General features: G+C 35.8%; 2 protein-coding genes and 1 long non-coding RNA gene across 6 annotated transcripts; 2 read left to right on the top strand and 1 right to left on the bottom strand.

Annotated features, from left to right (window-relative positions):
- Positions 1-12,231: 12,231 nt before the first annotated feature.
- LOC129904418 (uncharacterized) lies at positions 12,232-13,851 on the top strand. 2 transcript variants are annotated; one of them, XR_008770423.1, is made up of 4 exons: positions 12,253-12,307; positions 12,407-12,648; positions 12,849-12,926; positions 13,604-13,851. It is a non-coding gene; the product is annotated as an uncharacterized LOC129904418 (long non-coding RNA). The 2 variants fall into 2 exon arrangements; XR_008770424.1 differs by lacking the exon at positions 12,407-12,648 and having other exon boundaries at positions 12,232-12,307.
- A 7,272-nt stretch (positions 13,852-21,123) lies between these two features.
- Positions 21,124-41,243, top strand: LOC129902471 (GTPase-activating protein GYP1). Its single transcript, XM_055977715.1, has 10 exons — positions 21,124-21,421; positions 22,678-22,828; positions 22,924-23,107; positions 27,581-27,651; positions 31,461-31,598; positions 31,702-31,793; positions 38,641-38,912; positions 39,889-39,974; positions 40,126-40,227; positions 40,722-41,243. Exons 1-10 carry the CDS (start codon positions 21,330-21,332, stop codon positions 40,881-40,883), a joined length of 1,350 nt encoding a protein of 449 aa, XP_055833690.1. The 5' UTR covers positions 21,124-21,329; the 3' UTR covers positions 40,884-41,243.
- A 1,054-nt stretch (positions 41,244-42,297) lies between these two features.
- On the bottom strand, positions 42,298-51,152 carry LOC129902756 (protein THYLAKOID ASSEMBLY 8-like, chloroplastic). 3 transcript variants are annotated; one of them, XM_055978141.1, is made up of 2 exons: positions 50,341-51,152; positions 42,298-42,651 (listed from the first exon to the last, which is right to left on the bottom strand). In XM_055978141.1, exons 1-2 carry the CDS (start codon positions 51,043-51,045, stop codon positions 42,628-42,630), a joined length of 729 nt encoding a protein of 242 aa, XP_055834116.1. In that variant the 5' UTR covers positions 51,046-51,152; the 3' UTR covers positions 42,298-42,627. The 3 variants fall into 3 exon arrangements, with proteins under 3 accessions (XP_055834116.1, XP_055834114.1, XP_055834115.1); XM_055978139.1 differs by lacking the exon at positions 42,298-42,651 and adding an exon at positions 42,710-43,313; XM_055978140.1 differs by lacking the exon at positions 42,298-42,651 and adding an exon at positions 44,681-45,036.
- Between the last annotated feature and the right edge of the window lie 20,937 nt (positions 51,153-72,089).

The following is a 72,089-nucleotide window of genomic DNA, read 5'->3' as shown; positions in this document are numbered from 1 at the left end:
GCATCCCACCTCTATGGCGCCACTCTAGTGGGAAGGGTCCCGACAGAGCAGGATGGTGTGGACAGTGGTGTCAAAAAGTTGGGTCAATTTTCCATTATAATTCTGGTCAAGTATAAATTCAGGGTAATATCGGACCATAGTCCGGAGTACTCAGACTATTCCTAATGCCCTGGACAGTAGTGGTTATTTCAAATGTGCCTTGATAAGTTCGTGCCTTCTTTTTGTGTGTCATTCAGGGACAAATAAGAGGCAAATTAGTATCTATTTTAACAACCCAAATCATCATTAATTAAGATTAGAAGAAATCGCACGGAAAATATACTCAATTGGGTCCCACCATCCCACCAGAGCGAGATGGTCTCGCCTTAGTGGTGCTGCTAGAGCGGGGAATATAGCCTCCAGAGTAGGAGAACATGAGACTGAACTTAAATCGCGATTTTCTTATTTTTCCCACTTCTTCAAAGGGTGATTTAGAAATGAGGGTTATTGTAAAAACCCTCTAAACGCTGCTCTTGACTTGGGAAGAAGAGAGGAAGGGATCTCAGCACTGGAAGGGTTCAAACCGATGGTATTCAAGCCACTCTTGTTGTCAGATATCAAGAACCAAGGGTGGAAGTCATGTTATCTCACCACTGCAGGTTGGCACCCAGGTAGGCTAGGCTTCTCTTTTCTGAGTAGTAAATCTATACCCATTCTATAGTATAGAAGAAAATTTAATGAGAAATTATATAATAAAGTTGTGGGTCAAGGGTAACAGGCAGAAATTCGATTGCATTAGTGTGTAATTCGAAGTGACATGGGTAAGAGGGTGGCATAATGATATAAGAACTTATTGATTGTGATTTTATTGTATGCAAACATGTTAAGTTGTAATGGATATGGTATTATATAGAGAGATATAAAATGCGTAAATATTGGAGATAAACCTTAGGGTTTGGTAGTGCAGGTAATGGTTTATTTTCCGGGTGTGTTTCATGTACTCGCTGAATTACTTATGATATGCATAGATGTGTGTAAATAGGGGAACATGCTAGACCTTATGTGAAATAGTCACGTGTTGTCCTATTTGATGATGAACCATTCTTGTGATATAATGTGGTCTATTATTGATAATGGTGATTGATTTATATGATGGGATCAGGTGTCACGTTACGACACATAAATTGGATTGGGTGTTATGTTCCGACATATATTTGAATCGAGTATCATATTTTGATACGTTTTTGAATCGAGTGTCACGTTTCAACACATTTATGGTTGGATTAGGTCTCTTAAGAGGACCAAATATGTGTGTGTGGATGGTCCCATGATAGGACTAGATGATATTTGTATTTGTGTAATAGGGAGGTTAGTTTTACATAAGTCAGGGAAAAAGACTTATAAAGGAACTTTTGAGTTGCGGCATGTTAGTTATAAAGAATTGTGAGCTTGTATAGTCTTACTAAGGGATAAGATGGTGGACCGTGTCAGAACTCAATGTGACATATGTGATATATGATTTATCCTATATTTATAGGTTTAGAGGTGGAGGTTTTTAAGTTATAGATAATTGTTCTCATTGAAGTTTCCACCAGTAATTATAGTAGTAGTTGTTGTCACTAGAAATCGGGGTTAGTTATGAGGTGTGGTTATGGAATGGCTATGTTCCTATGTTGTGAGACAAATGGATCAAGACCCATGGTAGTGGAGTGGAACCATTGAGTGGCTAAGGCTGTTAGGTGGTAATTGATAGAGTAAAGTGAGCAGTAGAGTGGTGAAGTCTATAAGAGCGAGAGTAAGGAATTTACCTATTTGGATGGGTGGACAGGCTTATAAAATTTAATTATCATGATCTCTCTTATTTTCTGTTCATATAATATGCGGTCGGTATCAAATTGAACGATGATACCTACTAGTACATGTTGTTTGTACTTATACTACTCTTGTTATGTCACTTGGCATAACCTGGTTGACGGTCAGTTATGTTTCTTAGGTGAAGGCGAAGGCGACTCTCCAACAACTTCTATTTTCCTTCCTTAGGTGGGAATTGTGTCATTTTTGATTTATTATGGTATCACTCTTAGAAACTCGTATACCTGTTTTAGACTAGTATCCTTAGGGGGTTTTGTGTAAATTGTGTCAACTAGATTTAATATAGCTTTCTTTAAAACTTTGGCTTAAATACTCAAATTTTTTATTTAAATTCCGCTATGCTTTTCTTATAAGGGATTAAGGGTTCTCCTACTTAGGTCATAGAGTGGGCACCCGCATGGCTCGGTGGGTTAGGCCATGACATAATTGTGGACAAATATTATTGAACGGAGGGAGCATCTTTTTTTTTATGATTGCAGGTTCTGCAAATAGAGATTCATGATTGTGATTTTCACAGACAACATTGTCGTATCCAGATTTTAGACGTACAATTTTGGCAGTCGGATAGTCACATTAATCGTATAAATTTAATGTATCTAACATGTTGTTTAGATTCTCTAGAATTCAAAATGCATTCCTTTTAGGGGAAAGTGAATCATATTTATAAATTTATGTTTGCAACAAAAATTGTACAAAGAAAAAAATCCATAAAATTCTATTCATATATTTGAATTAATTTTAAAAAAAAATAACAACTATTCTTTATGGCTTTGAACTATGAAAGAATTTTAACTAACAAATAAAAATGTATTTCTGAATTAAGAAATATTGTAACAATTAATAAAGTCTAAGTGGGAGATTATATGACACGGATAAAATTGAGAAAGCCATTAAAATAGAAATGTTTTTCATTTTAAGTTGGTATTGTGATTTATAATAATTTTTACATAATTTGCACAATAGCATTTTTTAAAAATATTTTAAATAGTTAATTATAGTGATTTATAACCATTTTTATGTAATTTTCAAATATATAACAAACTAAAAATAAAGTAATAATACATTGAAAATGTCTTTACGACAATATAATACGTATCATAGCTTTTCTAATATTAAAAATTATAATAAATATCAGTGTAATTTATTTCTTTGGCCGTTAATATTTAAGTAATTTGATCACAAAATTATAACGTGTGATGTTATAAAATGAAGTTTTGAAACAGGAAAAAGTAATTTTGAAAATAGTGGATCCTTATCAATGCTTTTCTATTTATTTATTAATCAATATTTTAAGTATAAAACCACTTACTCCTAATAAAGATAGCTATGTTAGAAAAAATGCCTAGGAGAGAGACCAAAATAAAAGGAAGTAAGAGTTGTCAAATACATAGAGTTGTCAAATACAATTTTAATGGGCCCTGCTCTATTGAAAAAATTGCATAAACAGCGCGAGTAAAAAAGCAAATGGCGCGTAGAAGGTACCAGGTGAGGTCCATAAAGAAGAGTAGTAGTACTTTTTCTTAGAGGATAGATGAATAAATACATAAATATGATTTGGCTTTTGTGTCATACAGAGCAATAATATAATCATAACAGTAGCCAGTACAAAGCAGTTACAGCGACCATTTTTTATAATACCAAAATTGCCCCTTGGTCGGCAAGCAGCTATGTTGACGAAGAGATGCTTGATGTAGACTCTTATATACAGCAAGTAGTAGTAGTACTTTTTCTTAGAAGATAGATGAATAAATACATAAATATGCTTTCGCTTTTGTGTCATACAGAGCAATAATATAATCCAAACAGCAGTCGGTACAAAGTAGTTACAACGACCATTTTTGATAATACCGAAATTGCCCCTTGATTGGCAAGCAGCCATGTTGACGAAGAGTTGTATAGTATATATGTATATATTATTATAAAATAAGGATAATATCATCTTATAATAATATCTTTGAATTGTTTCTCATAAAAAAATCATATTTCTATACACTTATTATCTGGTATGACTTTTGAAGAGAAGAAACTTTAATGTAACAACCCAAATCGTCGTTAATTTAGAGTGGAAGAAATCGCAAGAAAATTTACTCAGCTGGGTCCCACCATCTTTCCAGAGCGGGATGGTCCCGCCTTAGCGGCACCACCAGAGCGGGAGAACGTGGGACAGAACTTAAGTCGCGATTTTTTTATTTCCCCCACTTCTTCCAAGGATAGGTTAGAGGCAAGAGTTACTGCAAAAATCCTCCAAAGGTTGCTCCTGACTTGGGAAGAAGAGGGGAAGGAATCTCAACGCTGGAAGGGTTCAAACCAATGAAATTCAGGCCACTCTTGCCCGTAGGAAATCTGGAACTAAGGATTTCAGAAGAATTATCTCTCCACAGTTGCTTGGCGCCCAAATAGGCTAGGCTTCTCTTATCTGAGTAGTTAAATCTATACCCATCGTGTAGTATAGAAGGAATTTGATGAGAAATCGTATAACTAAGCTATGGGTCACGGGTCACAGACAGAAATTTAGTTGTATTAGTTGTTTAATTATAAGTGACCTGGTAACAGGGTGGTGTAATGATTGGGGAAGTTATTGATTGTGATATTATTGCATACAGACAAGTTAAGTTGTAATAGACATAGTAGTGTGTACAGGGATATAAAATACTTAGATATTGGGGATAAACCTTAGGGTTTGGTAGTGTAGGTGATGGTTTTGTTTCCCGTATGTGTCTCATGTACTTGTTAAATTTCCCATGGTATACATATGTATATATGAGTAGAGAAACATGCTAGACTTTATGCGAAATGATCACTTGCTGGCTTGTTTTGTAATGAAATGAAACCATTCTTGTGATATAATATGGTCTATTGTTGATAGTTTGTGATTGGTTTACAAAATTGAATCAAGTGTCACATTCTGACATATAATTGTATTGGGTGTCACGTTCCGACACGTATTTGAATCTGGTGCCACATTTCGACATATTTTTGGATTGGGTGTCAGTTCCGACATATATATGATTGGATTGGATTGGATCTCTTGTGAGGGCCAAGTACGTATGTGTGTGGGTGGTCCCATGAGAGAACCCGATGATGTTTTGAAAATTTTGTGTAATAGAGAGGTTAGTTGTAAATGAGCCAGGGAAAATGACTTATAAAGGAATCCTTGAGTTGTGGCATGTTAGTTGTAAAGAGGTGTGAGCCTGTATATACTTATTCATGATAAGATGGCGGACCGTGTTAGACCTCGATGTGACATATGTGATATATGAATTATTTTATATTTATAGGTTTAGAGGTGGATTTCACGACCAAAAATCGAGGTCATGATGACACACATCTCAAACCCCATCCCGATGTGTAAGCCTAAAAATAAATCATACGAGACTTCCAAAGGGGAGTCAGCCCATAGAAAAATGCAATAAAAAGGGCAACAACGAAATTATCCCAAAACCTGGTATCATAAGTTTAAGAGCATGTAAATATAAAATCGAGTTTGAATACATAGTATAAGTCTCCAAATATAGAAAAGACTAAAAATAAAAGATGGACTAGCAGCGATCCGGATCCCAAGATCTCACCACTGATCCGATGATGATGTATCCACTAGAATCAACTATTGTGTTGGACACCCTGACTAGTATCTACATCAAAAGGAACACAGAAGTAGAGGTGAGTACAATTCACATATACTCAGTAGGTTTAACCGACTAAGTATAAGAAATTAATCAAAAACTATGAAATAAACTAAGAAACCCTTCCACCTGCACGCAGAAAAGTCCCACTTCGGCTACGCTGTCGCCAATTTATATAAAAAGATGTGATTAAAGTAAACACATAAATACAGTTTAATATCACAATTAAACAGGTAGATCAAGTATCACGGGTATCAATGCAATACAATGATATGATAGTACGGTGGGATCAAGATTGTCGCACAACTTGTCGCATACACCTGTCGAGCTGTGCTATCAAGTAGGACCCATGGGGATCTCTCAGACCATATACTTCATCAAAATCTCAATGTATCAACTACCTTGCCACCCAGCTCGTGGACAAGAACTCATGATACTAATATCTCATCTGCTTGCCACCTACTCGTGGTCAAGGATATATGAAAGGTGTCACATTTTCTTTCACAAAAAAAAATTCACAGTTCTCAACTTCCCAATGATCAGTGACAATATGAATGAGGATGAATGCAATCACAGGCTAACTCAGCTAAGTTATGGATTACACAGGCTCAACTCTAACTCAGCTAAGTTATGGATTACACAGGCTCAATCACCAATAAAGTATCACATAAGGCCCCCACACGGGCTACACAGCACATATAAGCCCCCACACATGCATCACAATATAAATTATCAATCTCAAACTATTCTACGACTCCATCCCAAAGTCTATAACATAGAATTTGACTAATCACCCTAACTCAGCCCCAAGAAGGATGTCAAACCTACCTCAATTATTGAAACCACACTCAAATGCTCTACCGGATGAACAACCTTCAAATTCAATGCCCGAAATGACAATCCACTATCAAGAATGAAACATACGTCATAAGGAGTCCAATGACACACATATTGATAGATTTTGGAACTGGATAAATACTCCAAAAATTGATCATTTTCGAAAAGGGTTGAATCTAAAATTCTATTGAAAAATCACGTTCTACTAGTAATAAGGAACTCATGTTGAAAAACCCATAAAAATAGAATTCAAAACTAGTTAGAAATCATTGAAACCGAATTGAAATTTAAAAACTAAAAAACCCAACTATTCTCACTTAAAACTAGACTTTTTCAAGGATTTAAGAGAATAAATTCATAGATAAATGATGGAGAAATGAAAGAGGAACCTACCCACATGAAAACCTGTAAGAACTTGACCCAAAATTACCTACTCAAAGCTCAAAATCAATAACAATGGCGATTTTTTGAAAATGTGACTGTTTTCACGACTTAACACTGTTCACGCACAAAATATCCATAATGAAAATGAAAGATAAAACATAAATCATGGATCAACTAATATTGTTGCTAGCAAATACCAATATTTTTGGTTTTGGATCTTCCAAATCATTTCCGTAGGAGATCCAGACCTATTTTTTTCTGATCCTTCGAGAAAAAGATTCATTCTCTTCATAAAAGATAGGAGGGAGAACCAATAAAGATTTCTTTTTCGATTCATCCTTGGCCTCATTCAAGAATTATTTTTGATCCAATCCGCAGGAATCAATAGAAAAGGTAAATCTGTTATGATATACCAGATCCGGCTCGATTATTGATAGAGTGAATAAATCTGCCATTTCTTGAAATCTCTCTTCTGATGCAAAATCATAGTGTAACGTGTATCCTCCCATGCTTCGGTCATGGAATAGATGAAATAAATCAAAAAATGAATTTTTGTTCAAGAATAAAATCTTATTGGAATTGTCCATATTTTATTTCGAGAAATCTATCGATCAATTCTGTGGGATTACATGTATTCTATATTTACTTACATTACCAATTGTCAATTTTTGTTCATTTTCATTGAGATTTATGTCAATTCGGATTAATATTTAGGTATCAATGCCATCGCCTACTTGAAGTACGGTACCGATATTTACAACCTTTACTTCTCTATTATATTGTTAAATACGTTCACGGATAATATTACTAATTTTGTCAGCTCGAATGGTTACCATGATTCTTTCTTTATTCTTTTTTAAAAGAAAAAAATAATACCTACAGTAGAAAGACTAATCAGTTATTTCTTTCATTGTTCCCAATATGCTGTTGTGAATCTAGGATATTTTGGTCTTTTACAGTGAAAGAAGTTGGGACGAGGTTGTCAATAATAGATTTAATAGTTGGTCCATTCTCAGCCTTAGTAATGTCCATCTTGTTGCAATATCTGTCATTTCAGTTATTTCTCAAGAAGAAAAGAAAGGATCTGTTGAATTTGAAGTACTCAATTTGCTCCAGCTCAGAATACGATTAATCTAGCATGGGCTACATAAGCCCCAAGTAGTTTACCGGATAGAATGAAAAGTCGGGCATTCCCGGCCCACCAAGCAAGGCCCAGCATTCAATGTGGGTCGAACCATCTGATTGTCGGGTTGGTTAAATGCTGTTAATAAAAATAGTAATTCATTATTCTTAACAATAGGTCCTGGAGACTTTTTGGTTCATCATGCTTGTTCAAAAGGATTCTCCGTCCTTCCATCAAATATTCTGCTTTTTTCTAGTTATTCGAGTTTAAATACCCATGGATCCGTTGTTTGCTTACTGGCTTCATATAATTCAGAAAACACTAATTTTCTCGAAGCTTCTTGTTCATATCTCTCATCAAAAGGTGTTATTCGATAATGTCTGTCTAGTAGACTCCCTGCTAACCCTAGTGAATATTCAAATATCTGTCTGACATTCATTCGTGAAGGTACTCTTAAGGGGTTAAAGACCATATCAACGGATCTTTCATCTTGTAAATAAGACATATCTTGTCTAAGCAAAATTTTGAAAATGATACCTTTATTTCCGTGTCTTCTAGCTACTTTATCGCCTACCTATTTTATCCACAAGATCTAGTTTCGTTCAAGTAACGGATTCTAACCAGCTAAAAGGATCTTTTGATTAATCCAGAGATCAATCAAGAAACTACTCAACCCCGTACATCTGTAACAGTGACAATGATATTATTGTAATTCAACAACTTTTTATTCAATTTCTCGTGGAGTCAAATTCTCATCAGTATGGGTCAAGGAAATGGACCCGTGGCCTCGGATGTCCATATAAAGAACACGACGAACAGAAAAATATTGCAGACAGTTTGATAATGATCGAGTGACATTGCTTCTTCGGCCCAAACCGAGGAATCCCTTAGATATGATGCAAAAGGGCTCTTGGTCTATCCTTGATCAGAGATTTCTCTATGAAAAATATGAATCGAAATTTGAAGAAGGGGAAGAAGAAAGAGCCCTTGAGCCATAGGAGGATTTATTCAATCACATAGTTTGGGCTCTTAGAATATAGCGCCTTGGGGCTTTCTATTTGATTGTATCGAAAGGTCCAATGAATTGGAATTTTCCTATTGGTCCAAGTCATTTCGGGGCAAGCGGACCATTTATGATGAAGAGGATGAGCTCGTTATTTAGTATGAATCAGTGAAATGATAGAATCCATAAAGATTATTCAACAGGCTCTAGAAGAAATTTCAGGAAGGTCTCTCATTATTTAATTAAGAAATCCAATTGTTGGTCATTAAAGAATACAAAAGAAAGAATTTTAAATTTACAAAATACGATCTATTTGGATCTAAAGTGTCAATTCCAACAAATATTGAACTAAAACAATTCTCCAATTTGTCCCATTCTATCAACGAATTCTCTATAATAATTCATAAATCTAGATCGGCTAATTGTTCTCGGATAGCACCTGCGCCAGTAGAGATTTCTCGATTGCCAAATGTATTGAAACCCTGGGTAGTAAAAAAATAATATTCCTAGAATTAATACACCTCTTTCTTGAATCAACAAACAAATTGATTGAGAAATACATTTCCAATAATGAAATAAATAGAGAAAAAATTAATAATAATAATAATAAAATTCATTTTATGTTTATTTCGACTAGAAAAAAAACACTTCAGAGGTTTTTCCTGACTTTTTTCTGTGTCAACAAACAATTCGAAATACCTCGACTCTTTTAGAATAGGTCCGAGTCAAATAGCAATGATTCGAAGCACTTCTTTTTACACTATTTCGGAAACCCTCTCTACGCATTTCACCGCTCCACTGAAAATTCCCTCTGCCCCTACCATAGTCCATCTTGATAGTTTTCACCGCCTAGGGGTGCTCACGGTTCGGTTTGGATCGATTTTTATTTAAAAAGTAACCAAACCAATTGAGCCGGTTATTCAAATTGTCAAACCAAACCAAATCAAACTATATCGGTTTTTACTATTCGGTTTTTGTCGGTTTTTATCAGTTTTTTTGATTTTTATCGGTTTTTAAAACACCTTGTTGTCACTATTTAAATTTAAACTTAGTTGAAATAGTATTGCCAAGAATAGTCCATCAAAATATTTTGACCCAATCTAGTATAATTCAAAAGCATGGCTCAAGATCAAGAGTATAAAAACCCAATATAAATTGTAATTTTTTCATAAAAAAATTAAAATACACACACATATATATACAAATTTAATTTTTAAAATATGTATATATAAAGTCGGTTTGGTTCGATTTTTTTCGGTTTTTTTAGACTTGAAACCAAAACCAAACCAAATATAGTCGGTTTTTAAATTTAAAAACCAAACCAAATCAAACTAAATAAATGTCGAATTTTTTTCCCGGTTTGATTTGGTTATCGGTTTGGTTCGATTTTTCGGTTTTTCGTGTTCAGCCCTACCACCGCTTGTCCAGGCATGACCACTTGATGAAATCTGGAGGGAAGTGGGATAAATGGCTGATACTACTGGAAGGATTCCTCTTTAAAAATAGGTACTGTAACTGAAAAATAAGTAGGCGATAAAATAGCTAATTTACGTTATTGAAGGTTAATTGTTGAGTAAATTATTTTCTGAATTTGTGTATAGGCTGAAAAATAAGTAGGCGATAAAATAGCTAATTTACGTTATTGAAGGTTAATTGTTGAGTAAATTATTTTCTGAATTTGTGTATAGGTTCTCCTATTATTGTATTTTTCAATTATTTTAGGGTGATGTTATATATGTTAATCTACTGAATAGTAATTTAGTTATTCTATAAATTTGAAGAAAAGTGATAATGTATCTCTTTTGTTTTATCGACTTGCTTTAGATCAATTTTCATGATATATATGGTTCATGTAGTTCATGGTCACGACAATTGTTTGATAGAAACAGAATGTCAGATGTATACTTTATATTTATTTAAATAAGAAGCAATTATTATATGTACATTGTGAAATCACAAAGCGTTTGGTTATTTTTTGATTGTAGGTAAATGTTCAAGGGTCACATAGATAAGAGGTTTAAGGTGTGAGTCAACCAAGAAAGACTTTGACGTTATTATTGTGTAGATGCCTTTTGTATTTAAGTAGAGTTTTCCCTTACATTTTTTTGTATTTCTGAAGAAAAAATATATATACGAACACAAAAAATAATTAATATCTTTATGTTGTTTAGAGCTTCAAACATTATTTTTAGTTTCTTTTGCGTAAGGTAGTATTTATCTTGAAGTAATGGTCCTTAGCAATATAGTTACAATAACATAAATAATCTAATAGCGTCACAAAAAGCTTTATCTTCTTTAGAATTAAATAATTGTAAGAAAAATTTTTCTGTAATTTTTAACTGTGTGATAAAAATGCTATGCATATTTTTTTTGCATTTTTTGTTATCAAACTCAAATATATAGACTATCTAATAGGATACGCAAGATAGAAGCTTAAATTATTGTACCACATATAAATAAATATTTGAGTTGAATACTTTTGTTGAGCAATTTAGTACTCTACATTAAGTCAAAGAATAAGTGAATTTAGAGAAAAATTGACTTTAAAATTGATTATGCCCTCCTAATGATAACAATAATTATAAAAATATATTCCAAAAATTAGTCAAATGCATCTTTATTTGGATTTTAGCTTTATTCAAAATTATAATTATAATAAATTATTGTATTATTTATGTTATAAATATATTAAATATAAATAAATAACGTTAAGTACGATATCATTATAAGAATAATATATAAAACATTTGAGATAAAAATATGCAAAGATTTGACAAAATATTTTATAAGAGAGAAGAAATTCATAATGCACAAAATCAGGGACAAGTTGTTAAGATTTTTAAACTACTTAAATCTCATATATGTGCTAAGAGTATGTAAATATTATCATATTATTGTTTATTTATGTTTTTTCCGTATAAAATAATATGATAATTAAATATTCATTTACTCAATATGATCTAATATGTTTAACAAATAAAATCATAATCATAATTTGATAATTTTCGTGCATCGCACGAGTATTATACTAGTTACAATAAAAAAAAGGAGTAGAAAGCACAATAAATTATTAACACAACTGGTAAATTCATACGAAAGAAAAAAAATAGTCTAGATAAAAAAATCAACAACTTATAGGGGTTGTTACAAGAAGAGGGGCTACAAAAATCAATAACAAATGATGAAAGTATTCATATGTGTAACGATCCATTAGGTCGTTTTAAGAAATAGAGCTTTTTACTTTATAAAACACTCATTTCGTAAATTTTCAATGGGTATTTTGGACTATTCGATAACTATGGTTATTTAATTGAGAAGTGAATTTAGATAACTTATTTAATTAATGGGTTAAAGTGGTAATATATTTAATACCTTGTGCCACTTATTCCATATTTACTAAAATAGTTAGTAGGGCTATCACTTTTAGCACAAAAAAGAGGAGAAAGAAAGAAGCGGCGCCGACACTAAAAGGAAAAACAACTTCAGGTACCATTTGTATATTGATGTCTAGCTAGTGAAATTTTATCACTTTGAATAATAATTGAAAGGAACTGAACTATAGTGACCAGGTGGAAGGATTTGCAGGTTTCTTTTCCTTTGTTTATGTCTGAATAGTGGCTGGTTTGGGTCGACCATAAGGTCGTGATGACGGCTAATAATTAAAGCTAATGAGGTGCTAATGATTGCTAGAATGATTCAACTTCAAATAGGGCAAACTTTTAGCATATTGTCAACCTGTAAGTTGGCACCAGTGGCTTCCTAATGTGGCTTCGATGTTTGGAATTTTCTTCGATATCACATTATGATTCAAGTTTTGATATATTGGGGTAAGTAATTAAATATTAAGTGTATTATGTTATATGAGACCATTAAAATTATGTTATTTAGAGAAATTAAGACCTAACCCTAGGATTGAATTTTAGGAAATTGATTATAGAATTAGCTGAGTTCATGAGTCTAGGTTAAATATACATATAATATCGATGTCTACGGACTAGTTTACTTATAAATATTATATATTTGATAGATTGGAAACAGTGTGAGGCATTGAAGAAGGGAAGGACATTGGTGGATTAGCTTGCTTTACTTCGATTCGTCGATTGAGGTAGGTTATAGTTTATTCTATATCATAGATAGACTCTTAATAGTGATTGATAGTCATTGAGTAATGCGTGAAGTTTACTATGCATTTAATTGTTGTGGTTTGGATGCTTGATATGTTGTTGTGATTGGTCTGAAATTCCAAGATCGTGAAATCATAATCTTGAAATTGCCCTATCAAAAATGGTGCCTTGAATAAAAAAGGTTTGATAAAATATTGTTAATGAAGTGGAATGTAAGCATAAAGAATTATAAATTAATTATATTTGGATCGGGTGTCACATTCCGATATGATATATTTGGATCGGGTGTCACGTTCCGACACGGTATACTTGGATTGGGTGTCACATTCCGATACAGTATATTTGGATCGGGTGTCACATTCCGGCACGATAATATTAAAGGAAAATAAATTAAAATGACTTAATACTACCCAATCTTCAATAACTCATTTCCCAAAAGAGCATGATGTGGAGGCTTGAGTCCTCATGTGTGATCTTGATATTGTTGACTGGTTATGTAATTGTTCATTGGTTGCCACCTATTAAGTGTTGTTGTTGATTTGCCGCTATTACTTTATGCATATTGATTTCTATTTTGAGTCGGCTGATGATACTTACTCAGTACATGTTGTCCTATACTGACTCCTACTTGTATCTTTTCTTGTTTTATTTTTTGAAGTGCACCGAGTGTTTCACCGACTTCAACACGACCTCAGCTCTAGTCAGCCTCCAGTTCATACGATTTTAGGGTAAGCTATCCTTCTAGCTCGTGATGGATTCTCTCGGTTATGGCATGGTGTCCTTAGTTTTCAGACACATTTTGTTATTTATTTGTTCTGGTGTTTGACATTTCCAGACTTAGTTTTAGAATTTAGATATCCTTAATGTGATGAATTTCAGCTTTTGGTGAACGTTATGTAATAAATTTTAGTGGTTTTTGTTATTTCTTACTTTAACAAGGTTTGAGCTTCTGCATTATTATCATGTTTTATAAGTTGAATCGCTAATATAAGTTGGAGTTGTATCGTTGATTCTTCCACCTAGGAGATTAAGTGTGGGTGTCACTCATGGCCCATTTTGGGTCATGACAATATGGAATATCATATCTATAAAGACTCAGAAAGCCTTCCATAGGCTCCAAATAAACAACAGACAGGCTGAGAGCAGTGCCCGCTCCCTTGTATTTGGGGGAGTTGGACTGCCGTAATAATTTATTTCTCATAATTTTAAGAGAATCTTATACAAAAATACAGAAGAAGGTTGGCCATGACACAAGTAGGATCCAACTACAATGGTAAGATTTAATACTTTATGAAGGATAAGATAGACGTGGAACCTGTGTTGGATACAATTTTTTTTCCAGGATTAAAATAAATATTATTTTTCTACATTAATGTATGCTAAATGTCCTGAAAATGAAAGACTTATTAGGAAGGTGGATTGTCCACTAAACACTATTTTATACACGTGGGGCCCACTGAAAGTGGGCAACCCACTAATTTTCCTCTTTCTTTAGCCATTTATTTGTATATATATATATCCTTAGCATTGAAAGGAAAAATGCACGCACAAAAATACGAACATATACTTTCTCCTTTTATTTTCTCTTAATCTATCTCCTGCTTATCTTTCTCCTACTTTATTTTCTCCGTTTTATGTTACTGAATTAATTAATTTTACAACACATTATCAGCACGAAGCTCTGCTATTTATTCAAGGTAACAAAAGTGGTAAGAGTTTTATTTAATTTTATTTTTATTAAATGACAAATATTTCAAAACTTGAATTTACTACTCTTGATATCTCTGGAAAAGGCTACTCATCATGAGCACTTGATGCCGAAATTCATCTAGAATCGATGGGTCTGGCAAACACCATCAAAGATGATAATACGGCATCTAGTCAAGACCGTGCAAAAGCTATGATTTTTCTCCGCCACCATCTTGATGAGGGGCTAAAATTATAATATCTTACATTAAAGGATCCCCTGAAATTGTGAAAAAATTTAAAAGAAAGATATGACCACCTGAAGTTGGTCATGCTTCCACAAGCACATCATCACTGGTTAAATCTGAGACTAATGGACTTTAAAAATATAACTGAATATAATTTTGCCTTATTTAGAATTATAGCTCAGTTAAATTTATGCGGAGATGAAATTACTGAGCAAGATAAATTGAAAAAAACATACTCCATATTTTCACCCGCGAATATGCTCCTACAGCAGTAATGTCGCGAAAAAGGTTTTACAAAATATTCTAAATTACTATCTCATCTTCTAATTGCTGAAAGACATAATGAATTATTAATGAAAAATCATGATAGTCGGCCAGTTGGTTTTTTGCCATTCCCTAAAGTGAATCAGACAATTTATAACCAACAAAAAAGAAGCCATGGATCCAGTCGTGGTCGTGGTCAAAGAAGGAATTTTAATCATGATGCTCGGCTGACACCGAAAAATGACCAGCAATATAAAAGACATGATAAAAAGCCAGAAGCTTTACCGAAGAATAATTCAGAAAGTGTATGTCATAGATGTGGAGGTGTGGGGCATTGATCGCAGACTTGCTGGTCATCAAAACGTCTGGTTCAACTATATCAGACATTATTAAAGAGGACAGAAAATAATCTAGAGACAAATTTTATCTCTAAAAATAATATTGAGCCCATGCATTTGGATGTAGCTGATTTCTTTAATTTTCCAGACGACAATATGAATATTGATAGGACTAATAATATGTAAATATTTTTCTTTTTATCTGTATTAAATATGATGTTTGTATTTTTCTAGTCAATGTAAATAAATAAAATTTGTGTAATGTACCATGTGTTAATACTTATTTTATTTCTTATTGAAAAAAATATGAAAATGCCTCAAATTTTATTTGGATCAATGACCAATCACGAGGATATTTGTGTAATTGATAGTGGAACAACCCATGCTATATTAAAGACAAGAAATATTTTTCTAACTTTCTAAGAAGAAAAGCAAATGTTACTATAATTTCTGGTAATTCAAAAATGATAGAAGGCTCCGGAAGAGCTATTATAATTCTGCCTAAGGGGACAAAAATTACTATAGAAGATGCACTATTTTCTTCTAAATCTCCAAGAAACTTGTTAAGTTTTAAAGATATCCGCAGAAATGGAATCATGTTGAGACACTAAATGAAATGAATATTGAATATCTTGGTATAATCAAGAGTGTCTCGGGCCAGAAATATATTTTGGAAAAAATACCAACTTTGTATTTTGGCCTATATTATGCAAAAATTAGTGCAATTGAAGCATATATGATCGTAAACCAGAAGTTTACTGATCCAAATATATTTGTGATATGGCATGATCAAATAAGTCATCCTAGATCAATAATGATGAGACGAATACTTGAAAATTCAACTGGACATCCGTTAAAGAACCAGAAGATTCTTACAAATGATGAATTTTCATGTGCTGCTTATTATCAAGGCAAATTAATTGCCAGACCATCGACCTTGAAGGTTGGCATCGAATCTCCTGGCTTTTTAGAGCGTATACATGGAGATATATGTGGACCTATTCATCCACCTAGTGGATTGTTTAGATATTTTATGGTCTTAATATATGCATCATCTAGATGGTCTCATGTGTGCCGCTTATCATCCCGCAACCTGGCGTTTGCGAAATTGTTGGCATAAATAATAAGATTAAGGGCGCAATTCCCAAATTATCCAATTAAGGTCATTCGCCTTGATAATATTGGAGAATTTACATCCCAAGCTTTTAATGATTATTGCTTATCAATTGGGATAAAAATTAAACATCCTGTTGCTCATGTTCACACTTAAAATGGCTTTGCAGAGTCATTTATAAATCGTCTACAATTGATAGCAAGACCTCTACTAATGAAAACAAAATTGTCAATTACTGTTTGGGGTCATGCTATCTTACATACAGCAGCACTTGTATGTCTCAGACCAACACATTATAATAAATATTCTTCGTCACAATTAATATTTGGTCATGAGCCAAATATAGCCCATCTACGAATTTTTGGTTGTGTCGTATATGTGCCTGTAGCACCACCACAACGTACAAAGATGGGCCCTCAACGAAGGTTGGATATATATGTTGGGTTTGACTCACCCTCTATAATTCGATATCTTGAACCGTTGATTAAAAATTTATTCACTACTCGATTTGCAGATTGTCGATTTGATGAAACACTTTTCCCGCCATTAGGGGAGAGAAGAAGAAACCCGAAAAAGAAAAAGAAATTACATGGAAAGTTTCATCACTATCTCATTTTGATCCACGAACCCGCACATGTGAACAGGAGGTCCAGAAGATTATCCACTTACAGAAAATAGCAAACCAAATGCCAGATGTATTTACTGATTTAAAACGGATAACTAAGTCACATATCCCTGCAGTTAATGTGCCTATTCGGATTGATGTCACAAAAGGACCATCTACTAGTATCATAGCTTCTGAATTTCAAACACGCCTGAAGCGTGGTAGACCATTGGGATCAAAAGATAAAAATCCTAGAAAGAGAAGCGTGAGAAACCATAAAAATGATACTACATACGGTGGATGAAGAACTTTCAATAAGTTCTACCGGTGATGAGATAAATCTAGATCGATCAAAAATTATGGTGGATAATGTTTTTGCATATAATGTTGCAATTAACCTCATGCAAGATAGTGAAAGTCTTGAGCCTAAATCCATCGAAGAATGTCGACGTAGATGTGATTGGCCAGAATGGCAAAAGGCAATTCAATCAGAATTAGACTCGCTTGCTAAACGTGAGGTTTTTAGACCTGTATTCCAAACCCCAGAAGGTGTAAAACCAGTTGTCTATAAACGGGTTTTTGTACGAAAATGAAATGAAAAAAATAAAATTGTAAGATACAAGGGTCGCCTTATTGCACAAGAATTCTCTCAAAACCCCGGAGTCAACTATGAAGAAACATATTCGCCGGTTATGGATGAAATAACTTTTAGATATCTCATCAGTTTAGCTGTACATAAAAATCTTGAAATACATCTATGGATGTAGTTACAACTTACCTTTATAGTTCACTTGATAATGAAATTTACATGAAAATCCCAGAAGAATTAAAATTGACTGAAGCATGTAAAAAGTCTCAGGAAATGTACTCAATAAAACTGCAAAGATCATTATACGGTCTGAAACAATCAGGGCGTATGCGGTATAATCACCTTAGTGAGTACTTAATAAATTAAGGCTATATAAATGATGTTATTTATCAATGTGTTTTTATTAAGAAAACGGAATCAGAGTTTGTTATACTCGCCGTTTATGTTGACGACATAAATCTCATTGGAACCCCTGAAGAGGTCCAAAAGGCGATTGAGTATCTAAAGAAAAAATTTGAGATAAAAAATCTCAAAAAAACAAAATTTTGTCTAGGTCTGCAAATTAAATATTTAGCAGACGGATTTTTGTTCATCGATCTGCCTACACTGAGAAAATCTTAAAAAGATTTTACATGGACAAAGCACATCCATTAAGTACTCCAATGATTGTTCGATCACTTGAAGTAAAAAATGATCAATTTCGACCTCTAGAAGAGGGTGAAGAACTGCTTGGTCCTCAAGTACCATATCTTAGTGCTATTGGTGCACTTATGTACCTTGCTAACGCAACCTGGCCTGATATAACATTTTCTGTTAATTTGCTAGCAAGGTATAGTTCATCCCCAATGCGAAGACATTGGAACAGTATCAAACATATTTTGCAATACCTCAAGGGTACTATTGATATGAGTTTGTTTTATACTAATAAATGTTGTGCAGACCTTATTGGTTATGCAGATGCAATTTATTTATCAGACCCACATAAAGCTCAATCTCAGACAGGCTATCTATTTACACATGGAGGAACTGCTATATCATGGCGATCTACAAAACAGTCTATTGTTGCTACTTCTTCAAATCATGATGAAATAATAGCAATTCATGAATCAAGTAGAGAATGTGTGTGGTTGGGATCGATGATACAGTTCATCAAAGAAAGATGCGGTCTAGAAAAGGATGTTAAAGTACCCACAGTTATATTCGAAGACAATGCCGCGTGCATAGGCCAGTTGAAAGGTGGCTTCATAAAAGGAGACAGAACGAAACATATTTTACCAAAATTATTTTTTACACATGATCTACATAAAAATGGTGATATTGATGTACAACAAGTTCGTTCAAGTGATAATCTTGCAGGTTTATTCACAAAGGCATTACCAACATCAACTTTTGAGAAATTAAGATATAAGGTTGGAATGCGCCATCTCCAAAATATCAAATGAAGTTTTTATCAGGGGGAGAAAAATATGCGCTGCACTCTTTTTTCCTTAACCAAGGTTTTGTCCCACTGGGTTTTCCTGGTAAGGTTTTTAATGGGGCAGCAATTAAGACGTATTACCAGATATGTAGACACAAGCTTTATGGATATTCATGATAAATATGTATATTATGTTTTGTAATTTTTTTTTTACACGTGGACATCCAAGGGGGGTATTATGAAGGTGGATTGTCCACTAAACACTATTTTATACACGTGGGGCCCACTGAAAGTGGGCAACCCACTAATATTTCTCTTTCTTTAGCCATCTATTTGTGTGTATATATATATATATATATATATATATCCTTAGCATTGAAAGGAAAAATGCACGCACAGAAATACGAACATATACTTTCTCCTTTCATTTTCTCTTAATCTATCTCCTGCTTATCTTTCTCCTACTTTATTTTCTCCGCTTTATGTTACTGAATTAATTAATTTTACAACAAAACTAGCTTTTTGAGATAATATTTATTGATGAGCTATTAATATGGACAATACTTGAATAGTTGAAAGGGATTTTTAATGTTATCCTAAATGAAGAAGAATTAGGGAATTGCCAGTGCAATATTAAGAATGAGAAGCTTTTACCTTTTGCATTAATTTTAGTCATCTAGAAAAAGTCATATTCATGGATAGTTCATTTACATGGTGGAATGATAGAGCATGTTCTACATTTTAAAGAGATTTGACAAATAGTTATTAATCAAGATATGAAGTCTTAGTTCTCATTTATGGAGGTGGAACATTTATCCCGAATAGACTCTGATCATGCTCCAATGCTTATCCCAATGGGGAATTATACTCAAATCGTAAAGAAATCTTTCAAATTTCTGAAGTTTTGAATTGAGCATGAAGATTTCTTAAATATGGTAATGGAGAACTCGAAGAGTGCCAATTATAGCTAAATCATTAGTTACGAGAATAAACTTTCAAATAAAAATTTGTTATGAGATGTTATATTTAACATATATCAACATTTATACGCATCAAGCCAACAAAGTTTCGTATATGTCTGGTTCAAGGTCAAGAAACAAATAATGACTTTAGTAGGTGTTTAGACATGCGATTTTATTTCATGATTTCACCAAATAATTCTCCAAAAAACTTGATTTGGAAATTTCATATCATGATTTCATATTTTTTAAATACAAAAAATTGACCCATAAGTTTATATTTTGTAAAACAATCATCCTTTTATATTCCAATCATTTATTTCATATATAAACAAAATTTATAGTTGATATTATTATTCTTACCAATCTTTAAACCAACTATATCAGAGTGATGAAACATTCACGAAATATGAACATGATGATATAATTACCAATAATATTGACCAACAAACGACTCAAATAGCAATGTTGGTTTGTCTTCACAGTTATCTGATTGAGAAATGCATGTTTTACCTGAGGAGATTGTCTGTACTATGTTGAAGAATCATATTGAAGAGTGGTACACTATATGTCATATTCAATTTTACTTTTTTTATTGAACTAAAATTCTATTAATAAATGTTGTATTTTTTAGAATAGCTTTGTGATAATGTATTATACTTTGTTATGAACTTTTGCTTATTTGTTAAGATTTTATAAAAGTTGAAGTAATTTTAATAGTTTCTACAATTTTATGAATTTTTATATTTATGAATAAAAAATACAACTTAAAAATTTAAATTACATATCCAAACAAAATGCAATTTGATCTCGTGCGATTTCAAATCATTTTATAGGCCAAACAACCCTTAAAATGCAGTTTTGTGGTGAGGTTATTTTATAAAAACACTTGTAAATTACTCTACTATTATAAATAGTTGCCTTTTTTTTACCCAAAAATATATAAAAGCAAGCAACGTCCAATTTCCTGACTGAAGTGGAGACTGGAGAGAGCAAAAGACGCATCAAGAAGTTGTACCTTTGCTGAGTTGAAGGTGTACCATAGTAATATAGTAGGTTGTGGCATCATCAATTTCAATTGTACTCCTAAAACAAACTTCACTAACATTGAAAGCACAAAATAAAGAGTTTTGAGAGCAATGGTATGGTAACCAAGAGTTAAACCATGAGGAGCGACAGGGAGGAAGATCGAAAGAAGGAGACTTTTAATACTACTGTTGATTCAAGATTCAACCAAACTCTCAGAAATGTTCAAGGGTAATCATCATTGCTATTCAGATCTGTATAATTCTCAAAAACCCATCACTTAGATTTCTATTTTAGGCCCTTTTAAATGTTACCAATTTGAGGTAATTCAACTCAATTGCACTTGGGGAGTGTAAGATCAGCGACCCAGTATGTCAATTTTTTGTGATCTGAATGCTGGATTTGTGATTGGGAATGTGTTTAGTATTTGCCATTTTATCCCTCTTTTAATGATGTTTTGGTAGTTTATGGAGGTTAGAGTTGGGAAATTTTAGGTTGCAAAGCTTGTTATATTTCCTCTGTGAGTACTATGTTTGTTTTTGCTCAGTTTGATGAATTTTTGTGTTACTACTAGGACAAATATCAACAGGAAATGAAGAGCTCAATACATTTGTATGTAAGGTGATATGCCAAAACCATAAAACTTAGATTCCCAAGCCAATCCTATTTCGTCGTGTTTTGGAGTGGTTCAAATTTTTGACACTTTAAGCTTAGGTTTTATTTGATCAAAATGGAGTTGGGTGAGGAGACATAGCTGAGGCGTCCTTACATACTGGTACACTTGAACCTTTGATCAATGGTTGTCTGTGTTATTTTGTGATTTGCCTGTTGGTCTTTACATTGGGAAATGCATTTACTATTTTTTTTTTTCCAATTTTTGTGGATTGTAAAGGTTAAAGTTTGGATTTAGGTTATCAAATTTCCTCAATCCCCAGAAGCTCTAGTTACTTTTACTTATTTGTTGTCGCTGTGATGTGTGAAATAGGGACTTTGGGTTTCTTGAAGTTAATAGTCTCAATGTACGGTGATACATTTAACAGCAAGAGTCCAATCTCTTCATTTCTGGTTTCTCTTTAGTTTTTTAATAGTTTGCTTTAGACATTAGAAGTGTTGGGCTGTTTTATCCTTGAGCATAAAAGAAATGCTACTGACAAAAGCCAAACTTAGCCCCTGAATATGAACTATATTACTCATATTTGTTGATTGTTGTCCTTTTATTGGATATTGCCATTATAGTGACTTCTTTGGTTAACACGTGCCGACTTTGTCTCATAACTGGAGGCACCTTCAGAAATAATAACCTTATTGATTAAAGGAAAACCCATCTGAAATAACAATGTTTTGTATTTAACAGTCAGGGATGTTGATTATCAAAAACATTTAACTGTCAGGGATATTGATTACTTGGCCTTATTCTTTTCCATTCAGAACACCTTTTTTGCTATAATTTTTGATAAGCAATTCACAAAAACTATGATGTGGCGCAGGTTGCTAAAGGGGCGCAGTTTCCCTGGCAAAGTACTGATTACACGAAGGTCAGACCCACTGGATAACTCAACTATGAGATCTCCAGATAATCATGGAAGTCTAAGAGATAGTGAGATGGGACCAAGCCAACAGGAAGATGGATCTTTTGAGGTACGAGCAGCACTGATATCCAGTGTATGCGGAATGTGATATATTTATTGCTTAAATTCATCAGTATAAGTTAAGCTCCTTTCCTTGACTATCAGGATGAACTGCAAAGTAGAAGCAATCTGAATGCTAGCTCATCTGCTAGCCAGACAAAATCATCAACGTCAAATTCAGAACACACATCCAATGAAGTACAGAAGCCATCAATTGGCTCAAGAGCTACTGATTCGGCTAGGCTAATGAAGTTCACAAAAGAATTATCTGCGACAACTGTTATTCTAGGTACCAAGATATATATATATATATTTTTTTTTTGGATAAGTAAGGATGAGGTGATATTTACGTGGTTATATAAACATATATGATTCTTTTCTTTGCATAATATAACACTACTGCTTTGAGCTTATTATTTGGGATCCTATGGGTGCCATGATCCTAGAAGGATGACTTAATGAGTATCCTTTACATGCATTTACTCCTGAACTTTTTACTATTTAAATTTTGTGAGAAATCGGGAGTAGAGTTTCCTTTCTCACCAAGAAAGGCAGTCCGTTCAAGGTGATAAACCGTCCTGATCCCCCCCTTCTTCTTCTTTTTATTTGTTTTCAAGTATGCTCTGAGTCTGACAGGCCTTGACATAGGTTTCACAATTCATAAATATGGTTGCAAATGCATTGAAGGGACTAAGATCGAAAAACTCAAAGCAAGTGATATAGACTCTCCGGCAACAGATAAGCTTATGGCTTAACACAAATGTGATAACTAATTCGAAGGAACATTTATGCAGTGTATATGCATGGAACTCTAATAATGCCACTCATACTGTTTCTAGACCTAAATGACAAATCAGAACATGAGAAAGCTAAAAATGCGCTTGGAGGATTTGTGGAGAAGCATCTTGATGATGCTGTGTGAGAGTTGCAATTCTAGTTGGTCCTACAATAGTTTTTGAGAGGATTATTTCCATAAATCCCCATAATCTTTCTGCAATTGGGTCTAAAGTTCAAGGTAGGGGATGTACTTCTTAAATCAGTATGCTTCCTTTGCACCTGAAAATGAATAGATGCAGGAAAATGTTCCTGTTCACCCCACCTTGTTGGAATGGGGGAATGGAATTTGGGTGATGCAATTTAAATATGAAGAAGATTGAGAGCTTGAGCCACTCAGATCTTCATTATCAGTTCAATCATAGCATTAAGTCAAAGTCCAGGAGAAAATCCATCATGCAATGCTCAACAACAATAACTAGCCGTCAAAAGTTTATGACTTCAAGAACTACATTTTGATGGGGCACTTTCTAAAAGACTTACCCACTAGGAAAGGTAAGAACTCAAGGAAACTAGTATGAAACTTACTAAAAGTAATTTATGGTCCATCACAAATTACAATGACTTATGAGCATAAAGTACCTATTACCCATTCCATGAAAAAGCAATGTTTTGATGAAGTGCTGACTAATGTTGATATCCTTGAAATTAATCTTTTTTTTTTTTGAGAAAGTAATATTTGTGTATATTTAATCAAACAACATCAAGGTTGTGCTGAGACCATATTTACAAGGGCAAAAATTTAAGAATCTGCTCCAGAAACCTAACAAAAATCTAGGATATCTATGATTGAAGCAATGTTTTCTATGTAGTTCTGTTTACACCAAAAGCAAAAAAGTCTATTGCAATTCAACTTGATCTTCTGTACTGTATTGCATTTTTCTTCATAACATCTGGGGACTGGGATCCCTTTCTTTCCAAGTTGTCCACCATATTCAAGCTGGACAATCCTCCATATATCTCTGTTTTAAGTTCCAACTCCTGTGATACAACTAGGGAGAATCACACCCCAAAAGCTAGCTATTGAGATGGAAGAGCCCAAGACTATATAAACCTCACATCAGTACGTTGTTGTAATGATATGGGACTCAAGTCCATATCTTGCAATTGACCATAACAGAACACTACACTCCACATCCATCGTCCTCGACAGCTCCACACGGGGTAGCTTTCACTCTACCACAAGTAGGTAGCTCTTGCGCTAGGCATTTGTAGCCCCGAGTGAACACTGCAATAGCACCATCATCATCCATGGTACGGTGGGCACAAAGGGTGGTGGGTGACTCTAATACGATTGATACAACCCAGGGAAAATCACACCCCAAAAGTTAGTTATTGAGGTAGAAGAGCCCAGGCTATATAAACCCCACATTAGTACATTGTTGTATCAATGTGGGACTCAAGTCCCATACCTTGCAATGGAGCATAACAAACAATCACACTCCGCATCCGTTGTACTCGATGGCTTCACATTGGATAGCTTTCACTCTAGCACAAGTAGGTAGCTCTTTTCCATGTAGCCATTTTTGAGTCCATTGCAAGGTATGTGACTTGAGTCCCACATCAGTATAGCAATGTACTAACGTTGGGCTTATACAACCTTGGGTTCTTCCACCTGACGACGGATGCAGAGTGTGGTGGTTTGTTATGGTCCATTGCAAAGTATGAGACTTGAGTTCCACATCGGTATACCAATGTATTGATGTGGGTTTTATATAGCCTTGGGGTTCTTCCACCTCAATATCTAACTTTTGGGGTGTGATTTTCCCAGGGTTGTATCATCGTGCCTCTTCCAAGCTAAACAAGACTTCAATAATCTTCCTTTGCATTATCCAAGCAATGCCTCTGAGACTAATGAAAATCTTCCATAGCATGTCTGTTATCCTACAATTTAGGAATAGATGACGAACTGGCTTAGCTTCTTCACCACACAATTAGCACCAGAAAATAGATAAACCGCTCTCTTACTAAGGTCGTCATGAGTTGGTGGTGAAGAAAACATGTCTCACTCATGAACCATTGCAGAGGAGCAGAGTCCAGATAACATCTACACCTGCTCTTTTTCAGGAGGCAGCAGAAATTAACAACCATTTGTTCCTATAGTGTAAGGTAACATCACAAATTTGGGCAATTTTTTTCTATTTGGCTAGGGAGGAATAGACAATACCAGAGCATACTGCAAACTTATTGATCCGTTGAATCAGAAGGGGTTGAAGCAAGAGTCAAGAGAAGTGGAAAATAGTACCAGCCAGCATCTGGTGGAGCATCTGGAAGGAGAGAAATGAAAGGACTTTGAAGACAAATCTATGGAATTGTATTACTTCTTTTGTTTTTGGTTTAAAAAGCAGTGTATAAAAGAGGAAGAACGGATAGTGGACTTCTTAGGAGTTTTGGAATTAATTTCTCCTTGTAGCTCGTTTCTTGGATATGGTCAGCACATCCTTAATGCTGTGAAATGCAAGTTACCAGTTTCAGAAAAAGAAACTAAGGTTGTCATGAGTCAAAACCACTTCTTTGGTTAACAACCAGGGGAAACATGCAACCTTAATATGTATCTTCACTTTCCAAATGTGCTTCCATGACCAATTGATCATCTGTTGGTTGTCATGGTTCAACAACTTGTATGTTGAGCTAACCCAGAATGTCCTTTACTATCTTCTTGCCACCATAGTCTGTCAGCTCCCTTCTTTGTTCCTTTGAACTCTTTAAATTATTTTTGTAAAATCTACTATGTATTTCCCAATCATTTAGATTCTTTAAAGGGAAGCCCGGTGCACTAAAGCTCCCGTTATGCGCAGGGTTCGGGGCAGGGCCGACCACAAGGGTCTATTGTACGCAACCATACCTTGCATTTCTGCCAGAGACTGTTTCCAAGGCTTGAACCCGTGACCTCCTGGTCACATGCAGCAACTTTCAGTAGTTGGCAGGAGAAGTTGGTAGATGAAGCATGGTCTCCTCAGGGTTGGAATTTTCAGTTAAGAAAGAATTCCAGATCTTCTTGGGTTGTTATTTGGCTCCTCAGGGCATTCCTGGCAACGTAGTTGGCAGGAGACCTACTTCTCCTCCCAATACCCAAGTCAGCAATTCCATATTAGGCACTACATTAATAGGATACAAATGGCTCGTCTTCCGTTTATGTGCAGCCCTGAAATACCCTCAAACAGAACCAAAATGGTTTGGTTCTTAGCACTGGGAAAGTTGAAAAGAAGACAATTTCGAATCCGCTTTGTCTACGAACAAGGAAGCTATAAGTAATACAACTATGAATCTCATGGAGAGTTCGATCCTGGCTCAGGATGAATGCTGGCGGTATGCTTAACACATGCAAGTCGGACGAGAAACACGGAAAACGATGTATAACTTAAGGAAAGGTAATGAATTAGTTGTACAACAAGATTTAGCGACCACAATTAAATGGATGTATATATATACCTCTAAGACCTAAAACAAAAACTTCATTATTTTTCATCAAGATTTCGAGCGGGTCACCGTACACTTACTTGACATTCCTACTGTACCTAAAGAACAACTATGATCTTCAGCTAAGGACAAACCTTTGCAGGATTGGATTTGTCGTAGTGGCTTATTCCTACACCCCTCCTGCCACTTTAAACTATCATTGGCTTATTCTTTGGCACGTTGATCACAAAGGTGATGCTTTCCTTGGCTTTCTTTCCCTAGTCTCAAGGCTTTGTGAATTTTTACTAGCTAAGCCCTTTAATGTAAAAACTAAAAAGACAGTTATGCATATATCACAACCAGAACGCCTGTTTCTGGTTCGCTCTTCCACGGGGTTTGTTAATTTTTCCTTCTTGATGACTTGTACTGATTGACTGATTTAGTAGCTATTGTTTGTTAGATCTCAATGCTATCTATTGGTCTGATTGTTGCACTTTCTTCTTGATGTGGTTCCCAACTTCTCTTGCAGAAAAATTGCGTGAATTATCTTGGAATGGTATCCCATCATATCTGCGTCCCAACATATGGAGGCTTCTTTTGGTATGGCTCTAATTAACTTTATTTATGTGGAAATATTTTTAGGTCAGTAAAGAAGAGAGATTATATATTAACTCGGGATCAAGGAGATGCAGAAGTACAATAATCAAAGAAAGAAAAAAAGGAAAAAAATAGAGTGAAGATAAAAAGAGGGGTGATATCTTGAGGAACTCACAACTAGAAAATGTAATATAGGAACTAGCAAAAATCTTCAACTCCTTTCATTAACTCTTTTATATCACGAAAGGGAACTCTTAAAGCAATTCATTTTCACTATATGAACAGGTTCATAGAGATCCTCAAAACATCTATTACTCCTCTCCGAGCAAATCGACCACAAAGCCCAGTGTTATATAGTTCTCCAAGGTTCCAAAGTCAGACTGCCATATGCTCAACCGTAATTTATTTACTCTCTCAATGAGGGCTGGATTATTTTGTTGTAGGGTCTCCTGTCATTCCTTTTCTATGGTTCTGTTAAAAAGCCGGGTTGCACTGGGGGTAATAGGTAAGCATTGTTAGCGGAACTTCATTTGGAATGGATTCAATTAACAGATTCCTTCAGCTTAATACTTTTTATCCTCATGCCTCAAATGAGATAAGAATGGACTTGGTTGATCTAGGATAACCCATTGCACTCCGCAAACATGAGAAACATCACAATATATCTTGAGCCACTATAAAATTTACAAAAGATGATTCATTGATCTATCTCTTCTTGACACGTGAAAGAACAGCTAGCCATTCTCCATTATTTTGATGGAATCATATGATCACTGCTTTATATTAGTTTGTTAAACCATCTCGGATTTATCTATTATTGTTTCGGCGTCTCTTTTCGGCATTTAACTTTGTTTTGTGAAATTACTCATCTCTAGGAGACTATTGTTTTCACTTTTCGGCATTGGCCTTTGTTCTATGAAATTACACGGAGGGAAGATTTTCTAACTCTCTCTTAATCAGAAAAGTTCATTTCTAAGCCACCAGGGTTCATTTAAACAATCTTTTGAGCCTTAGATCAATTGACACATAAAGTCAAATTTGATCAATGGTCATTGACTGAACAGGATGATGAATTCAAGTCCGTAAAACAGTCCATGCTTCCAAGAGTATCATCAGACCATGCACTTTTGATGCTTCAATGTGCTGAATCAAGTTTGATAAGTTGTGGTGGTTAGAGGTTGATGGCTTCACTTATATGAGGAAAAATTGGTGGAATTTCTTTGACATTTCTGGAACACTTGATTTCATATTGGCAAAGAAATTGAAAGCCGTTAAGAGTTAATAAATACTTCCAGAAAAGCTGGTCAGCTTGGAAAGTTTATTGCAGACTAGAATTCTAGATGAGAGGAGCTCTTATCCGAAGCAGATATCCACAAGGACAGAACAAATAAAATACCTAGTGTAGTTCCATAAAGTGGGGTCTGGGAAGGATAGAGTGTACGCAGACCTTACGCCTACCTCGGAGGTAGAGAGGTTGTTTCCGATGGACCCTTGGCTCAAGGAACAGATATCCACAAGGGCGTACACTTACCCCTACTTCGGAGATAGAGAGGTTGTTTCCGCTGGACCTTTGGCTCAAGGAACAGATATCCACAAGGAATTGGAGGATGTTGCCAAATTTGAATATACTAAATGAAGTCAAAGATCTAGGATATTATGACTTAAGCAGGGAGACAAAATATCAAGTTTTTTCTAAAGATGGTCAACTAACATTGGAGATACAACACCATTGATAAACTTGGATGTCAATGGGACTTTTATTGAAGATCTGGATGCCATCAACAGAGAAATCTTGGCCTTCTCTCAGATCCTATACTCTGAAACTGAAGAGTGGATGCTTATTTCTCATTGGCTGATTGTTGTAAGGTTGATGGGAAGAGAAAAACTGGATACAAAGGCCTTTTGAAGAGTCGGAAGTCCTAGATATAATCAAACAATGTGCAGAGAATAAAATACCAGGTCCAGATGGACACACAGTGCTCTTTATCAGAGATGGTGCTCTTTTCTCAAAGAAGACATTATGAAGCATCAGAGGTTTTTATAACCAGCATACATTTGAATAAAGCTTCAACGCAACATAACCAGTATACATTCGAATAATTCTTCAATGCAACATGCATGCTTTGATTCCAAAAAAGAATGAGGCTCTTGAATTGAGGTTTTAAGGCCCATTAGCTTGACAGGAAGTTTCTGTAAAATCATCTCTAAATTGTTGACCGGAAGATTGAAGATCGTCATGGACCAGCTGGCTGTTAAATCTCTGATGGCCTTCATTAGAAGGAGTTATATTATGGATATTGTTCTCATTGCCAATGAATGGCTGAATTCAAGAAAAAAAGTTCAGAAAAATGGGGTTCTTTGTAAACTTGACATTGAAAAAGCTTTTGATCATGTGAATTGAGGTTCCTTATTAACACTTGTAGCAAAATGGGATTTGGAAGGAAATGGATCTGCTGGAATCATTTTTGCATTAGTACTGTCAGATATTCAGTAATCATCAACGAGTCCCTAGAGGGTTGCTTTTCAGCTCCCAGAGGTCTTCAATAGGGTGATCCCTTTTATCCATTCCACTTTATCTTAGTAATGGAAGTGTTTAGCAGAATGCTTGGATCAAAGTTTTCAAGGTGGGAGATGAAACAGAAGTCTCACATTTACTCTATGCAGATGATACCCTCATTCTATGTTGATGCAGATATCCATTAGATCAGATTCCGGAGATCGGTATTGATTTTTTAAATGGTTTATGGTCTTCATGTGAACTGGATAAATAGCTTGCTCTTTCCATTAAATGTAACTTCAAATATTAGAGATCTGGAAAATGATTGGGGATGTGACTTTGGAAGACATGTTTAATGACATAAAGACTCAAGACTCTAATTCCTGAAGCCACAGTGGAAGATACCTGGGAATAGCACTGGTGGAGATGGATTTTTAGAATTCAACTCAATAACAGGGAACTTCCCAGATTTATTGTACTAAAAGTTCTGGATCAGTTCAAGGAAATCACAATAGAGGATAGATTAAATTGTAAATGGCGTAGTAAGGGTCTGTTTATAGTAACATTAGCATACTCACATCTGAATTAGGCTGGTCAGCAGTCCATGTATGGAGCTGGAAAGCATTTTGGCAAGTGAAAACACCTCCCAATGTATCCTGTTTTGTGTAGCTAGTTGTTAAAGATGATTGCCGTACACAAGAAACTTAAAGAGAAGGGAACTAGCAACTGTGTTCAAGGTGTCATCTATGTGGGCTGGAGTCTGAAAGTAGAAACCATCTTTTTAACATTGTGAAGGAACTGGAGTGCTCTAGCAACTATTCCTTAGTATGAAAGAGCTACTTGTTTGTTGAAACTTACCAGGCTGCATATGATGGATTATATGGAAGGAGAGAAACTATAAGATGCTTTGAAGGAACCCATAACTGCATATGGAAAATCAAGATGAACGCATGTTTTTATTTCATTTTTGGTGTAAGGAAGATTTAGTACAGGTTGTTGATTCAATGTTAGAGATTATAGAATTCCTGTAGTAGTAGGATGGATTCAACAGAAAGCTATGCCTTTTGGATTCCTTTTTGCAATCTATAAATATGACTTAGCACAGTCGTTGTGCTTGACATTTACCATATTATTACCATTCTCAAAAGTAAAAAAAGGTATTCCTGTAGACAAGTTTGCTTTCTTCCATTTTATGAAATCTGTTTTTGCATGACTGACTTACATAGTTAACAAAACATGTTAAACTGGATTGTACATTTTCTTATTAGACATAATTTGTTACTTTTATGAAATTTAAATAATGAGCTGACAACAGGGATATGCACCCCCTAATTCAGATAGAAGGGAGGGAGTTCTGAGAAGAAAGCGTCAAGATTATCTTGATTGTGTTGCTCAGTACTATGACATTCCAGATATTGAGCGAACAGATGAAGAGATCAACATGCTGCGACAGGTATTCTCGATGCAGTTGGATTATCTCTTTGATCTTTTTAATGCCTTATGCTCATTTCCCAGTGTCGTCAGTCATATAACTACTGCTTGGCTTGTGCTGTTAGATTGCTGTTGATTGCCCTAGAACAGTGCCTGATGTTTCTTTTTTCCAACAAGCACAAGTTCAGAAATCCCTGGAGCGCATACTTTACATATGGTAAACTATCTCTATTTCTCTATATTCATCAGCTGTAACATTCATTTTGAATTGTAGAATTTCTCTACAAAGGGAAGAGGAAAGGAAATAGCATTAAATTTATTTCTTTAGTTAAGATGTGGAACTAGACATATGCCAGGATAATAAGTTTCTGTAACTAAAAAAATGCTCTTAGGCACTACTCCCAAGACAATCTCCTAAAGGCCCTTACGGCCTGAGGAATCCTTCCCTCCAGTAGCTTCAGACACCAGAAACTTCTTTCATTATGGGGGAAAAGCTCTTTTTCATTAGTCGAACTCAAGAATACAGGGGATACACATTTCAGCTGGTTTTCATTAATAGAAAGAGGCAGGAGATTTACAAGTAAGATAAGCTTAGATTACAGAAGGTGGGGTAGAAAAGAACAGCACAACTATACAGAGTCTATCAGAACTTTAACGTATATGGCAGATTTGTTTGCGTTGAAGTATGGCATGGCTTCTCTAAAGCTGCGTAATCATTCCGGAGATAAGCTATAACAGTGGGTGGACAGATTTTGCGACTAAAATCATTCGATTTCTGGGGAAAATCAGCAAGACAGGCCACCACCAATACAGTCTCCATTGACAAAATCCTATAAGCTGGCCAGAAATCAGCCAACCAGCAAGCATAGGTGGAGTCAATGAAAACCATCCTCTTCACAGAAGCTTAGTCGGCACTTTCAACAACCCTTTCCATCACAGCCCCAACTCTGAGTTAATTCAAAAATGGTTTATCTCTAGATGGAAAGTCACTGCTGGCTTTAAAGCCACCCCGCTTGGCCACAATCAATTCCTCTTCGAGTTCCCTTCCAGACAAGAAGCAATAAGAGTTAAAGCAGGGGAATGGTTCTGGAATGGAAGACACCTCACCTTGTCGTGATGGTCAAAAGACATCAACTCTCAGACAGGCAAGCCACCAGAAAACATCTGGCTGAAAGTATTTAGGATTCCCTTAAATGCTTGGACCATGGACACATTCGAGCATATAGGGGATAGCTGTGGAGGCTTCATTGGAGTTGACGGAGATACAAAGAACAGATCCCACTTTCTCTGGGCTCGTATTTGCTTCAAAATTCAGTCATGAAGTTTCTGGCGAGTTTGAATTTCAATTTGCTGGCTGGTTGTTTGATTTGGCAATAATTACGGAGATCCGGTCCTCTCCTTTACCCACTAGACAAAACCCTGAGTCGGCTAGGGTTGAAAAGCTGTTGGGAACACAGTCCCATACAGTTCCACGTGACATCAGATTTAAAACTCCATGTGAGGAATCTGTGGACAAAATAAAGGATAAGTCTCATTTAAGTTTAAATGGACTAACCCAACACTAATATGGGAAAATACACGCATAATTCAATTCCCACCTTAGGGTACGATTCCGATTCCAGTCTCTCTTCAGTCTTTCAACAGTTTTCTCCCTCTACCGTGTCATAATGATCCTTCACCACAAACTATTGATTCCCCTACTGTGGTGGAAACATCAAAATGGACCAAATTTACTATGATGAAGGCTTGCAAAGTTCTAGGGGTGAATGTTTCAGGTTTCGAGCATGAAATCCTGGATATTATACTAAGAATGGAGGAAAAAAGGAAAGCTCAGATTCTTGAACAAGGGAAGAAGTCTGGGGACGCGAAAAAGGGAAAAGCAAAGCAACAAATGAACCTAAAAAGGCTGGATTGGGGTATCCAAGATGGAAGTGGAAAGAAAGATAGGGGTAGGTACCACAAGGCTCATTCTAGATGAGAGTTAAAATACTTAATTGGAATGTACAGGGTCTCAATAATAAAGGTAAGAGAAGTACTTTGAAATCTCTTATCCAAAAAGTGGGTAGCAGACATTGTTTGTTTACAGGAAACCAAAATAGAGTCTTGGAATCCATCTCTAATAAGACAAATATGGGGGAATAAATGGCTTTCTGGGCAGAAGTCAAAGCAATTGGTACCAATGGTGGGTTATTAATTTTATGGGACAAAAGAGCTTTGAATCGTGTTGAATCAGAGGCAAGGGATTCTCCCTATCATGTAGATTTGAGAGCACCTCTGATGACTTCAAATGGGTATACTGACCTCATACCAATCCAGAAAGGGAGGACCTTTGGTTGGCGTTAGCATCAGTTAGGGGGCTATGGTCTGATCTGTGGGTCATAGGAGGAGACTTAAATGTGTGTAGATTCGAGGGTGAAAGGCTAAACTGTACTAGAAGATCCAGAGCTATGCGGGGTTTCTCCAATACCATTTTGGATCTTTAACTAATTGATTCTCCTCTCCAAGGAGCACAATTCACCTGGTCAAGAGGGGAGGATACACTCCAAGCCTCAAGAATTGATAGGTTTCTTTATTCATCAGAATGGAGAGATTTTCAGGGCTATCAGACTAATACACAATGCCAAGAGTAACTTCAGGCCATAGACCCATCATCCTGGAAAGTGGAGATTGGAAGGCATCACCATCCTACTTCAAATTTGAGAACATGTGACTTCAAGCAGAAGGCTTCATTGATATGATAAAAGAATGGTGGCAGTCCTACATTATTCAAGGTACCCCAGACTTTGTATTGTTGCAGAAACATAGAAACCTAAAGAAAGACATTTGTAAATGGAACAGGGAGGTGTATGGCAACATTGAAACCCAAAGAACTAAAGCTCTTTTGGAACTTGGGAAGTTGGATCAATTATCTGAACTCAGAAACCTTTCAACAGAAGAGAAAGCATAGTCCTTGAATCTAAAACTGCAGCTTCAACAAATTGCAACAACTGAAGAGATCTCATGGAGGCAAAAATCTAGATGCTTATGGCTTAAAGAGGGGGACAAGAACTCTCTTGGTAGTAGACAATGCCTTGGAGATCTGGGATGATATCCTGGAGAAGACAGAGAAGAGGTTAGCTCAGTGGAAGGTGCAATACTTACAAGGAGGGAGAGTCACTTTGATCTCTCTTTTGGATTCTCTCCCTACCTACGTGATGTCTCTTTTCCCTATTCCTTCCAGTATGGTGTGGTGAAGAAGCTGAGTAGATTGAGAAGAGACTTTTTGTGGAAAGGCAACAAGGAGGGAAGATGTTACAATTTAGTGAAGTGGGTAGTGGCACAGTTGTCTAAGAATCAGGGTGGTGGAATTGGCATAAGAAACCTAAAAATACAGAATAACTGTCTCCTGGTGAAATGGTTATGGAGGTTCAGTTCCGAGGAATCCAATTTGTGTAGAGAGGTTATACTGCATAAATATGGTCAAAACAGCCCTTGGAGCTCAAATGTGGTTGACACAGCTTATGGTGTGGGAGTTTGGAGAACAATTAGCGATCTCTGGACAAAATTGCATGGACATACTAGCATTAGGGTGGGAAAATGGCATCAGAACCCAGGTTCTGGAAGGATGTTTGGATTGGCCCAATCAACTTTACAAGATTCCTTCACTGACTTAGTGGTGTTGTGCAACAATCCTGAAGTTACTATCAGTGAATGTTGGTCTCCCCAAGAATGTAATTTTGTTTTCAGAAGACATCTGAACGACTGGGAAGTGGAGAGAGTGGCCCTCTTCTTAACTGAGATTGGGGCTTTCACTGGTACAACTAATGAAACAGACTCTTTAAGATGGAGGAATAACATGGATGGAAAACTTCCAGTCAGTAGATTATATAAAAAGGAGAACAGGGTAGAGCGGGGGGGGGGGGGGGGGGATAATTGGAGGAATATTTGGGGAAGTATGACACCTACAAAAGCAAAATGCTTCACTTGGTTGGTCGCAAAGAGGGCCTGTCTTACTCATGAAGTACTGCAAAAAAGGGGAGGCCAGTAGTAACCAGATGTTTTTTGTGTGAGGAGACCGGTGTCTCCAATCTCAACACCACCCTTATAGTGTTTGAAGCCATCTCTGGACTCCATATTAACATGCTCAAAAGTGTTATATATTGTGTAAATCAGGTGGCCAATCTAGAGGAACTTGCTGGCATACTTAGTTGCAAAACTGGATCCTTACCCACCACCTTATCTAGGTCTTCCTTTAGGGGCAAGTTTCAAATCTTCTGGAATCTAGAATGGAGTTATTGAAAAAATGGAAAAGAGACTGACTACATGGAAAATGCAATACCTCTCCATGGGAGGTAGGCTCACTCTCATCAACAGTGTCCTAGACAGTATTCCTACATATTACATGTCTCTATTTCCAATACCAGGTTCAATTCTAAAACAAATGGATAGGCTCAGAAGGAGATTTCAATGTGAAGGAAACAGTCTCACTCATAAGTACTCTCTAGTTAAATGGCAATAAGAAACTCTTTCAAAGAGGCTTGGGAATCAGAAATCTCAAACTTCACAACAATAGCTTACTCAAGAAGTAGCTCTGGAGGTATGGAAACTGAGGCTGGGTTTTGTAGAGACATCATCGAGGTTAAATATGGCATTCAAGATCACTGGTATCCATAGAAAAGCACTGAACCCCATGGTGTTGGGGTCTGGAAATACATAAGCAGTTTCCAAGATGATTTCTTCCAGGAAGTATCCTTCAAGGCTGGTAATGGGCTCAAGATCAGATTTTGGCAAGACAAATGGCTAGGAAACTCTAGGCTAAAAGACTATTTTCCCTCCTTGTTCCAGATAGCCTCCAACAAAGAAGCAACTATAGCCCAGTACAGAGACAACAACTTTTGGACTCCTATTTTCAGAAGGAACTTTCAGGATTGGGTGATTAATGACTTCCTTTCCCTCTTAGAAACTCTGCAAAACACTGCATTGGTGGCTGAAGATCAAGACAAGATTCTTTGGGGTAATTCTAAGGAGAAGACCTACACTGTGAAAGAATGCTACAAAAACATGAGCTCCCAGAATGGCATTCTACTTTGGCCTTGGAAACATGTCTGGAAAACTAAGCAACCTCTTAGAGTTTCTTGTTTCACCTGGACATCCCTGAAGGAAGCATGCCTAACACAAGACAATCTCAGGAAAAGAGGTGTAATCCTCATCAACAAATGTGTTATGTGCAAGTTGACCAGTGAGAGTGCTAATCACCTTTTTTGGCACTGTCCTGCAGCAGCTAGCCTATGGCATTTTTTCTACACCATTCTTGGCCTACAATGGGTAATTCCCTACAACATCAAGGATGCTTATGCCAGCTGTATATTGTGGAGAGTTGACAAATTCATCACGAAGATCTGGAGAATGATCCCAGCAGCCATTTTTTGGAGCCTATGGAAGGAGAGAAACAACAGATATTTTAATGGAATATCAACCTCTTTTTGCACTCTTAAAGCCAAATGTCTAGTTAGTTTATTTAGCTGGCACTTTTTTGCCAATGTAAGCAATGTGGATAACTTTTTGGATTTTGTTAGTTCCCTATCTCTAGTACATTAGAGTAGTAGGGTTCCCTTTTGATTGTTTCACAGGTTTTTGCCAAGCTAGCTCCATTTATTTCTGTTTGGAGCAGCTTTCTTGTACACTGTGCTTTTGTAACTTTGCATCTTCTTGATGCTTTCTAATATCATTTAATTACTTTACCCAAAAAAAGAAAGAAAGAAAAGATGTGGAACTAGATGAGAAAACAAATGGGTTATAATGGGGTGTTGGCATGGTCGAAATTGGTAGTAGTCATTAGGTGTGAGCATTTGTCGGATTAAACCGATAGATCAAACCATACTGAATATGTTAGTTTTCCTTGTTTTTATTTGTTTTAGATTTTTTCAGTTTGAATACCTTTTATTTGAAAATAAAAACCAAAAATTTGAACTACTAAATATATGTTTTTTTGGGTCCAACTAATTATATACTTTTTATTTTTATTTAGCATTTAAATATCTTATGTTTTTAAAAATTTAGAGATTTGTAGCTTTGCTTATTCTTGAACGCTGAGTTCCCGTCTTTCTATAGTTCAGTTTTCGTACTTTTCCAGTTAGGGTGTACTTTATTTGGTTCCACAGTATGTCACTTGGTAGAAGATAATGTAAATGTTTTTCAGATAAGATTTATTTAACTTATTTGTAAGTTCTTATTGAGTACCAAGATTATATCCTTATTTATATGTTTTCTATGTTTGTTAATGGAAGTGAGTTTAGCGATACTAAGGTTTTGTTTCACTGTATCATTTTAAGAGCACAAGTTTTTCAAACAACATTCATCTCATCAAGTTTTTCAAATGAACATTATTGTAAAGATTAGTTTTGATTATGAATTAGGTTGTTAATACCCTCGTCCATTAGAGAGTTCTTGTAAACTAACTCATTCTAAAAGATTGGTTTTATTTATGAATTAGGTTGATTAATACTAAGTATCCTCTTCCATCAGAAAGTTCTTGCAAACAAACTCACATTTTTTTGTTTCATCAACTTATCTCTTTTTTTCAGAAAGCACATAAATCTTGAAAGTTCATGTACTTTCCAAAAAAAATAATTAAAGTAATCCTGATTATTAGTTTATGATCTCATCTAATACATTGTAGTTACTGATGTAACACCAAGTAGCGCACTAAGATTTTGCTACATACACTACCTTGTTTATTCCAATTACCAAATAAACATTGATGATTTTAGCGATTAAGAGAAAAGTGACAAATCCAATAAACCAAAAACCAAATTGGAGAAAAACCAAATTAAAAGAGATACTGAACGAAACTGAACTTAGGTTTTGGTTAGATTGAATTTTTTCATAACTAAAAATCTGAATCCAAATAATACAAAACTAAATTAAAAAAGTAATGCAGACCCGAGTAGCCGTCACTGTAAAGGCAGCCCAGAAATAAAAATTAAAGAATTGAAGATGCATGGCATTCGTTAAGCTTTCTTTATTGCTCCTGTTGGTGTTCTGGATGTTCTCATATTCTGGTGATTTATCATTTTCCTTTCTAGGGCCATCCGGCACCCTGCAAGTGGATATGTGCAGGGAATAAATGATCTTGCAACACCGTTCATAGTTGTTTTCTTGTCAGAACACGTAGAAGGGAGCATTGACAATTGGATGATGTCTGATCTACCTTCTGAGAAAATATCTGGCATAGAAGCTGACTGTTATTGGTGTCTATCAAAATTGCTTGATGGGATGCAAGACCATTACACATTTGCTCAACCAGGAATCCAGAGGCTCGTGTTTAAGCTAAAGGAGTTGGTTAGACGGATAGATGGTAATGCTCTAGTGGTTTCTACTTTATTTGTTGTCTTTATCAACTGCCTAATGCTAGAGAATCTGGAATTATGGTGTCAAAAATTATTGATTTTCTTGACACGTGAAACAATGTACTCCCTCCTTTTCAATTTATTTGTTTTACTTTCCTTTTTTAAAAAAAGAGCGCCTCTTTCCTAATTTGGTAACTCTTTTAACTCCGCATCCCACATGGCATGTTTAAGACCACACAATTTAAGTGTATTTTGATACATCATACAAATCTTTAATTCAAGACCACAAGAATCAAAAGTCTTCTTTAATTTCTTTAAGTCTGTGTCCAGTCAAACTAAGACAAACAAATTGAAACAAAGGGGGTAATAATTTTACAGGGTAAGCAAATTTTAGTTTCATTATATGTCTTTTATTTTGTGAATAAGTTCTAATTTTCTATGAACTTATGAAAGGGTATGTATACCTCGATGATTTGACAGCATTATGAGGGTGTTTTACAGTTGTAACCAGTATTTATTTCATTTAGTTTTCTTGGCCTGCTAAAATTGCTCTGTATTTATTTGGTTGCAATGAGTTACACATGTATTTCTGTCTTTTATAATTTGTTGATTGAGGTGGCTGAAGGATTGTCTTCTGATTATTGGAACTTTATCACCATAAAAATTTGGACATGGTATAGAGACGCTGGAAGAAAGAAAAAAAGACCCTGGAAGACCAATTACCATAAAAGTTCAAAAGAAATTGATAAAATGGTGAACTTCATCAAGTATAGGAAAACACTAGTTTGCTTTTGAATTACTAGAGGTTAACCATGGTTAAACTGTGGTTTTAGAGCTAAGAAAGTACGAGAAATCGAAAGTAAGGAACTAAGAAATGACAGCACACAATTTATTGTTCTGCATTTCCTGTCTATGTATATATTCTTCCTGAAAAATTAGGTGGCATGTTATAATTTTGATATTTGGTTCCTCCCCATTTTCTAGAACCTGTGTCAACACACATGGAAGAGCAAGGACTTGAGTTTCTCCAGTTTGCTTTTCGCTGGTTTAATTGTCTCTTGATACGCGAGGTCTGTTTTTCTGCCTTTATCTTTATTAAGTGTCTTTCTGTGTTTATTTTTATTAAGTGTTTTTCGCCTTTTTGAAGTTCCACATTGTCGATAAATCCCTTCTTAGATGCCGTATTCCTAAAAACAAAGACCTAATCATCCGTTCTTGCAGATCCCTTTCCATCTTGTTACCCGATTGTGGGATACATATCTTGCAGAAGGTGATGCGCTGCCAGATTTTCTTGTGTATATAGCTGCAAGCTTTCTTCTCACAGTAAGATTTCTCTTAATATCTGTTTGAGATTATGTGATGACATTGAGTCTTACTGTCATTACATATATAGAAAACACAAGGGCACACAGACATAAACACACTCTTTAACCTAATGTAGAAAGAAAGGTTTGTTTGATGAGTACTAAATGGATTGGTGAATAAGTAATTGAATTGAAGGACACAGAGGTATTGTTATAATTTATAGAGATCCCTTGAAATATGACGTATGGTGTTCTGACCATGTAAAGGAAGGATCATGGTTATCATTACATAGCCTTTCAGTCACTGGCCCAAATGATCTGTTTCTTGTGACCCGAGTGTTATTTTCCTTCTCAGGCATTATAAATTTCCTGAAAGAAGCAGCAAGTCTCCATCCTCTTTCTAATACCAAATTTATTTCCCATACACAACTGAAGTCTGTTAGGGTGTTCTAATTACTAGACCAGATATACTTATGAAGAATTGCTGTTCTGGATGTTGTGTTAATTGTGCAGTGGTCAGATAAGCTGCTGAAGCTTGACTTCCAAGAGATGGTTATGTTCCTTCAGCACCTCCCAACTCATAGCTGGAGTCATTCAGAGCTTGAGATGGTGCTTTCTAGAGCATATATGTGGCATGCCATGTTCAACAGCTCGCCCAGCCACTTGGCTAGCTGAAGTTGAGAGCTCTTCGTTATTTTTTTTGAAGTCTTTTGTTTCTTTTAGTTCAAACTTCTTTTATTTATCTATCGGTGTTTGATTGTAAAATTCGTGTTCTATTTTCCATTTTGGTTTCCCTCTTCATGTAGAGCCTAAATTTGTTCCTGGATTCACTGCCTACCCTTTTATCCTTTTCTTCTGTTTTGTGATTCGTAAGATCCATGTGCCAAATCCTTCTTATATATGATGCGTTTCATTAGAGAGAATCAACTTGAAGGGAAAAAAAGGAGCAGATTATTCTATTCTATTTTCTCCTTTGGTAAAGATCGACTGTTTGTTCGTAAAATAAATGGAAAGCCTTCATATGTGATAGCTGTATACTTCATTCTGCTCTTCCTTGAGTTATTTAGTTTGCAAATGGCTCTGCTCCAGTAATTATCAATGGTTACTTGGAATGTTGGCACGTGTTGATATTAGTGTATCCAACAAAATTGAGAAAGTGTGTTTAATAAAATCAAGCGTTTTTTGTTGATTTCTCTAAATGAATGCGGTATCTGATACAAAATGATTTGCCCTAAAATCAGTGTATTCAACAAAATTGAGGTGGTGTTGACAGGTTGAGTGAATAGATATAATGTATCCAACAAAATCGATGTATGATTGATACAAAATGAATTGTTGTATCGATACATTACAAATTTCAGAAAGGTGTATTAGTGATATTGCATGAATTTTAGAAAATTGTACTAACGTGAATTTCAGAAAGTTGTATCAGTGATACAATGCGAATTTCAAAAAATTGTGTTGTTGAAACGACGAATTTTCGAACTGCTGCTACATTTGGAGATTTGATTAGACAAATTATCGATATGTTTGGTAATGAGGCACCAAAGTATCGCTCTCTTTTTAAGTTGTCTTCATTAATGATAACTGATAAGAAGTAATTCAAGTGAATCAGTTGCTGCTAAACTCTTTTTTGATAGCTAACTTTATATCAACCACCAAAGTAGAGAATTACATAACCATAATAAGCTTGAACACAACTTGTTATCTAAAAAGAAACTCAAAAACAACTATATGCATTACAAGAATGACTCTAAAACAGTAGTTGTTGAAGCTTAGTTCGAATACCCTCAAAGGTCCACACATTATATATAAAGTTATTTTTTTGGCTATGCGAAGAAAGTGTCTGTATTTGTCTTTAAAAAGTTGTCTAGTTTCTCTCCAACCATACAACATTAATGAATGAACTGTGCATTTTGTGAGCTGTCCAGAGTTGCTAAAGGGCCAAGATGAGTAATAGTTTCATGTAGTAGAAGTGTAGAAGTATGAAATGGTTTGTTGATTCAGATAAAGAGTCTCTTCCTTAAACCTCTGGTGAACTCACTGAAAACAAAGAGGTGATTTCTAGTTTCTAATTCTGTTTAATTCACGAGTCAATCTATTTGTAATAATTAAGGAGCTTGTTCTATAACCGCATCCACAGAGAGATATTTGCTTTTGTCCTAGCACTATTATTAAAACAAGCAATTTTTAAGTAGTAGTAGGCCTAATAGAGGTTGGACTATGAACATCAAACATTTGAATTTGTTCTAGAGTTTATAATCTTCTTGACCATCCATGAGGGAAGGGGCAATGTATACTTGATAAGTGTTCCAGTATCCACATCTTTTCCGTTTTGTGAGCAAGATCCTAAAATGTTTGGCAATAGCAGCTCTGTTCCAACTGACTTAGGCAAACTAAGGCTCTCCTAGAGATTGTATTAGTTCCACACCAAGTAAAACTTCTACAATAAGCATAAATAAATGTTAGAACCTTGGGATGAGAGATAATTAGGACCAATAGGCTTCAATCCCAAATAAATAAAACAAATTGTTGTACAGTACTGTTCTTATCATCAGTTGAGATCAGACTCCTCCAAAATATATAACATCTCTTCTCAATATTTGATTGTAGACTGAAGTCAAATCTCCTCTGACAAAAAGGAGCAAGTCATCTGGAAAGTCAAATTTCCTCAAAAAAGCATTTATTTTCCTTCTCGGACAAATTTCTCACTCTAAGACATATCCTGAAATTTCAACTTCTAGAGCTACAACTCTAAAACATCATATTAACTTCTAATATTTTGCAACTTAGAACTACATGATAGTTTCCAAAACTGTATCACATTGAGTTAGAGGCATATAAAAAATGACAAGGTTATGAAAAAAATTGCATCATGTTACCCCTTAGTTTCCTCGACTTAATTGTGTTTCCTGCAATTATAGCTTTCCTAGAATTCCACAAACCAAATCACCTCAGAAACTGCATCTTCCTTCATTCACATCAGACAACGATTAAAGTTGAACTAAAAGCTTGATAGCTGGGTAGGAAACCCTCCTTTTATACAAGGTTTTTGCACGTGCCGACGAGCTCCAGGATATTATCTTGGAGTTTAGATTTTGCATCCTAAAGTTCAAACTTATATAAGTAAAACTCCAGGACAGTATCCCTGATTTTCAAAATAGTGTTATCAAGTTCAAATTTCTTCTATACAAGTTCATGGTCTTTCCTGCACCAAAGATGAAAGCAAAGTGGACAACTTTGGCTTTTTCAGACCATCCATAGATATTTGAAGTCGACCAAGAAAAATAGAGAAATTAATTTGGAATCTTGAACTTGAAGGAATGTGGAAGACATCATTGGAGGGAGAAACTATGTGGAGAAAGCTTCAGGACAAGGAATAGTTTGAAACCAACCACTTTTTCACAAAGCTATTGTAGAAAAAGAAGCTAAGACAGTTGCAAACTGAAAGTAAATCACACTTCTAAAACTAATTGAAATTTAGCTACACTATCATGTGGAAATAAAATTTGAACAAGAAAATCCCCAACTTAAAAACAGGAGAACCACTTCTTCAGCCTTTCTGCATTTTTCAAGCTCCGTGAAAATTATCCCTTTTTGTAACAAAACTCAAGGGCAGTTCAAAGTTGAAGAAACAAGCTAAGAAGGGACACTGCACTGTCGTTCAAAACTCCAAGACATCTAGAGTTCAAAAAGTTCTTGAAATTTCAAATGTGCAACTTCAGGAAAAGTTCATGGCGTTTAAACTATCTCCTTCTCGAACTCCGGGACAGATACAATCCTGAAATTTCAGTCTCAGATACTCTATTCCCGATTTTGACTTGCAGAGCATGTTAGACAAAAGTCTCGCTTTGTGATAAAAGGGAGAGAAGCTAGCCCAGGAAACCTGAAATCTCGCTTTGCTATAGAAGGTGAGAGAAATCAGAAAAATTAAGATCATCCAACAATGCTTGTGTCAAAGAATTTTACGTAAATCTCCTTTTTCATCACTCCCTCACCTAAAGGCCACTCGACAAACAATGTTCTGATGACAGATTAGCTCAAAGTACTACCAACAATTTGAACCAAACGACTCACTTACTCATCTTGAATTGCCTTGTAACTTTGTAGTCTCTTTGTACTTAGCAACTCGAGGACTAGAACTATCCGCACCTCCAGTAATTACATGTCGCAATATAATTAACATATGATCACAATTCACAAGCCATAAGTTTAGGAACACACAACTGTTGCTTCAAAATTAAACTCTCGAATTCCAGGATAATATTCAAGAGTTTCACTTATCAACTTGAAACTCTAGAATAATATACTTCAAACTTATAAAAGTGAAACTCCAAGATAGTGGTTTGAAGTTTGGAAAAAGTAAAATAGATGAAGAAGCATGATGCTTTTCTAAGTTGAGGTATTTTCTCTTTAAAAAATGGCTTGTTTTCTACTTCACAAATACCTGGTATTTTTCAATCACACGCCTGAAAAGTGGCCAACCTGCACTTCTTTTATGAAATAACATTGTATATAACCCATGTACCAAGCAACTCCCCAAAAGGTACATTAGTTAGAACTTAAAACTAACAAATCCTTTCTATACATGAGTTGGAAATGCTATAATCACAAAACAGTACTACGCCTCCATGTACCTAGAAAACAAGTAACTGACAACCAACTGAATACATGCGGATGAACAACAATAGCCTACCGTGCTCTTGCTTTCCAATAGGTTTATACGTCTCCAAATGCCACAAAAAGGTCCACACGGGAAGGGTAGTACTTGTAAGCTGTTGTCTATAATTTCAAGAATTCAGACAAGGTCAATCAACCTGCGCTTGAACTAGGGACGGGAAAAAGAAAGTAAAGTCAGCTTCAATCAAATAAAGTACATCAAAGCAACAACTTTGAAGATGATGGATTCTATGACAAATCACTTTGAACAATAACATTTCAACCTTAAAGGACTTTCTTTCTCCTTATCTAAAAGAAGAAAAAAAAAAGAGGAATGCTCTTTCTAAGATCTGCCTAACAATCAGATGTTCAAATTCTTTGTGTTCTTAATGCCCTTGCAAAAGGTATAAATATTTTGCAAGACAATTTCAAGTTCTACTAGAGAAGCAGCGGTTTACCATTGTATCTTAGATTCTTTCAGATAAAATTAAGTTCGAAACCATGTAAAGCTAAATGAAACCAGTTTCTCGCATCTACTAGTGTCAACTGTGCCTCAATAAGTTGAGGTCAGTTATATGAATCATCTACATCTATTGTTCTCTATTCTAATATATAATATTCCAAGACTCAATAAATTAGAGGGTTTTTAAATCCTACACTTATTGCTATGCTAACATAAGAATCTCGAAATTAAACTAAAGACACTTCTGCCAAACATGAGGCTTAATGTAAGTGTTAACAACAACAACTAAGCACTATTCCCGACTTTGACATTGCCTATATATCCTTTCCTTTGTTACCAATTATATATTGTTCTCACCTAAGTTCGCATATTTGAAGAGATTATATAATCTCCTAAGACAAGCTTCCTTCATATAATTTGAAGTCTACTTCATCTCCTTTCTTAAACTTCTGTTATCATTATCACAATTACAAGCCTGTGCAAACAAAAGAGTATTTATGACATAACCAACATCTCCTATACTCCCTTGCAGTAACAACCCGACCCTTAATTTTGTTTAAATGTGAATGAACTTGTATTTTGAAGCTTTGAGTAAGTTTGTATACCTATTTGGGACTTATCAGGAATGTTGGGGTGGAAACCCGAGGGCTCGGGGTTGTTTTGGCACACCTGAAACCATGTTTAAAATTGAAGAGTTTATGTTGGTGTCTGGCACATAGTGGTCGCGACGGGATTTTTGAAGGGTTGACTGCTCAAGAGCATTTTGTGCTTCGCGACTCACTACTTGCGATAGCGAAGATGAAACATGTGGTTGACCAACTGATAAAATGTGCTTCGCGAACGCGATGGTTGAACAACAACCACAAAGGGTCTGATAGAGTTGCAGTTCTCAACAGTAAGAGACCCCTTGCGCGATCGCGATGAAGGGATGAATCTAGTAATGACGAATTTTAGACGATTTTTTTTTCTTTTTTTGAGAAGAGGGAGCTCATTGGGGGTGATCCAAGATGGGGGTATCATATTGAATCATTGAGGTATCGATTCTTTAACCCGTTATAGTGACTATACTCTATTTGGTGTAATCTCATCCTTTAAATCATGAGATTTGAATGTCTAAATTGGGAAGTTTTGACCTAATTTCTAAATTAGTCATTGGGGACTTGACTTAGCAATTGAACTCAAAATGGATACCTGATTATAGAATTGAATCCACAAGCTTATGGGTAACCCGTTTTGGAATTTGACTAGGTTGACCAACAGTTGACTTTAATTTTTCACTATATTATGGAAATGATCCTTTAGCCTAATCTAACTCGTTCTATATTAGCATATTTGAGATCCTTGGAAGCCATTTGGTTGGAGATTTGGACTGTATCAAGTTGGAGGATTTTTCTCTATGTATAAAGAAAGTAAGACTTTAACCTCCTGATTACTTGCTTTTTCGACATCATGTTTGGAACTTGCATTATTTGACTTTCAAATAACTAATGCATTGTGGGGAGAGCGCGTACTAGGGCATAAATACTATTTTTAGCGATTATGGTGAATTGTACAGTTTTATCACCGTGACATGATTTTATTAAGACTTAAGCATGATTAATACTTTTTTCCCATAAAGTGAGCATAGTATCCTAGAGATTTAACAATTGTTTAACTTAGGGGTATTTGGCATTATTATATGCATTTGATTAGTCTTACATGACAATATTTGATGACATGACTACCTGTATTGTGTGTTGGACAAGCCAATTAATTTAGTTGATATTGTTATAGTGTTCGTGAGGACCCATGTATATTGGTGTTGGTCTAACAAATCCCGAGTATCTGTAAGGGCCCATGTGGTTCGGTTTAGTAGATTATTTAGAATCCACACGGCCCATAGATTAAAATAATCGGTTTAAAGGGCTTGACCCCGAGGGCCTACGGTTGGATATATGGTGTGATTGACTTGTACCTACTTTCTACATATCCTACTTGATGTCTCATTACAGTACTGGAAAATATATGCTTTCCTGCTGTTGCTTCCATGCATTATTTTAAAGACTTGCTCTACGAGGTATATGACGGAGGGTCGATGATGTTGATGGGATTTAGGCTCACCCTTGTTAATCTTATGTTCTCTGTAGATCCTTCAACTAGTTAGATTACTGGTCAACTTTGATAGTGTTTGAGACCTTATCAGAGTTCAGCTAAGGTGAGCCACCCACAACAGTCGTGTGGGCACTTCAAGCTAGTTATTTCATTTTTTTTACTTTTGGGTTGTAACTCAAACTATGTAATCAGAGAGTAGCGCTCCTTGACTGTCTATTTTAAGATATCAGTGACTTAGACTTGTACCTTTGGAAACGTAGCTTTTCATCAGAATTATTAGACTTTATTACTTGCATTTCATATATTCTGCATTACTTTGAAAATAAGTGGTGGCAACGGACGGGTTTGCCTGGGGGTAGTGGTCTTCAGGTGCCATTCATAGCCCACAGATTTGTATCTTCACAAACTTGGTATTAGTGCTTAGGCTTCAGATTACTGTGAGTCAGGAAGCAGTGTCCTAGTAGAGTCTTATTTATAGATATGTTATTGACAAATCTATAAACATGAGGATGCAAGGGCATTTTAGGAAAAATTCCCTTCTTCCTTCTTTTCCGTCTCGTGAGATAGATTTTGAACTAAGGTCTAATCCTTGAATGTTTTTATCACATATGGTGAGAATGAGATAGTCCCTGGAGGATTCTTTTCTGTCTCGTGCGATAGATTTTGAACTAAGCTCTAATCCTTGAATGTTTTAATCACATATGGTGAGAAAGAGAGAGTCTTTGGAGGATCAGATGAGTAACCACTAGTGCAGGCTATGCCTAGACCAACGCAGCCCTGTGATACTTGAGGCATAGGATATTCCCGTACAGACCACAGTTTTTAGTCCTACGATAATTCTTCCGGCTAATGTCGTATGTGAGACCCATGTTGCTTCACAAAAGTGGTGCGTGTCAAATCCTAACAAGGGTGCGGCAATATCTTTGGAGAGTCCAAGCAACATAGTGTGAGACTATTGAGCGTCTTGTAATCTTATTCTCCTCGACCAATTGAGGTGCCAGTGCCACCAGCTGCTACATGCTACTATTGGTGCTCAGAGTCCTACTGTTATTCCTTAGAACAGTAGCCTAACGTAGCTACTAAGACTGCAATCCTTGTTCCTATTATGGCTACCCAACCTGTGATACTGATGGGTAGAGTGGGGCCTTCTACTACTGCTGGTGATGATAGGGTGAGGAAGATGGAGTCATTCTGAAATTCTTCCCTCCAGAGATTGATAACCCTCTAGCCACTACTACGGCTCAGAAGTTCATAAAGAAGTGTGAGAAAACTTTTTACCATGGGTATTAGAGACACACATGGAGTAGCCTGTACTACTTTTCCACTATTTGGCATAGCTGAGTCTTGATGGGTCTCTTATCAGAGGGGCAGGCCAGCTGAATCTCCACAGCTCACTTGGAGTGAATTTGTGGCCTTGTTCATGGAGAATTTCATTCCCTAGAGTCAGCGTGATGAGAGGCAACACTAGTTTGAGCAGATAGAGCAAGGAAATATGACTATGGTTGAGTATGATGTTATTTAACTAATTTGGCTCGCTATACACTTGATCCCTACAAACAGGGACAAAGTGTTGAGGTTTGTTGATGAGTTATGTTACCGTATCCGAGTTATGTTGGTGACTGAAAGCTGTGATGGTACATATTTGGATGTTGGGGATGTTGCCACCCGAGTAGAGGCAATGTAGACTCATGAGGATGCTGAGCGAAATAGGAAGAGGGCTCGTCTTTTTGCAACTACTAAGAGTGCTCTAAATGAGGGCGGGGGTTGTCATAGTCAAGGTTCTTCTAGACCAGTCCAGTTAGCTGAACTTCCTCTTTCAGCACTCCACCAGCTGCCAGCTCATCAGGGGCAGTAGCAGCATTAGAGAAGTGGTGGTTCATCAACCCACACTTGCAGGTCCTGTAGCAGGGTACATAATGGCCAATGGAAGAAGATGGGAGGCAGAGAGTCTTTTACTTGCAGTGAGTTGAGACATTATGCTAGATATTGCTCGGGACTTCAGCTAAGACTTCAACTAGACCACATGGTTCTTCAGCTACTGTTCGGACCCCAGTTCAGTCAGCCAGGACTATTACTCAGGCTACTCATGTAGATAGGGAGCGCAGGCAGAGGGAACCTCCACTATGTTTAGAAGGTCAAACAAGATGTGGATGCATCCAATGCAGTGGTTACAGGTATACTTTCCATATGTTCTCCTGATACTTTCGCACTTACAGGTCCGGGATCTACTTATTCATATACAACATCATACCACGTGTAATCCCACAAGTGGGGGCTGGGGTCTACTTATTCATATGTGTCGCTATATTTTGCTTGGTACTTGGGTAGAGATCATCTTATACTTGATGTTCCATTTGAGGTCTCGACCCCAATGGGGGAGTCTGTTAGAGTGGATAGGGCCTATCGCGATTGTGCAATTTCCATTGAGAGGGTAAACAATGCATTCGATCGTATGATCCTAGGGATGATGTAACAGATTAATCAAGGGAAAACAGATGTTGCTAAAATAAGTCAAAAGCAATAAGTGGGGCAACTCCAACTTATTGCTTTTGGCTTAAAAGCACTTACTTAAAAGTTACTCTGAAATTTGTCAAACACTCTAAACCGCTGAAAAGAACTTAAAAGCAGTTTTTAAGTCCATCCAAACCGGCTCTTAGTCAGGTATCTTAGTAAATAGCATCCAGCCCAATCAAAATGAGAACTCTCAAGGGTTACCTATCAACTTCAATTTTAGTTTGGACCTTATCCTAAAGTTTCATCTACCATAAGAATCATGTATGGGATAGCATTTGCCACATAATGCTACCCCTTTCAAGAGGAATTTAAAAAAAAAAAGAAGAACTTGAGAGACTCGTCCCAGATCAAGACTCACAGTGCAGAGTAAAAAAGAACATATTAAAAAGTCAGGAATCTACTTACATTGGTATTTTCAATTTCTTTTAGAAATTTCTCTGGATAGTCAATATAGTTGGCGCATTCTTTCTTTACTCTAACAACAAGCTCTTTCTCTTCAGCCTTTTCAAGGTTCCTAATCAAAATACTCATAGTCAACTTATCTGGGCAGAATCCTGATATCTTCATCAGTTCATACATTGCCATGGCCTTCTCTATGAGATCTACTCTAAAGTACGCCCCAATCAGCTCTGTATAGGTTCTGCTATCTGGTTGCAGGCCTTCTTTTATCATGTGCACAAAGAGTTGTTCGGCCATTTCAATGAATTTGTGTTTGCCCAGCATCATTATCATACTATTGAACATAGATAAATCTGGTGTGTACCACTCCTCGTTCCTGACAAAGTTGAACACCTTGAGAGCCAAGTGAAGTTGATTTTGCCTTTGCAACTCAGTCAAGGCGTCTAATACATCAGCCTTCAATAGCCTACTAAGTTTGTTTTTCAACAACTCCTCTAATTTATCAGATGATTTTGCTAATTTCACAGACTGGACAGCTTGTATTGCCTCTGAGGACAAAACCCTTGACCTCCACATGGGTTTTCTTGGTCCATTTCTCAAACCACACACAGTTTTCTCATTTTTATTTGAAAAACTATTGAGTTGTCTTGATGAAATTTGAACTTGTTTCACAAACCCCATTTCACAAAATTGAATTCCAAGGGAATCCATTAACGTGACCAGGGACTGCGGAGCTTTATCTATTTGAATTCTTGAAAACTCTAAACGGGACTTTTACATAACTACAATTATTATACCCGGCACAAAAATGAAACCGGTTACGTTTATTCATCAAAAGCCTAATAATTAGACCCCTGTTAAAATATAAGTGGGTGGATGCCATGAATTCTTGTCCCCTCAATTATTATTTTACTGTCTATAAATAAGGTATTATAAAATAAAAAGATAGAGAAGAAGATAAAAAGGTTCCAAAAATTCATTATTTTTCCTTTCCTCTTCTTATTTATTTACTTTCTGTATTTTGATTACTCTTTTTATAACTTAATTACTTTTATAATACATTATCAGCACGAGTTCCATCACTTCGAGTTATTTTAAAAAGATAACAAAATGGTAAGAATTTTATTTTCTTAAAATGTCGAATATCTCTAAACTTGAATTTGTTGCTTGATATATCTGGAAAAGGCTACTCATCGTGAGCACTAGATGCCAAAATACATCTAGAATTGATGTGTCTGCCAGATACCATCAAAAATGACAATATGACATCTAGTCAAGACCGTGCCAAAGTCATGATATTTCTTCATCATCTTGACGAGGATTAAAATTATAGTACCTCACATTAAAAGACCCCTTAAATTGTGGAAAAATCTAAAAGAAAGATATGACCACGTGAAGTTGGTCATTCTTCCACAAGCACGTCATGATTGACTCAATTTGAGATTAATGGATTTTAAAAATATAACTAAATATAATTCTGCCTTGTTTAGAATTATAGCACAGTTAAATTTATGCGGAAAAGAAATCATTGAGCAAGACAAACTTGAAAAAATATACTCCACATTTTCACTTGTGAATATGCTCTTGCAGCAACAATATCGCGAAAAAGGTTTTAAAAAATATTCTGAATTACTTTCTCACCTTCTTATTGCTGAATGCCACAACGAACTGTTAATGAAAAATCATGATAGTCGGCCCATTGGTTCTATGCCACTCCCTGAAGTGAATCAGATAAACTATAACCAACAAGAAAGAGGTCATGGCCCCAATCGTGGTCGTGGTCGTGATCGAAGAAGAAATTATAATCATGACTTGAAGAGAACAGAAAATAATGGAGGTATAGGGCACTGGTCACGGACCTGCCGGTCATCATAACGTATGGTTCAGCTAAATCAGACATCCTTGAAGAGAACAGAAAATAATCCAAAGATAAACTTTATCTATGAAGATACTATTGAGCCTATACATCTGGATGTAGTTGATTTCTTTAATTTTCCAGAAGGAAATATGAATATTGATAAGACTGATAATATTTAAATAATTTTTTAATTTGTTTGTACTAAATAATATGTTTATATTTTTCTAATTCATGTAAATAAATATAATTTGTATAATGAGCCATGTTTTAATTATACAACAGCAACACCACACCAAGTGGAATTCCACAAATGGGGTCTGAGGAGGGTATGATGTACGCAGACCTTACTACTACCTCATGAAGATAGAGAGGTTGTTTCTAAAAGACCATCGGCTCTAAAGTCATAGTTCTAATTACGAGGAAAAAAAATATACAGCATAAAGAAAAAATAATAAATAAATAAATAAATAATAAATAAATAAAAAGTAAAAATAAAAATAAAAATAAAATGCAATGCAAAATTTACAAGACAAGAACAATAACTATAGCAAAGTACTGCAATAATCAAAGACAATATTAACATAACTATAAAGGCACGTCTAGATCTACGATCACCCTAAACCGACACACGATAATACACCATTCTATCCCTACTAGCCTTCTACCCTAATTCGCGACCTCCACTCTTTTCTATCTAAGGTCATGTCCTCGGTGATATGGAGTATCGCCATCTCTTGTCTAATCACCTCTCTAATACTTTTTCGATCTACACCTACCCTTCTATATAGCCCCCAAATCCAACCGCTCGCACCTCCTAGCTGGGGCGTCAACACCCTCCTTTGCAAATGCCCAAACCATCTCAGTCTCGCTTCTCTCATCTTGTCGACCACGGATTCCAATCTCACCTTCTCCCGAATAACCTCATTCTAGATCTTATCACTCCTAGTGTGTCCACACATCCATTTCAGCATCCTCATCTCCGCAATATGTATCTTTTGAACATGAGAGTTCTTTACTGGCCAGCACTCCACTCCATATAACAACGCTGGTCTAACAACCATTCTGCAGAACTTACCTTTAAGTTTAGGCAGTACCTTCTTATCACACAGGACTCCAGATGCTAGCCTCCATTTCAACTATGCAGCCCCAATGCGGTGTGTGACATCATCATCGATGTTCCCACTACTCTAGATGATAGATCTAAGATATTTAAAGCTTTCTGTCTTGGGATAGGTTGGGTGGCAAGTCTCACTTCCCTGCCCTCTTCATCCATCGCAACACTAAATTTGCACTCTAAGTATTCTGTTTTGATCCTGCTCAATCTGAACCCTTTGGACTCCGGCGTTTGTCTCCAAACCTCCAACCTATAATTAACTCCATATCGAGTCTCATCAATCAAAATTATATCGTCCGCAAATAGCATACACCATGGAACCTCCTTCTAAATAGATCATGACAGCTCATTCATCAACAAGGTAAAAAGAAAAGGGCTCAGCACCGATCCCTAATGTGGTCCTACCTCAATAGGAAAATGCTTTGAGTCACCTCCCACTGTCCTAATCCGAGTCTTGGCTCCAGCATACATGTCCTTTATCGCCCTAATATCATCATCAGGACACCTTTAGCCTCCAGACACCTCCAGAGAACATCCCTCGGAACTTTGTCATAAACCTTTTCAAGGTCAATGAATACCATATGGAGATCCTTTTTCTTTCTCTAAATTTCTCTACCAGTCTCTGCATATGATGCATTGCTTTAGTAGTCGATCGTTCCGACATGAATCTGAACTGGTTCTTTGAGATTGACACTCCTCTCCTCACCCTCATCTCCACCACTCTCTCCCAAGTTTTCATAGTGTGGCATAGTAGTTTGATACCTCTGTAATTATTACAGTTTTGGATATCACCCTTGTTCTTGTACAATGGAACCATAGTACTCCACCTCCATTCATCAGGCATCTTAGCAGTCTTTACAATAACATTAAACAAGTTAGTCAACCACTCCAAACCTGCCTTGTTAGTACTCTTCCAAAAGTCCACTGGAATCTCATTGGGCCATGTCACTCTCCCCCTCCTCATCCTACTAACAGCACATCTAACCTCCTCAACCTTAAAACACCCGCAGTACCCAAAGTCTCGAAGACTATGAGAGTACGCCAAATCTCTCAGTACAATGTCTCTGTCTCTCTTTTTATTTAGGAGTCTGTGGAAATAATTTTACCACCTTTGCTTGATAGAGGTCTTATCCACTAATACTTCACCTTCCTCGTCCTTGATGCAGTTTACTAGATCTAGATCACGTGCTTTTCTTTCTCTTGATTTGGCGAGCCTATACAATCTCTTATCCCCACTTTTTTCCCTAACTCGACATACACGCATTCAAAACCTGCTGTCTTAGCACTGGTGATTGCCGACTTCGCTTCCCTCTTTGCCTTCTTATAGATATCTTTAAACCTATTCTTCTCCTCCTCATCCACACACTCCAACCACTCCGTATAGGCAACCTTCTTGGCTTTTTTGGATTTTACTTTGCCTTGTACTTCTCCATTCCACCACCAGTCTCCTTGACGACCACCAAAGATTCCTCTCAATGATCAATCACGAGGATATTTGTTTAATTGATAGTGGAACGATTCATGCCATTTTTAAAGACGAAAAATATTTTTTCTACTTGCTTAGAAGAAAAGCAAATGTTACTACAATTTCTGATAATTCAAAAATTATTATAGGCTCTGGAAGAGCTACTATATTTCTGCCTAAGGGGACAAAGATTGTTTTAGAAGATGCATTGTTCTCTTCTAAATTCCCAAGAAATTTGTTAAGTTTTAAAGATATCCGTAGAAATGGATATCATGTTATGACACTAAATGAAATGAATGCTGAATACCATAATATAACCAAGAGTGTCTCAGGCCAGAAATATATTTTAAAAAAATTACCAGCTTTGTTGTCTGGCCTATATTATGCAGAAATTAGTGTAATTGAAGCACATTTGATTGTAAACCAGAAGTTTGCTGATCTAAATATATTTGTGCTGTGGCATGATCGAATAGGTCATCCTCGATCAATAATGATGAGAGGAATTCTTGAAAATTCAACTGAACATCTGTTAAAGAACCTAAAGATTCTTACGAATGATGAATTTTCATGTGCTGCTTGTTATCAAGGAAAATTAATTGCCAGACCATCAACCCTGAAGGTTGGCATCGAATCTCCTGGCTTTTTAGAGTATATACATGGGGATATATATGGACCTATTCATCCACCTAGTGGATTGTTTAGATATTTTATGGTCCTAATAGATGCATCATTAAGATGGTCTCATGTGTGCCTCTTATCATTCCACAACCTAGCGTTTGCGAAGTTATTAGCACAAATAATAAGATTAAGGGCACAGTTCCCAGATTATTCAATTAAAGCTATTCACCTTGATAATGCTGGAGAATTTACATCCCAAGCTTTTGATGATTATTGCTTATTAATTGGGATAAAAATTAAACATTTTGTTTCTCATGTTCATACTCAAAATGGCCTTACAGAGTCATTTATTAAGCGCCTACAATTGATAACAAAGACCTCTACTTATGAAAACAAAATTGTCAGTTACTGTTTGGGGTCACGCTATCTTATATGTAATAACACTTATATGTCTCAGACCGATAATTATAATAAATACTCTCCTTCACAATTAATATTTGGTCATGAGCTAAATATAGCCCATTTACAAATTTTTGGTTGCGCGGTATATGTGCCTGTATCACCATCACAACGTACAAAGATGGCCCTCAACGAAGGTTGGGCATATATGTTGGATTTGACTCACCCTTCATAATTCATTACCTTAAACCGTTGACAGGAGATTTATTTACTGCTCGATTTGCAGATTGTCAGTTTGATGAAACAACTTTTCCATAATTAGGGGGAGAGAAAAATGATTACTATCTTATTTTGATCCACGTACCCGTACATATGAGCAAGAGGTCTAGAAGATCATCTACTTACAGAAAATAACAAATCAAATGCCAGATGCATTTACTGATTTGAAACGGATAACTAAGTCAAATATCCTTGCAGTGAATGTGACTATCCGGATTGATGTCCCAAAAATATCATCTACTAGTATCATAGCTTTGGAATCCCAAACACGCCTGAAACGTGGTAGACCATTGGGTTCAAAGGATAAAAATCCTAAAAATAGAAACGTGGGAAATAATAAAGATGATACTACAAAAGAACCTCCTTAGGAAGGTCAAGATTTGAGTAATCTTGATATTTCTGAAAAAATCAGTGAACCCGAGACTCAAGTGAATGGAGAACTTTCAGTAAGTTCTACCGGTGATGAGATAAATTTAGATCAATTAAAAATCACGATGGATAATGTTTTTGCATATAATGTTGCATTTAACCTTATGCAAGATAGTGAAAGTCTTGATCCTAAATCCGTTGAAGAATGTCAAAGTAGATGTGATTGGCCAGAATGGCAAAAGACAATTCAATCAGAATTAATCTCACTTGCTAAGCGTGAGGTTTTTAGACCTGTAGTCCAATCCCCTGAAGGTGTAAAACCAATTGTCTATAAATGAATTTTTGTGTGAAAATAAAATGAGAGAAATGAAATTACAAGATACAAGGCACGCCTTGTTGCACAAAGATTCTCTCAAAGATCCGGGGTCAACTATGAAGAAACATATTCACCTATTATGGATGGAGTAACTTTTCGATAGCTCATCAGTTTGGCTGCACATAAAATTTTTGAAATATATCTAATGAATGTAGTTACAACTTACCTTTATGGTTCACTTGTAGTGAAATTTACATAAAAATCCCAAAAGGATTAAAATTGCCTGAAGCATGTACTAAGTCTCTGGAGATGTATTCAATTAAATTGCAAAGATCATTAAATGGTCTGAAACAATCGGACTGTATGTAGTATAATCGTCTTAGTGAGTATTTGATAAATGAATGTTATTAAATGATGTCATTTGTTCATATATTTTTATTAAAAAAACAGAATCAGAGTTTGTTATATTCGCCGTTTATGTTATTGACAAAAATCTCATTGGAACCCCTAAAGAGGTCTAAAAGGCAATTGAATATCTAAAGAAAGAATTTGAGATGAAAGACCTTGGAAAGACAAAACTTTGTTTGAGTCTACAAATTGAACATTTAGCAGACAGAGTCTTTGTCTACCAATCTGCCTACACTGAGAAAATCTTAAAATAATTTTACATGGACAAAGCACATCCATTAAGTATTCCAATGGTTGTTCGATCACTAGAAGTGGATAAATATTCATTTCGACCTCTAGAAGAGAATGAAAAACTCCTTGGTCTTGAAGTACCATATCTCAGTGCTATTGGTGCACTTATGTATCTTGCTAATACAACCAGACCTGAATTAATTTGCTGGCAAGGTATAGTTCATCTCTAACGCGAAGACATTGGAATGATATCAAACATATTTTGCGATACCTAAAGGGTACCATTGATATGGGTTCCTTTTATACTATAAAGGCTGTGCGGACCTTATTGATTATGCAGATGTAGGTTATTTATCAAACCCACATAAAGCTCGATCTCAAATAGGCTATCTATTTACATACGGAGGAATTGCAATATCATGGCACTCTACAAAGCAGTCTATTATTGCTATTTCTTCAAATCATGCTGAAATAATAGCAATTCATGAAGCAAGTAGAGAACGTGTGTGGTTGAGATCGATGATACAGATCATCAAAGAAAGATGAGGCCTGGAAAATGATGTCAAAGTACCCACAGTTATATTCAAAGACAATGCCGCATGCATAGCTCAATTGAAAAGTGGCTTCATAAAAAGAGACAGAACGAAACATATTTCACCAAAATTATTCTTCACACATGATCTCTAGAAGAATGGTAATATTGATGTACAACAAGTACGTTTGAGTGATAATCTTGCAGATTTATTCACAAAGGCATTGCCAATATAAAATTTTGAGATGCTAAGGTATAAGATTGGAATGCGTCGTCTCCAAAATATCAAATGAAGTTTTCATCAGGGGGAGGAAAATATGCGCTATACTCTTTTTCTCTTAACTAAGGTTTTGTCCCACTTGATTTTTCTGGTAAGGTTTTTAATAAGGCAGCAATCAAGGCGTATTACCAGATGTGTGTACTCTTTTTTCTTTACTCAGATTTTCCCTACTGGGTTTTTCCTAGTAAGATTTTAACGAGGCACAACATCTATGGGTGTTCAGAATAACTATGTATATTATTTCTTAAAAAGTTTTTAATGAGGCACATTACACATGAACATTCAAGGGGGAGTGTTAAAATATTAAGTGGGTGGATGCCCATGAATTCTTGTTCCCCCTTAATTATTGTCATTCTGCCTATAAATAAGGCATTGTAAAATGCAAAGATAGAGAAGAAAATGAAAAGGTTCCAAAAATTCATTGTTCTTCCTCTCATCTTCTTATTTATTTGCTTTTTGTATTTTGCATACTCTTCTTATAACTTAATTACTTTTATAACAACCCCTTAGATTTTAAAATATTCAATTTTTTTCAGAATAACTCTCACTTCATTTTAAAACTAGTGAACTTGTCCACACTTTATCCGATTGTAAAATAGAGGAAAGAGTCAAAATTATCCCTCAACTTTTATTTAATAGTTAGGTTTATCCTTACCGTTAAAATCGAGTTATTTATACCCTCGCCTTTACAAAACTTGTCACCTGTACCCCTCATATTAATGGAAAGCCCCAAATCAATAAAAATTACCCAATTTCATTAAAAAATAACCCACCACCCTAACATAATCCAAACCCGACCCAACTAACTTAATCCAAACCTACTTCACCCCATCTCTAAAGCAAAAGTGTAGGCATGAATCAAATCGGCTAAAAAAAACACTCTTCTATTGAGTTGGTTATGATCATAGAGTTATTCGCTGAATTTTGAAGATGCGTTTGATGATAATGAAGAACAAACACCTTTGAGGTAGAGGACGAAATAGGGGCAAAATTTTCTTGCATTTTTAGTGAAGTTTTTTTTAATGTTTTTTCTGTGAGTTAGCTGAGAAAATGAATGTCCCTTGGATTGCTTATTGGACTACTGGGTCTTGTTCTTTTTCTGTTCATTATTACACTGATTTAATTCGTTCGGACGAAAAAATATGGGTGTGATTTTTATACAACCCAATTTAAAAATCAAATTGACACGACACTATGGATTTGAAATCTAATTCTTCAGAAGAACACTAAACTTGTTTTGCTAAAGAAATGGAGGGAGGAGATGAAGAAAATTGAAGAGATGGATTTGGGGATTTAGTTAAATCTTTTTGTCTCTAAAATCAAAATTCATTTGGAGAGAGGAGTAATTGAAAATAAATTTGATTTGTTTTTTTGAGGTTAAAGTTTAATTCGGATGAGAACTTTGCTGGGTTTTGAGAAAATTGAAATTTGTATTTGATTTTTTATTATAATGGTGAGTTATTTTTTTAATTTAATTTTGTTTGAGTTTTATTATGATGGGTTGCGGGTCAGATTTAATTGAGCGTTCGAATTGAAAAAGATGAAATCAGAGAATTTCAATTAAAATTGGGCAATTTTGGTCAATTTGGGAAAACCGTTAAATTGTAGGGTATATCTATTAAGTTTATTGATGATAGGGCATGAAAAACTAGATCTTAACGGCAAGGATAAACCTAACTATTAAATGAAGATTGAGTTGTATTTTTGGCCCTCCTCCCTATAAAATATAATAAGATATTAATATTTTTAGGAAAAAGGTTCTGATATACCCCTCAACTTTACCATTTAGAGCTGATATACCCGTTATGAAAGTGGCTCATATGTACCACTACTGTTACACAAATGGCTGAAATATACCCCCACCGTTATAAAAGTTGCTCACATATATCTTCACCGCTACAAAAATAGCTCACATATACCCTTTTCATTTTAAGAAAATGAATTTTTTTTTGATTTTTAATTTAAAAATAAATTCATGTATGGGGTATAATTTTTTTTTGAGAAAGTAAAAACATAATAAAAAATATATATATCCATACATGTGATTATTTTTTTTAGCAAAGTTTAGGGGTATATATAATCTTTTTCACGCATGATTTTTTTTGACTTCTTTGATTATTATTATTTGAGTTTCTAATTCTTATTTTTTCATTCTTTGGTGTAAATTTGGAAGAAATAAAAAAAGTGTGAATGGAAAAAAGAGAAAAAAAATATAAAACTATTTTTTGCAGCTATATTATTACTTAAAACTAATTTTTTGTAGCTATATTGTAATTTAGTTTTTGTATCTATAAAAAAAACGGGGCATATATAATAAATTTTACAATAAAAGTAGTGAGAAAAATAAATTTGACCATCAAAATAATAAATTCAAATTAGTCGTTGAATCAAAAAAGTCAAAAAAATAAATTATGTGTGAGAAGGATCAAATATACCCTTATATGTATTATTTTTTAAATACAAAACTTTAAAAAACTAAATTTAAAATTATTTTTTTCACTTACGTTAGAAGAAAATGGTATATGTAAGCCATTTTGTGTAACACTAAGGGTATATATGAGCCTCTTTCATAATAAAAGGTATATCAGCTTTAAATGACAAAGTTGAGGAGTATATCAAAGCCTTTTCTCATATTTTTATCATATATATATATATATATATATATACACACACATACGTATGTATGTATGTATGTATGTATATTCAAACGTACAACTCGAAACATCTGATTAAGGATAAAAAAGTACTCCATTTTTTTGGTTATTCATCTGCCTTGCCTTGCTAAAAAATTAGAAGACTAAAATACTCTTTTAATACTAATATTATAATAATTAAATAAAGTTAAAGTATCTTAATTAATATTGTGTACTTTTTAAATAGTTGTGTCCTTTCACTAATAACTAATTTTAGAGAAATTATTTGACCAAAAAGAATAAAAACTGACACAGATAAATTTAAATTCAAATTAAAAAGATATTTGCTCATGTGTCACAAGAGACTAACATTGCCTCAGAATTTTCGTTTCAATAATGATATATAGTTAAAAACTTCTCTCCTCTCTCCCCCCACCCCCATGCTCAATATTAAATGATTAGAGAAGTAAAATGAAGTGATATAACTATATCAAGATACATTAATCAAGCAATTATGTAGATGTAATTTAAGAATACTTAACTCGAGCATGATTTCAAAAGGTAAATCAAGTTTGTCTATAGACCTTCAGTTTACTCAATAGATTTTTCCAAATTCCTTTTCTACTCTAAGTTATTTTCTTGATGGAGCGCAACGTTCATATTAAACAACACCGTTATTGGAGAACAAAATATCATATATAATATGAATTTGAATTTTATATTCATATTATTCAAAATGATCACGCATGATTAGCTATAATATAGTATTAGGTGTGATACACTTTTAATAAGTTTGTATCTTATAAAATCGAAACAAGTAAAAAAGTTTATACATATCTAATTAAACTTTGATTATCTATCTTCATAGGTAAGATCAGTATTCAATCATTTTACCCGGTAGTAAATTACCATACTACTGTTCATATTTTAATCATTTACTGAAATATCATTTGATTGTTATATTTTTTGAAGTATAATTATTTATTTAAATTTTCATGTTGATAATATAAATATTAATTATAAAATAATACACAACATGACTTGAAATACACATGCAGAAAAACTAGTAGTACATAAATGAGGGAAAAAATTTAAAAGATCCCCAAAAAGGAGAAAAAAGATAAATATGAATGATATCCATACAGAGGTGTCATATCACCTTATTTATGTTTAGCTTTATAATATATATACAAATATAGATTCATATTTGGTCATGAAAATTTCAAATTCAATTTGGAGTTGTTTTTTCAAATTTAGCAAACAACTTATAACTTATTTTCTAACTTAATTTTCATTTTTGAAGTTGTATTTAAGTACATTCAAGCATAAATATGATTCCAAATATTCTTTGTAAAAAGTAAAAAAAAATACCTAATTACCCCCTAAACTTAGACCCTTTTTTGAAATAGACACCTAAAATTTGCGAGGGTCCTATTACCCCACGAAATAGGACCCCACGAAATCATATAAAAACACAATAAAGATACCCTTTTGATCCATTTCCACACCAGTTGTGTTGTGACGAAACTTGATCGCGTGAAGGAGTCTTATGACAACACCAAATCAATGTAAAAATGCCATGTGGCACTCCCAATTTGAATTATTTTCTTCATTAGATTGACTCACTCCCATCTTCTCCAAATTCTCCATTGGCAGCCATTGGAGAGCTTTAATTTTTTTTGTTTAAAAGCTATGAAATCAGTTGATCCATTGTGATTAGATTTTGAGGGAGACTATTCTTATAATGTTCAAATGCAAGCCTGGATCACATTTATAATAACGAGAATGATCCAATATTGTGTGTAACAATGCGATGCAAATATGAAGACTTGCTGCAAATACCGACTTTATGGTTAGAGGATAATCCAGCTAGAAGATTTTGGTCATGTACGTACTTTCATGTATGTTCAATAGATATTTTTAACTCTTTCTTTCCATTTTCAAAATAAATTCACTTGCTTATGGCATATTTTAGGAAACGTCATGCAAGTTTTTTAGATTGAGGGGTCTTGAGGAGATTGATATGTGATCTAAGTCTGTCTGAGATTGACTAATAAAATTAAGAAATTGGAAGAAGTATTAGCATTTTATGAAAGTAAAGAGAAGGAAGACGAAATTGGTGGAGAAGAAAGATGATCAAGTCTGTCATGATAAGGTGATCAAGGAGAAGAAGAATAAGACAAAATATTGTATCTTGAATTGGAAGCTCATCGTGGTGTTTGTTGTAGTGGTCCCCCCTCCCCCCGATTTTTGGCATTAACAAGAATGTGAAGAATGTAAAATGTAGTTGCATGCACTTGAAATTGTCATAGTTGTGCTAATGACATGTTTTATTTGTTTGGTATTTTTGTTGATATTTGTTATTGGAATAGGTTTAACTCTAACAAGATAAAATTTTATTTGGTTGTGTAAGGTATTATTTAGGCAAGATTATTTGTATCTCTTTGAAGAATGTTAATGAAATATCTATTTTATGTGATATATGTAACTATTTGACAACATTCAGAACATAACAATCTCATTTGCCAACTTCATTTCATGCAAATCAGAATGAAAATTATTGTAACAAAATGAGAACTTCATTTCATGATTGATGAAAGTTTGAATTAGAATTATAATTTGACTAATCGACACAAAGAAGAAAGTTGTTGCCTAAACAAACTTGACAAAACACAGTTGGTACCTAATATTGCAGTTCAACATTAGCAACATCAAAATAGTTGAGTATTGATAGATATGAGAAGGTTAATGTTTTTTGTTGTGATAGTGGTGGTATGTTATTCCATCTAAGATAAGGTTATAAATATGAATGAAGAACAAGATGACGTCTTGTTATGAGTAATAGTCGGATGATAGCATTTGGTCTGTGTCCTTGTAGTGATATGAGTAATAGTCGGATGATATCATTTAGTCTGTGTCCTTATAGTGATGCATGATATTTTAGCGGTTAAAGAACATAAGAAGGCGTGAAATTCTTAGAGGAGTTGGTAACTTAGATTCCATGGAGTGGTTATATTACTAGGCTTGAATGTGGTATTGATGACATATGGATGAATGCACGATGCATTAGGTGCTTCTTGATTAGGACTCGAGATTTGTTGAATGTAGTGGTAAGCAGTAGTACTCTTTGGATGAAATTCCCTATAGAGGTAAAGGAAATGAATCATGTGGTTTAGATTAGTATAATAATCTTATATGTATCACCCTGTGACTTAGAGTTAGGCTTGAATATAGTAAGAGCACGCAGTTAGACATAGACCTTAATAGAAGTAGTCACATGTACCTTTGTGGAAGCTACGAGTTGCGGCTGATGAAGTGTTATATGTAGAAAGAAGCATGTAGTCAAGAAGTGTTGCTAGGCTTAAAATCTATCACCCATATAGTTCAAAGAATCATAGTCTTATCCTTAATCTGTGCCCAAGGCACCCATGTTTCATGTTGAATAGCTTCGGATAGAGTGTGACTTATGTTCAATCCTATATCATTCGTGCCTTATATGTTATGAACAGTTCCAAATTCTTAGTATGATTAATCCCTATCTACATCAGTAGATAAGTTTAGAAGTCAGAAAAATAGTATGAGTAACTCATTTTCCTTCTAGTTCAGCCTGACCATCATTCGAGGGTGAATGATCCCAAAGGAGAGATATTGTAATACCCCGTAACTCTGTTCTTAGAATTTGAATCTTCCATCACAAGTATATAAGCTTGAACATAGTAATGTACTGCTTGTTATTATGTGTTAAAGTTCATTCCTATGTGCGGAAAGTGTATTGGAAGAGATTTAGTGTTATAAAAGACCATTAGTACTCTATCGAGTTCAAAACCCTTCTACTGACTAAATTTTTTTGCATTAGTTCTGAAAGGTTCCACTTCAAACAATCATATCTCTCAGTATATAATAGATTAGGTGGACTATGTCCCTCAAATTAAAGGCCTATAAGTCTTCTTTCCAACATTACCAAGTTTGCTTCATTTGGAGTTTGCAGTAAAAGTTATGACTGTTTTATGTAATGACCTCCAAGGACATTTTCGTGCTTTTGTAAGTTTTTACCATTGTACCACTTCCCATAGTTTATTTACAGCTCATATGTGATGTTGGGATGGGTGGCACGCTCCCCAAGGTGTTTGGTTGAGTTTTGAGATGGTTTGGCTATTTTAGAGGCTTAAGGTTTGAAAGAATTGACTTTAGTCAACATCCTGATATTTGGGCATCATATGAGAATTTCGACGTTACATCAGCTTTGAAAGGTCCATTTTGGTCTAGAAGGGAGCTGGTTTGGGTTTTGAAGTCTTCATTTTGAGTTTGAGCGAGTTGTCGTTTTAACTTTAAAACTTTGGCCAAGTTTGAATTCGGTCAACATTTTAAGTAAACGCACTTGGATGAAAATTCCATCAATGCGGTTAGCTTTGGAATGCCAAGTTTGGTATAGAACGACTTTTGTTCTGGTTCCCAAGGTGATCGAAATAAGTTTTTGGCCGTTTGTCAATTTAAGTATTTTCTTTGAAAAATCTTTAACTTGGGTCAATTTTATGTCGAAATGACCTTCGTTGGAAAATCTGTCGTATTTATTGAGTCCAGAATGTTATTTCTAGTTGGGTAGCATAGTTCGTTTACATTCACGGGGTTCTGAATGAATTTCAGACCACTATTGCTATTGCGAAGTTCTAAAACCCTGGGCATCGCAATTTGCGTGATTGAACTCCTCAAATCCTGATAAACAAAAATCACTTAATTCAGTGAATTAAATGTCCATTTTCAGGAGTGGGACTTAGAGAAAGAGTGATTTGGAGAGCAATTCTTAGCCATTTTCAATTATTCTTGCTTTGGTGTGTTGGAAATTCTTGCGAGGACATTATGATACCCTTTCCATTCCAAAAAACCTTGAAAGGTTGCATAAATTTCATTGTTTCTTGCATTTTTGAACTATTCTAAGGCTTTAATTTTGTGGGGGTTGTTTGAGCTCTTTCGGTGCTCGGAATGTGCCCATTTTTGGGGCATAAGTTCCTTGAGTTATTTGGGACATTATGACAGAGTTGGTTTTTTGATTTCGTGCACAGGTCCCAATGTTGAATTTTGACTCGATTTTAGTTCTATTTTTAATTATAGCAATATGGGTATCGTTGGCTTGTTTTAATGTGTTCATCAACATTTTGATAGAGAGGCATCATTTGGAGGCGACCCAGAAAGGAAAGGCTCAAGTTTAGTAGTTCGAGTGTGTTTCCGGTTTGAGGTAGGTTATGGATTTTTCTTGTTAGACTTAGCTTGGTTAGAATTGATATATTTTGAGTAGTAATGTGTGATTAGGTGGCTTATTTAGGTGTGGATATCCCATTGAATAATTTGGAGCCAATGATCATCGATAGTGACAATTTTGGGTTGTAGTCATTGGAGCCTTATTCTAGGGGATATCTTGGCTTGTTTGCATCGATTAGAATCCTTAGAGCTTGCTCCTAGGTGAATTGAACGTAGGATGCCATTTGTTTGACTTGCTTGGTTTTGGTTTCCGTTTGATGAAATTTTTGGTTTATGCCTATGTCTTGCCTACTTTTGATTATTGAAATGTTGGGACCAAGGCCGAGAATTCAGTACACGAAAGTCTCACATGAGTGTTATATGACTCTTTGACATGCTATTTGTCTTATTTACCTTGCTGGAGATAAAACCCCTTTTTAAAGCAAGAATAAAATAATAAGATTAATACTTTTGAATATGAATAAGGATAAAGTTTTTTTTATTAAGGAAATACCGGTGATATTTTATTTAACCATGACATTTAATATTGAGAAGCTCGAGGTTTGAATTTTGGGTGGCCCGTCGATACATATTTCGGACTATTACTATTACCACTATTATTGAGAAGCTTTAGGTGGGAATTTTGGGTGGCCCGTCGATACATAGTTCGGGTTATTATTATTACCATTATTTTTGAGAAACTTGAGGCTTGAATTTCGGACACTTCATGATACTTTTGGAGGATATTGAGTCTTGGCTAGTTGAGATATTTGATGCGATTACATGATTTGGATGGACTTACTTGACTACCTTATGATTATTCTTGTACCCTCTTTCTCCGTATTTGTAGTTTATGCTCCTCTCCTAATGTTATTAGTATCATGGTGCTGCTTATTATATATTTATTTTTTCTGAGCTCGATCGGCCTATGATGCCTACTAGGTAACCCATGTTTTGGTACTCATACTACACTTTTGCATTATTTTGATGTAGCTCCCAGTTCGAGCCCACCCTAGCACGCGCCTGATCATCCGTAGTGGTGCCAGATACGGATTGTGGTGAGCTTCCGGCGTTCAAAGACTTGCTATATTTCCTATTTTACTCTGACTTATATTTTGTATTTTTGGACAATCAGTTCTGCATTGTATATGTATACTTATTGTCAGCTTTTGTACTTAGTAGCTCCTATATAGGTGACACCAGGTCTAGGGTTGGTCTAGTGTCATTATGTCAGATTTGGTCACTTCAGGCCTTTCTGTATATTTTGTATCATATTCACATATTTATTCCTTGACCCGATTTCTTTTGTTATATTTGTCTTGCTTTCGCCTTCTTATATTATTTATTATTTAATTTACTTGAGTTTGACTTTCACTTAATTTGGGTTTGGCTTGCCTACTCGAGGGTTATAGTAGGCGCCATCATGAATCGAATTTGGGTCGTGACAAGTGGTATCAAAGCTTAAGTTCTATATTCTCACCATTACTGGAGAAAGTTTCTTATAGAGTCCCCTGGATCGATACGATGATGTCCATATCTAATCTTCGGGGGGCTATAGGACATTATTAAGAATGAAGTCACTATTCTTGTTTCTGATTATGTGCTAATGATGATGAACACCTCTAAATCCTAATTATTTCACTTTTTCTCTGATGGCGAGGACGAGATCTACTCGGGTTGGATGAGGACCCCCTACCGATAGAGCCCCAACTCGGGGTATAGGTCGAGGCCAACATAGAGGCCGCGGTAGAGCTCAAGCCACAACACTAGTGCTGGATCCAAACATTGAGGTTGAATATTTTGAGCATCAGCCAGCGGAGGAGGATCCAGCCCAGCCCCCACCCAGTTTCATGGACACATCACTATTACAGGATACTTTGACCTGGATCCTCAACTTCATGGAGGGTATGTCCCGAGCAAGGACCCTACCTAGCACATCAGTTGGACCTCGGGTCCGAAAGGAGGCACAAACTTCAGGCCAGTCCTGGGCATAGTATGATCAGACCCCAGTTCTACAACCTACTACTATTGCTCATCTGGTGATTCAGCCTATTCCTACGGTTATTCAGCACATGGAATCTAGTCCAGTTATGACTACAGAGGAGCAAAAGATATTGGGCAGATTTATCAGATTGGCCCCTCCCAGGTTCTCAAGTGTTGCGGGCGAGGATGCCCATGAGTTTCTAGTTAGTTGCCAGGAGAGGTTTCATAACCTCGGGCTGGTGGAGTCCCACGGGGTCAATTATATTTCTTTCTAGCTGAATGGACCAGCGAAGTAGAGGTAGAGGTCATATCTCAGCTGCAAACCCCCGGGATCACCACCGATAACATGAACCTAGTTCTCCGAGGTCTTTTTAGAGAAATATGTACCCCATAGTTTGAGAGAGAGCCTGAGGGATAAGTTCACAACACTGGTACAGGGATCGATAATGGTCACAAAATATGAGTTTCGATTCCATGAGCTCTCCAGGCATGCTATCATGATTATACCGATAGAAGAGGAATGGGTATGCCGGTTTGCAAGAGGGTTATCAATTTCTTTGAGGTTGGTTACACAGTAAATGGTTTATCGAGTTGTTTGTTCTTGTAGATAGTAGACCATGCCCACAATATTGAGGCTATACGTCGTGAGGCCTACGGAGGTAGCGACAAGAGGCCTCGCCGCCAGGGAAATTTCAGTGGGATCCAGTATCATAGTAGAGGTCCTTTGGCAAAGGCCATCCACAGCAGTATCCACCTAGCAGATCGGTACAAGCAGACTTACAGCTTATCGATGGTGAATCAGTAGGTGCTGGCGGTCAGAGCAGCCAGACTTCAGGTCAGTGTTCTCAGGTCAGACTTCTGGGTATTTAGGCTGTGGTAGCCATTCAGGTTCATCTCGAACATCACATAGAGGTTCATTTAGAGGCTCGTGATATTAGTGTGGTGTGATAGGTCATTTTTCCAAGGAGTTTCCTACTATTAGTCATCAAAGATGCCAGTTGCAGTAGGGTCAGCAGGTTCAAACCCCTGGGCCCCAATTCAGCCACCCATAAAGAGTGTGAAGGGTGGTTTGGTGAGTTTCAAGGTACTAAGGGTGGTCCCCAGGCAGGCCAAATTGGTGGAAGATGTGGATGTAGTCACATGTATGCTTTTTTTAGTAGGCCGAAGGCGGAGACATTGGATGTCGTCATCATAGGTATGATCTCAATCTCTCATCAACCTGCCTATACTTTATTTGATTCGGGGTCCACTTACTCGTATATGCCTGCTTGTTATGCTACTCAATAGGATATTTTATGTGAGCCATTGCTTGTGCCTATATGTGTAGCTGCCCCCGTAGGTAATTCTTTAGTAGTGGATCAACTGTATCAATCTTGTATGGTGACTATCGTGGGGTATGATACTAGAGAGGAGCTGATTATGCTAGATATAGCAGACTTTGACTTGATTCTAGGCATGAATTGGTTTTCCACTCATCATACGGTTTTGGATTACTTCTCCAAGACCGTTTCCTTATGTATGCCTGGTATTTCGCTGGTCGTGTGGGCGGGTGCAGCTAGTCATGTACCTAGTGGTGTGATATCCTTCCTCAGGGCTCAGCAATTAGTGGGAAAGGGGTGTCTAGCCTATCTTTCTTATGTCCATGACACTAGTGCTGACACACCTTCTATTGATTCTGTTTTGGTGGTCCAAGAGTTCCCTGATGTATTTCCCACTGATCTACCTGGTCTTCCTCCTGAGCGCGATATTGATTTCGACATTAATGATGTTACACCCCACACTTTTAAACTTGGAATGTCTCTTAAGTTCCTTAGACATTATCATGAGAGCCGGATAAGCTACGACACTATCAAACGACTCTAAGGAAGGGATAATATAATACCCCGTAGTAGAGAAGGTTGGAAATAGAGTCATAAGGATCCGGAAGGAATTAGAGGCCAAGTAATGAGTCGTAGGACTCGATTTACCTACGTAAGCTACTAACTTAGAAGTCTTACATACCTACGCTATTTGAGCACATACCAAGCTTGCGTAACATAGATCACATAGGCTCTTAAAATAAGATGAGATTACGAATCCACAAGGAAGGGAAAAAAAAGACATGTGGTAGCCAATGAGGGAGTGACATGTGGCAGCACCTCAAGCAAGTAGGTGACCCACCTGCTTGGGGGAGGTGGGCCCCACTGCCACATGGCAGCCTCTCCTTCAATGCATGGATACGGTGGCCCAATAGGGACTGGACATGTGTCCCCCTTAGGGGATGACACATTTCACCCCCTAAGACCACCTATATATGTATATTATCCATTAAACTTCATCTTTCATTCATTAAACTTCAGGAAAAAAAGTCAAGAACAAACCCTAAACTTGGAGAGAAAAGTGTGGCGGCTAGGAGGAAAAAAATAGGTAAGTCCCGATTTCGTTTCATAAATTAATTATCCAGCATATACCACGATGATATGTAGGTATTAGAAGTATAAAATCATGGCTTTGTGCAGCCAAAATGGACAGAAAACAGTCCACGCAATTTCAGCGCAACTAAAGAAGTTCCGAGGCGCAATTTTGGCAAGCTTTGGCCAATTTCAGGTAAGGTAAGGCTTCTCCTTTAAATTTGGAATTTATGGGGTTGTTATTTAGTGTATTATATACCTTGTATACTGATGTAAGTATAAAAAAAGGTCGTGGAAATGCTCGATGATAGAAACGATCGAAATTGAAGTCGTCGTAGTTAAATTTTAGTCAAAATGAGGCGCTGTGTGTGAGGAGGCTGCTGATGGTTGTGTGGTGTGTGTTTCAGGGCCTAAATGTGTCCTAAAATAGCTTGGGTATATTCCTTTTGCATCCACATTACCCCCCCCCCCCCGCTTCGTACGGTTAAAGGTTTTGCAAAACGGAAACTAGAAACCTTATTTTGGTATCGTAGTTTCGAGTGAGTCGTTTGGAGTTTATATGGTATAAGATTGATGTGAATTGTACATATATATGCTTCAAGTTATTGTTGTTGGTTGTATGTAGCTATTAGGAGTATAATTGGAAATTCATATAGGGCACATTATAGGGGAGATGCTGCCCGATTTTCGCTAACTCTTTAACTAGTTAAGGAACTAGTCGAGAAGGCAAGCGAGGAAACAAGTTCTATGAATACTCATAGGTAATCTAAGGCGCTAAAAAGTCTAAGGTTTTTGATACTTGTATTTCTTCCATGTTAAATAGGTTTGGAGGACGACAACGTGGACGTGATTAAGGGAAGTCCATAAGAGGTATGTAAAGCTAACGTTTCCTTCTTTTGGCATGTTTTTGGTATAAGTATGTAAGGCTATTCTTATTTATTTTGGCATATCTTAGATATAAGTTATAAATGGTTTATATATGAAACATGGGGATATTTCCATTCGTAAAGCTCTGAGTATAGTTCGTAGTTCTCATCCACTTTGTGATGGTAGAACTCCTGAAATAGTTGAGTTATTGCCCTTTTAGGCTTCTATATGATAAAAGGTGATATATGTAGAGTCTATTGCTTCTTTCTTTTGGGATGTCTTAAATGTAAATGAAATGAGATATGATATGAGTGTAGAGGTAGTTCCAATTGTAAGTTTCAAGTATAACTCACGACTCGAGTTCACTCCTAAATGCTAAGGCTCTTAAGGTAGCTGAGCTATCACCCTTGAACCTGCTATACGTGAGATAGTAATTGGACACACAGGAAATAGGAACTATATCTCTTATTCACTTCTTGATACTGGAGCTTTTATTCCCAAGTTCTGAATACGCTATATATCTCCTATTCACTCGTTGGCGGGAAAACTCTCGTCATAGTTGAGCTACCTTCCCTGAACCGTCTATATGTCAATTAGTAGTGGGGATATAAGCTCCCATTCCTAGGGACTCTGTGATAACAGATATCCCTGATTTCCTTAAGCCGGTTGGCATTACCCTAAAATATGTCTACAACTCCTGAGACTTCACTTAATGTAGCCCTAGGGGCACTCAAAGGGCACCTAAGATGATTATTATCCTGATCCACGAATGATAGTC

Source organism: Solanum dulcamara, chromosome 9 (genome assembly GCF_947179165.1).
Source record: "Solanum dulcamara chromosome 9, daSolDulc1.2, whole genome shotgun sequence".
NCBI lineage: Eukaryota > Viridiplantae > Streptophyta > Magnoliopsida > Solanales > Solanaceae > Solanum > Solanum dulcamara.
The sequence above is the reverse complement of the archived record's forward strand: the minus strand, read 5'-3'. Positions and strand labels throughout refer to the sequence as shown.

What these genes read in the sequence shown, in the direction of transcription:
- LOC129902756 (XM_055978139.1), bottom strand. Translation starts at nt 51,045, where the DNA reads ATGGATTCCCTTGGAATTCAATTTTGTGAAATGGGGTTTGTGAAACAA. An exon ending in AAGAAATTGAAAATACCAAT is followed by an intron (nt 43,314 to 50,340) that starts GTAAGTAGATTC and finishes TTTGAACTTTAG; the next exon opens with GATGCAAAATCTAAACTCCA.
- LOC129902471 (XM_055977715.1), top strand. Translation starts at nt 21,330, where the DNA reads ATGAGGAGCGACAGGGAGGAAGATCGAAAGAAGGAGACTTTTAATACT. An exon ending in TGCGACAACTGTTATTCTAG is followed by an intron (nt 23,108 to 27,580) that starts GTACCAAGATAT and finishes CTTCTCTTGCAG; the next exon opens with AAAAATTGCGTGAATTATCT. An exon ending in GAGCGCATACTTTACATATG is followed by an intron (nt 31,794 to 38,640) that starts GTAAACTATCTC and finishes TTTCCTTTCTAG; the next exon opens with GGCCATCCGGCACCCTGCAA.